Source organism: Arachis hypogaea, chromosome 6 (assembly GCF_003086295.3).
Source record: "Arachis hypogaea cultivar Tifrunner chromosome 6, arahy.Tifrunner.gnm2.J5K5, whole genome shotgun sequence".
In the NCBI taxonomy this organism is placed as follows: Eukaryota; Viridiplantae; Streptophyta; class Magnoliopsida; order Fabales; family Fabaceae; genus Arachis; species Arachis hypogaea.
Genome location: NC_092041.1, coordinates 12,329,541 through 12,401,629, shown reverse-complemented (window position 1 = coordinate 12,401,629; position 72,089 = coordinate 12,329,541). Strand labels below are relative to the sequence as shown.

Genomic DNA, 72,089 nt, shown 5'->3' with positions numbered 1-72,089 from the left:
ACACAAATTGCGCAATGAGATGCTGCGTGATGACCTTTCTCTACCCTCTCGCCGTGACTGCCTCATCCGTTATTTCAAATGCCTTTGCATGATTGAGCCTTTCTTCCCTATGAATACCTCACCCAACCCTCCTATCTTCGTTTGGTACAGTGCCATCAACCCGCAATAGGCCTCATCTCAGCATAACATCCATTTGGAGGAGGCCTCTATTCTCTTCAACTTGGCAGCCCTCTGCACCTACATTGCTCTCTTCTGCAATTTCACCACCATCCAAGGCCATCTCCTTGCCTTGGGCGCCTTAAGTGATGCTTTAAATTGGTTGTTTCTACTGAGTTTTCAGTCTAAGAAGGCATCTTGCACAATTGACTTGTCAGAACAATACACCACTATATATGATAAACAATGAGATTGTCAGCTTGAAATTGAAGTTTTGTCCTCACCAATCTGATGTATCATCGTTACCTGGATATCCTGTATGTATAATCATATACCTTTTCAGTTGATCTTTCCTTAGTACAATTGATTGATGTCAATCTTGTTTTGTTAAATTGTTTGATTGAAATGATGCAGGCTTCAGCTTATGATCCGTCGACATTTGGGACTTTAGCCGAGGATGTTTGGTATATTAGTATGAGAAAATGACAGTTTTTTATTGTGTTTTGGTTTTAAGGCACGATTAGATCGCTTTTTTTAGAGATATATTTGTCTCCATACTTAGTTGCTATATGGTTGATAACAATACTCTCAGGATACAATGAAACCTAAAAATTTCTTAATTAGTAATAGTAAGAAATTCTCAACTCTTTTGAACAAAGAAAATATCTTAATAGTTGAATAAATTGTACGTACTTGTATTTGAAATAGTGGACAAGAACCTATTTATACATATTACACGTAGCAATTATGATTAGTTAGGTACACAAATAGTTATGTCTTTTTATTGCCAATAAATATAATATTTTGAATATACACAATTTTTTTAAAGAGTTGGGTCTCTTTAGCCAATAGACAGAATGTTTTGAACATACACAATCCAGGTTGTGTCCCTTCAACCAAATGGTATTAAACGGTTAGTAACTGTTTTTTAATATTAATAATAATATTAATAATAATATCAATAATATTAATAATATTAATTAATCAAATTTGTAAATACCTTTCAATCCCTCGCTATTTACAAAATTTAAATGTCATATACTATAAGTATATGTATAAAGAATATGTCACTAAGATTAAATATTCTTTTAGTGTAAATTTTAAAGTTATAACGAAATAATAGATGTCTAATCGATTAAACCTATACTCCATATACTAGTACCAAAAATCATACACATTACTTATACTATCCAAGTTCAAGAGTTTATAATTTTAAGCACTTATATGGCCTTGTACTCATCCTGATTTCATGAATATTTACAAGAATAAAATCTCTAAAATTCTCGATTAGAGCGGCACCACTCTTATATTCATATAGGTGGAATCTTTTGATAAATAATATTATCATTTCATTAAGAGTTTTAACTCACCTTCCTAATTTAGTGTAAATAGCACTAAATCCTATACCTTAGTATTTCAGTTACTAAATAACTTGTTATTACCCATTAAACCTGGAAACTAGTGGTCTACTAGAATAAAGTTGGGTTTTTATTGTTTAGTAATAATAGCTTTTAATCCCATTTTAGCAGTAATCTCTTTGATTTTATCCCTTGACAAACCTTTAGTCAAAGGGTCTGCTAAATTTCTTTGAGATCTTACATAAGTGATGGTAATTACATCATCATTTATTAGTTGCCTCACAAACTCATGTCTCAAACTTATATGTCTAGACTTTCCATTATAAACTTTATTATATGCTCGAGACATGGTTGATTCGCTATCAGCCACAATTTTATATCATATAACAAATTTCTTAACCATTCCGCATCTTTACGTGCGGCTTTACATGTTTGTTTCTTTGAGACCCAACTTATTGCTCCACTACCTATGGTGAAAATCCATCTTGAAGTGAATTTGTTATCACTAAGATTTGTAATCCAACTTGTGTCGGAGTAACCTTTTAAAAAGATAAAGTATATTTTTTATCCTAAAATTTACTAAAATTTTTAAAAATACTTTTAAATTTTATTTTGTCTAATTTTGTTCTAAAATTTTTTTAAAAAATTAGGACCAATTCAAGAATAATACATGATAATTATGTCTAATTTAATTGTGTTAAAAGTTGTTTTTATAAAATTATTATTAAATTAGTTATAAAATTTTTTAAAAAATTAGCTGTTAAGGATAGATTTAGATTTAAAGATTTTTGATATAAAATTGAGACATTAAAATTAGCTGTTCTTAGAATTTTTAACAAATTTTAAAAATAAAAAATATACTTGTTCATACCCTGACCCAATAGTAAAGGTCTAGGTCCAAAGAAAAGGCCTAATCCCACGGATTGAGCCTCACCCAATACCAACCTTCGTCCTACGAAGTCGGTTCTCATCACGACTTGCTCTAAAGAAGTCGGGCACGAGGGTTAGCTGGCAGATAAACACTCATTCAAATGAGTAACTGTCCCTAGAATCTCTCTAACCACTTCCAAGAGCCATATCCTAACCTCCCTAAGATAATGGGACGGTTAACACCCTAAAAAGGTGGCACTACTCCAACGGTGGTTATTGGTTCACCATTATAAATACACTGACACCCCTCAGGTATCTCTAAGTTCCAATACATTCAAAAACCAGCTTAATCCTTTGCTGACTTAAGCATCAGAGTGTCTTTGCAGGTACCACCCCCCATTCTTTCACACACACAAGTCGGACGGAGGTTCCCGAGTTGTAGATCCACTTGAAGCCTCCTCCTTCATACGTTTGGGCCAACCAGCGCCATCCAGCCCATTAATCTCCGGTTACCCACCGTAACATTGGCGCCGTTGCCGGGGACCCGAGAGATCAACCAGTGATGGCGGACATATCCCCCGAAGAGGGTCATGTGGAGTCAGATTCTGAACAAGAGAATCTGGACACAGGTAATAATGATGCAGACTTGACCCTCCACCAGGGAACCAATGATCAACACAGGGAAGGTACCTCCGGAGTAAAAAATCCGAAGGTGAACTCTTCAGAAGGGCGCGAATCAGAGAAAGAGGGACCCTCCCATGCAACTGAACTCATGGGATTAGTCCACAGTCACCTGGAACAGTTAAAACAAGAACGGGAGCGACAAAAGGAGACTGAAAAGAACCTAAAAGAGGAGATGGAACGACGAAAAGAGTTAGAAAGAGAACTCTTAAAGTTAGAATCCTCCCTCAAAGGTCGGAACTCCCGTGACGAGCAAGAAGAACCGTCCCTAGGAGGGGAGGATCCTTTCAGTGAGGACATAATGAGGGCAAAAGTTCCGAGGAACTTCAAAAGCCTCGATATGGACCTCTACGATGGAACCACGGATCCGAAGCATCACTTAAGCAATTTCAAAAGTCGGATGTACCTAGCTGATGCTTCTGACGCTACGCGATGCAAAGCTTTTCCGACTACCCTATCGAAAGCAGCGATGAAGTGGTTCGACAGCCTCCCTCCAAGGTCGGTCACCAGTTTTGAAGACCTCTCGAGGAAGTTTTTGATGAGGTTCTCTATCCAGAAAGACAAGGTGAAACATGCGCCGAGCCTCCTGGGAATAAAGCAGGAGGTCGGAGAATCCCTACGAGCCTATATGGAAAGGTTCAACAAAGCATGTTTAGAGATTCAAAACCTGTCCATAGAGACAGTCATAATGGGTTAGTCAATGGACTTAGAGAAGGTCCCTTCTCATAGTCCATATCTAAAAGACACCCCGTCTCTCTAAGTGATGTACAGGAAAGAGCTGAAAAGTACATCAATATGGAGGAAAATGCTAAGCTGAGAGACCTGAGTTGGCGACCTGGGCACCCTCCCTCAACAAAAGAGAGGGAGAGGGAAACCAAGAAAAAGGAAGAACTCGGTCTCGAGAGGCCAAGAAAATACCACTCTTATACTCCTCTGAAAGTTTCTATAGTGGATGTATACAAAGAGATTTGTAATACTGAAAGGCTGCCGCCCCCTAGACCCATTAAAAATAAAAAAGGGGGGAGCCGCAACGACTACTGTGAGTACCATAAAATATATGGTCACTCCACAAACGACTGCTACGACCTTAAAAATGTGATAGATAAGCTGGCTAGAGAAGGTCGGCTTGACAGGTATCTCATAGAAAGGTCAGACAGTCATGGAAAAAGAAAGCGAGATGATATGGATAGAAGAGACCCACCACCGCAGACTCCGGAGAGACATGTCCATATGATCTCAGGGGGATTCGCGGGAGGGGGACTCACCAAATCCTCTCGCGAAAGACATCTCAAAAGAGTTTACCAGGTCGGAGAGGAGTCATCCGACCTCCCTACCATTTCATTCACAAAAGAAGATGGGTAAGGAATAATCCCTGGACACGATGATCCAGTGGTAATAACCATGATCCTGGCAAATGCCCACCTCCACAGAACCCTAGTAGACCAAGGAAGCTCAGCGGACATCCTTTTTAAGCCCGCTTTTGACAAACTAGGGTTGGATGAGAAAGAGTTAAGAGCCTACCCCGACACCTTGTACGGATTAGGCGACACGCCAATAAAGCCACTGGGATTTTTGCCCCTCCACACCACCTTTGGAAAAGGGGAAAAATCAAAGACTCTAAGTATAGACTTCATAGTCATCGATGTGGGGTCAGCATATAATGCTTTAATCGGCAGAGCTACCCTTAATCGACTCGGAGCGGTGGTATCCACTCCCCACATTTGTATGAAATTCCCGACTTCAGAGGGGATAGCAACGATAAGGGGAGATCAAAAATTGGCAAGGAAATGCTATAATGAAAGCCTAAATCTGAGAGGAAAAGGCAGAGAAGTTCACATAATAGAGCTCGGTGGTGCAAGGGCCAGAGAAGAGCTACGACCAGAGCCGGGAGGAAAAATCGAGGAGATACAGGTCGGCAAAGAGGAAGGAAAAAAATACTCACATAGGAGCCAACCTAGGGGAAACACTAAAACAAGGATTGACTAAGCTCCTAAGAGACAACTCCGACCTCTTTGCCTGGAAGGCCTCCGACATGCCTGGAATAGACCCCGAGCTCATGTCCCACAAGCTCTCGGTCTACCCAGGGTCCCAACCTATACAACAAAGAAGACACAAGCTCGGCCCAGAACGAGCCCTGGTAGTAGAAGAGCAAGTACAGGCGCTCCTAGAAGCTGGCTTCATCAGAGAAGTCAAGTACCCAACATGGCTAGCTAATGTAGTGCTAGTCAAAAAACAAAATGGCAAATGGAGAATGTGTGTCGATTATACCGACCTAAATAGGGCATGTCCCAAGGACCCTTATTCGCTGTCGAGCATTGATACCCTAGTAGACTCCAGCTCGGGGTATCAATACTTGTCGTTCATGAACGCCTACTCGGGATATAACCAAATCCCGATGTATGAGCCAGACCAGGAGAAGACATCATTCATCACGCCCCGAGCTAATTTCTGTTACGTGGTCATGCCATTTGGATTGAAAAACGCAGGGGCCACATACCAGAGGTCGATGAATAAGGTGTTTGCCTCTCACCTTGGGAGCCTAATGGAAGTATACGTCGACGACATGTTGGTAAAGACAAAGAAAGAAGTCGACCTCTTGTCAGACCTTTCACAAGCCTTTGACACCATAAGGCTGCACGGGATGAGACTAAATCCCGCAAAGTGCGCCTTCGCGGTGGAGGCAGGGAAATTTCTAGGGTTTATGCTAACACAAAGAGGGATCGAATCCAATCTCGATAAGTGTAAAGCTATCCTGGAGATGAAAAGTCCGACTTGTTTGAGAGAGGTCCAGCAGCTGAATGGCCGACTTGCAGCCCTCTCCAGATTCTTGGCAGGATCAGCACTAAAATCCCTTCCACTGTTCTCCTTATTGAGAAAGGGATGTCAGTTCGAATGGACCCTGAATGCGAGGAGGCATTCCAGGAGTTCAAAAAGTTCTTAAGCCAACCTCCTATTCTGACCCGACCCGTAGCTGGAAAAGACCTCGTCCTATACTTATTTGTAGCAGACAAGGCTGTCTCATCAGCCCTGATAAGAGAAGACGAGGTCGGCCAACATCCAGTATATTTCATCAGTAAAGTTCTACAAGGCCCTGAGCTAAGGTACCACAAACTAGAGAAGTTTGCCTACTCCTTAGTGGTAGCCTCACGAAGGCTACGGTCTTACTTTCAAGCTCACACAATAAAAGTCCGTACGAACCAACCCATGAAGCAAATCCTCTAAAAGACGGATGTTGCAGGGAGAATGGTTCAATGAGCAATAAAGCTCTCCGAGTTCGACTTAAGATATGAAACTCGGACGGCGATTAAAGCCCAATGCCTCGCTGACTTCGTTGCAGAATACGCAGGGGACCAGGAGGAAAAATCAACTACATGGGAACTCTATGTAGATGGATCCTCCAACAAAACAAGAAGCGGTGCAGGCATAATATTGGTAGATAAAAGAGGAACCCAGATAGAGGTTTCCCTAAAATTTAAATTCCCAGCTTCAAATAATCAGGCAGAGTATGAAGCCTTGATTGCTGGATTGAAGCTGGCAGAAGAAGTCGGTGCTACAAAGGTGATGATATACAGCGACTCACAAGTGGTGACCTCCCAAATAAGTGGAGAATATCAGGCAAAGGACCCAAATATGAAGAGGTACTTGGAAAAAACTCTGGAACACCTTGGGTGCTTTGCAGAAACCGAGGTCAAACACATAACTCGGGATCTAAACAGCAGAGCAGACGCCCTATCCAAGTTAGCAAGTACCAAGCCAGGAGGGAATAACAGAAGCCTGATCCAGGAAACTCTTCAGGAGCCCTCCGTAGTAAAAGCAGAAGACAAACAAGAGGTCCTTGAGGTAACCGGATTAAACCTCGGATGGATAAACCCCTTGGTCGAATACATGAAATTCGACATCCTTCCCAAAGAGGAAAAAGAAGCCAAGAAAATCCGGAGGGAAGCACAACATTATACTTTGGTGAGAAATATTCTCTACAGAAGGGGGATATCAACACCATTGTTAAAGTGCGTACCGACCTCAAGAACCACCGAGGTATTAGAAGAAGTTCATAGTGGGATCTGCAGAAACCATCTCGGAGCAAGGTCACTAGCCAGGAAAGTAATCCGAGATGGATTCTACTGGCCGACCTTGTAGAAAGATGCCACAGAATTTGTGAAAAAGTGGCAACCATGCCAGATGCATGCAAATTTCCATGTGGCTCCCCCGGAGGAGCTCATCAGTATCACTTCTCCATGGCCCTTTGCAAAATGGGGAATGGATTGTTAGGTCCTTTTCCCCAGGCGCCAGGACAAGTCAAATACCTGATAGTGGGAATAGATTACTTCACAAAGTGGATAGAAGCAGAACCATTGGCCACCATCACTGCTCAAATAAATCAGAAGTTCCCCTACAAAAATATCATCACAAGGTATGGGATACCTTATTCCATTACCACAGATAATGGGACCCAGTTCACCGACTCTACCTTTAGAAGCCTAGTAGCCAGTATGAAAATCAAACACCAGTTCACCTCGGTGGAGCACCCGCAAGCCAATGGGCAAGCCGAGGCAGCCAACAAAGTCATACTGGCAGGGCTAAAGAAAAGGTTACAAGATGCAAAAGGAGCCTGGGCTGAAGAGCTCCCACAAGTGCTATGGGCTTACAGGACAACCCCCCAATCCGCCACTGGAGAAACGCCCTTCCGACTGGTCTATGGCATAGAAGCCATGATACCAATAGAAATCAATGAACAAAGCCCAATGGTGACTCTCCACGATGAGATCGGGAATATACAAGGGCACAAAGAAGAGCTCGACCTGCTCTCCGAAGTACGAGAACAAGCCCAGATAAGAGAAGCAGCGCTGAAACAAAGAATGACTACAAGATACAACAAAAAAGTCATTCGAAGAGCATTCACCCCAAGTGACTTGCTCTTGATCAGAAACGACATTGGAGTCAACAAATCAGGGGAAGGAAAGCTCACTGCAAATTGGAAGGGACCATACAAAGTCAATGAGGTCTTAGGAAAAGGTTATTATAAAGTGACCGACCTGAACGGCACCGAGTTACCGAGGTCGTGGCATGCTTGTAATATGAAAAGGTACTACAGTTAAAAGCGAACTCTACTCCCTGATGTACTCTTTTCCCAACTTCACGATTTTTTTCCAAAATCAAAGGGTTTTTTCTGGAGATGGGTTTTTAACGAGGCATCATAGTAGGGGCTAAGGAAAATAGATTGTCAAAAACCCTTAGTAGCAATAAAGTACCTCCCCCAATTAATAAAGATCTTTTTCATCTTACAAATATCTCTTATAAATTCTTTTTTTGTTTTCTCTTTCTTTCTACGAAACGCACTGACTTAAGCTTGACAAAACGTGAAAATCCCATGAACCGACCTAGATGGTCGTCAAGATAAAACGACGAGGTACAAGTCGGTGTAAAGAGGTTATATAAGTTGATCGTAAGAAACTCAGAGACAATCCGACTCATAAGTCGAAATGAAAACTCGTGTAGAAAAGCTCAGAAACACTTTGACCCGTAAATCGGAATGAAGAACCGAGTAGAAGAAAAACGCATCGCAAAAATAACCTAAGACATAAAAGCTCAATAAACCACAAAGTTGAGCATAAAGGAATAGTGGAAAAAAGAGATCGAAAAACTATTGAAAAGACTGTCCTAGGTTCTTAAAGCGAAAAAAGCTCAGAAGAACAGACAAGTCGAATAAAAGGTTTTTGGGAAAAGGTCGAAAAGACTTCCTAAAATATCAAAAACAGAAAAGCATGCACGCATAAGGTAACTTAAACCCTTATCCAAAAAGGGTATTTATTTTCTAACTTAAACCCTTATTAAAAAAAGGGTATTTTTAGTGTTTTGTTTACGGCCTTAAAAGCAAGGTTGTCAAACTCGCGAGTCTAAGTAAACTCGCGGAGTTGACTTAGACTCGACTCGCGAGTTAACTCGTAGACTCGGACGAGTTTATTAGCTATGAATTCTTTAAAATTTTATATATATTTTATCAAATTTAGACATTTAAAATTAACAATTTTAACATTAAAATACAAAATATACTAAAATAGTAGAACAAATTATAATTGGTAATTTTGAATACACATTTAAATACAACAAATCAACAATTAAATATTCTAATAAACTAAATCTAAAATCCTTCGACATCTTCGTCTTCTATGACAAACACTCAAATTACTAAATCAATAATATCAAATACTAAAATTAATAAATCCTATTCAAGTAATCTATAAAATCAAGTGCAATAAAATTAAAGCAATACAAAGTGATTAGAAAAGCTTGTAAAATTTATATGCCAAAATCCCAATCTTTCTGAAAAAATTTAAAGCAATAAAATTACTAAATAATCAAATTACTAAATCTTAGTCTACAAGACTACAATCATGAACCAATGATAATACAGAGTGATTAAAAAGATTGTAATATCTAAATGAATGAATTATAATCTATAAAAATTTTAAATAATATTTAAAAAAATACTTGAATACAGCGATTCAGATGAGGAGAACAAAGTCCAGGCAACCAATTACGATTGAGAACAATGATAGCATGAAACAGAGAGAGCAAAGACGTCATGTAGAGCAGAGATGGACGGCTTGGTGGCATGAAGCAAAGTAGAGAGCTAGAAAGTTAAAAACTTGAGAGTTTAGATGACGGCATGACGAACTGAGGAACAGTGGCAGCGCGGTAGAGTTGCGGACGATACAAGCACAAAGCAAAGAAGAGCAAAAGAGCAATAGAGACCAAGGATGATGGCGTGAAGAAGAGCAGAGGTAGGAGAAATAGACGAACGATGGAGAACAACAATGAACAGCGACAGCACAATGAACGGCGACATCGCGACAAAAGGCGGCAGCGTGACACAATGAGAGAGTGAGAGTTGGGACTCAAGTGAAAAATGGTGCAATGAATGAGTGAGTCTGTGTTTTGAAACCCTAAAAGGAAAATGTTTTTTATTGGGCCATTTTGGGCCAAAAACATTGGGCACAAAGCAAACTCGCTAACTCGGCCATGGAATCGCGAGTTTGACCGAGTTTGACCGAGTCTAGCCGAGTCTACCCGAGTTTACTCAAGATCGAGTTGATATCCGAGTCAACTCGATTCCACTACCTAAACTCGTAAACTCGTACGAGTTTACGAGTTAACTCGCGAGTTTGACAACAATGCTTAAAAGGCCAAAAGTAAATTGTTCAAACACCACCAAAAACAAATAAAGAGTTTAAAAAAGGGGGGATCCACAGGCCGGGCCCCCAAATAGCCAACAAATTACTTTTTCTGAAGAGGAGTAGACGGATCACCACCACCAGAGTCAGAAGGAGCGCCACCAGGACCGGGAAGAGAGGCATCCATAGGAGATGAAGAGGAAGTCAGAGAAACCTGGGAAGAACCCGAAGCGTCCTTCGAGCGAGGAGGGGACTCAATAATCCTCTGCCCCCGAATCTTTAATTCTGACTCGGAAACGATCACGGGAGTAGGGGGATCCACTATGGCACCGTCGATAACAACTTTGTCAGGATCCAAAGGAGAAAGATCCAAGTCAGGAGCGATGATTCCGACCTGCTCCTTAAAGATTCTCCAAGCCTCCTCGGCACCATCAGCAATAGAGTCCTCCAACTCGGTATAGGCCTTCCAAGAATTCAGCAGATCATTCTTCACAGACACAAGATCATCAAATAAACTTTGGTAGCTGGCCTGCGCTGTTTTCTTCAAGTCCACCTCTATGTTGCATTGGGCTTGCAACTTCCTCTCCCTCTCCCGGAGGTTATCTCTCTCCTCCTTCAGCTTGGCGACCTCCTCCTTCAACTCCCTCTCGTGCTCCTGATATATAAGAAGCCTTCCTTCCAGCTCCTCGACCCTCGAGGTCATCCCTAAAGAGCTGAGAGGAGTCTTCTCAAAAATATCCAAGAGTTTGCTGCAAACCCCCGCCGCCTTGAGACTCTCCTCAACCAGAGTGGTAAGGTAGTGCCGAACAGAAACATCATCCATACTTATATGAGCATGGGGGTAGATGTTCTTTCGGATGAATGCAAGAGCATCCGCCTTAACCTCACCAGAAGAGCCGGACTCTAAGGTCTTGCGCTTCTTCTTCTCTGGCTCAGAAGGTCGAGCGGAGGGGGGCATCTGAGAGGAAGCCGAAGAAGAAATCACGATGGGCTGGGAAGGAGTCCCAACGTTCCGAGGAGGAGGAGGAGAGATAACCGCCTTGACGCCACCAGTCCTGGCGCGAGACCTTGCTTTGGCCTCCCGGACTCTCTGGTAAGACTCCTGAGCATTTGTCTTCGCCATCTCTGAAAAGAAACAATAGCTAATAGATTAGACAAGTCGGAAAGATCAGTCGGACAAGTCGAAAATCTAACAAACAAGTAAAAGCTACCTAGCTGTGCCTGGACAAAGGTCGGAAACCCCTGGAGAAACTTTTTAGTGTCCAAATATGGGGCCCTCCCCCACACTTCTCAGAGGAACCCCACAATGGCCGCTTCTACTTCATCCAGGTCGTCAAGACCATATTTCTCGCAAGGGGAGGCCTCCAGCCAGTATAGAGAAAAGCGAGGAGAAGAATTATCATCCAGAAAAAAGGGGTGGTGACCCTCTACAGCTTGCACTTTGAAAAAATAATTTTTAAAGTCATGGAAGGATTCGTCAAAAAGGGTGAAAACTCTCCGACCCTGTATGGCCCAGAAAGACACCCACTGTTGCTTATTGTTTAGCCCACTGAAGGGTTTGGTCATATGAAAGAGATAGAAAAAAAATCCTCAGAGAGGTCGGGAACTCCAAAGCCCGGCTAATAAATTGATAAATTTTCAAAAAATCTCAAGAGTTGGGGTGAAGTTGGGTAGGGGCAACTTGGCAGTGATGCAAAACAGACATCTCAAAGTCTGAAAAAGGAAGAAAAACACCCAAACGGGTGATCATACACTCATACATAAAGAAAAAATGAGGGGCCGCCTCATTGGCCCTCCCAAAGCAAACCCGGTCTTCTGGACCCGGGACTACCAACTCATACTTCGGCTCGTCCTCCTCAGAAGTACAAATTCTGTGGCAAGTACGAAGGTGGGTGATAAACTCAGTATCGACCAAGGGTTCCTCCCCTAGGACCGTGACGTCAACCCACTGAGAAAGAACATCTACGGAAGCCATTTCTTTTTCTTAAAAAGATAACAAAAACCTACAAGGGAAAAAGAAAAGAAAAATCAAAAACACGGTCTCTAAAAGGAGGGAATACGGAACCAAACCGAAATCTACAAACCAACCTACTTATCTACAAAATAAAAGCATGCAAATATAAGGCATGTTACAGAAGAAGAAAAAGCTAACCTTTATCTGAAAATGAAGGTTGGAAGAAGCGAAAGTCTTCGGAACACAAGAGTGCAGCACAAACCAATGAAGAGGAGATTTGAAAAATCGCAGAAACGAAACAATGAAAGAGAGGGAAAGTATTTATAAGCACGTTAGGGGCACAATGGTAAAAGCGGGGCAGTCATTAATGAGAATGCACCGTTACCAAGACCATCAATCCCTACGCACATCCCTAACGGACACGACGCTTGATTAGACGTAACTGTCAGAACCAAAAGGCTACGAAAAGTCACGTCGGTTTCAGACCATCACGTCGGTCTTCCTACAAGTCGGCTACGACCCCAAGTAGAATACTCGAACCCAAATCTTGAAAAGAAAATTGGGCTCGAGTAGGGGCACTGTTCATACCCTGGCCCAACAGTAAAGGCCCAAGTCCAAACAAAAGGCCTAATCCCACGGATTGAGCCTCACCCAATACCAACCTTCGTCCTATGAAGTCGGTTCTCACCACGACTTGCTCTAAAGAAGTCGGGCACGAGGGTTAGCTGGCAGATAAACACTCATTCAAATGAGTAACTGCCCCTAGAATCTCTCTAACCACTTCCAAGAGCCATATCCTAACCTCCCTAAGATAATGGGAGGTTAACACCCTAAAAAGGTGGCACTACTCCAACGATGGTTATTGGTTCACCATTATAAATATACTGACACCCCTCAGGTATCTCTAAGTTCCAATACATTCAAAAACCTGCTTAATCCTTTGCTGACTTAAGCATCGGAGTGTCTTTGCAGGTACCACCCCCCATTCTTTCACACACACAAGTCGGACGGAGGTTCCCGAGTTGCAGATCCACTTGAAGCCTCCTCCTTCATACGTTTGGGCCAACCAACGCCATCCAGCCCATTAATCTCCGATTACCCACCGTAACAATACTTTATATGAAACTTAAAAAATAAAATTTTAAATTATATATTATTATTTAAATAATTGCTTTAATATTTTAATTTATAAATTAAATATTTTAAAGACTGTTTATATTTTATAATAACAAAATATAATTATAAAAGTAACAATGCTATATAAAGACGGTTTCTAATCTCCATCAAGGCCTAATAATTTTAAACAAGCAAATAAAAATGGAGAAAATAAAAGAATACTAATCTATACAACTAAATTAACTGGTAAATTTTTTCGAAGAATACAAATTTTCATGATAAAAAAGAATTTTGTGGTCCTGTGAAATTTGCATGGGTCAAATGCTAGTTTTAAAAATATAACAAAATTAAAGATAATTTAAGAAATTTAATATAAAACTAAAAAAAATATTTTTTATTCACTAAAATTATACAAAAAAGATAAAGAGTATTTTGAATATAAATTTTTATTTTTATTTTAAATTAAATATTATTGAAAATAAATAAACTTAATAATATTTATAAATTTATAACTAATATCTGTAAATATTTATCATGATTTTGTTACACATAATTTTTTATTATCTTATTTAATCTAAATTTATAAATTTTATATGTTTCAAAAATAAACAAATATTAAAATTTTTATAATTAATGATTGCTAATAGTTTTATTTATATTTGAGAAATAAGGTTTGACTTTGGATATACTAATAACTAATAAGCTACAAAATTAATTATTATTATTATTATTTGTGTTTTTTCTTGAGTAGATATATTTTTTTAATTGGAATAGATTAAATTTATATAAGACAAAAATTTTTACTATTGGATTTATGTTTAATAATATAATTTTGTTTTACACATAATAAATAAAATATTTTCTATGTACGAGCAAATTAGTTTGTTATTATTTAATAGAAATATATCAATTTTTAAAATTTTTAGACAAATTTTTTTATAATCAAGCAATATGATATGTGGGACTAATTTATCTAACAAAATAAAATTTTAAAAATTAATTTAGTAATTAAAATTTATTAAAAAATAAAAGATAGTATCGACAAATTCTTAATTCATCTAATCTTTTTTTCTCACACTTTAGAAGATTTTTTTACCTACCACAATAATACAGGTTGTGTCTTGGGTTCCAAGTTTCAACATACCATGCATCGTGCTATCAAAATAAACAGCATCTTATTCGTGATTAACACTAGGGTACCACCCATTCTCAATTCACTTACCTGCCCCAAATATCTAATCTTCCAAAGTCCCCAGTCTATTTCGTCTCTCCAACAAGGCTACCATTTCCAAGGTCGGACACATTTATTGTTACTTTTTCTTCTTTCGATTGCCCCAATCTTATTGTCTTTCTTATGTTGCTGGTTTTGTTTCAATTGGTTGTATCCAATACTTTTCTGATCCATTTTTGCTTTCAATTTTGATTTTGCAGGGTTAGGGTTTTTGTCCTTTTTTTAACTTGGATTTAAAGAGAGTAGAGAAAAATGTCGCACCTTGGTGGTGGTGCCGAGGCACACCCACCGTTCAAGCAGTACGAGTACGTGCCAACTCGAGCACGGTTCAAGCAGGAGGAAAGAGAGAAGATTGAGGAGGAAATGAAGGGGACAGATTTGCAGCCTATGTTGGAGCAGTTGCATGCAACAAGGGCCTCTGCGAAGGAGAGGCAGAAGAAGAACTTGGAGAAGAGTATAAGGGAAGAGGCACGTCGGTTGAGGGATGATACCGGCTGTGATGGGGACAGGGACAGTGAGAGGAGCAGGAGGGGGCTTGCTGATAGAGATGCAGAGAGTGGATGGTTGAAAGGTCAGCGTCAGATGCTTGATCTAGATAACCTTGCTTTTGCACAAGGTGGTTTGTTTATGGCAAAAAAGAAGTGTGACCTTCCAGATGGGTCTTATGAAGAAATTCATGTGCCGGCTTTGAAGGCTAAACCACTTAAGGAGAATGAGAAGCTTGTTAAGATATCTTCTATGCCGGACTGGGCACAACCAGCCTTTAAAGGAATGACACAGTTGAATAGGGTTCAGAGCCAGGTTTACGAGACTGCTCTTTTCAAGCCTGACAATCTTCTTCTTTGTGCTCCAACTGGGGCTGGTAAAACTAATGTGGCGGTCCTCACAATTCTCCATCAGATTGCCCTGCATAGAAATCCAGATGATGGTTCAACTGATCATAGTGCATACAAAATTGTTTATGTTGCACCTATGAAAGCCCTTGTAGCTGAGGTTGTTGGGAATTTATCCAATCGGCTGCAGAGTTATGATGTTAAAGTTAGGGAGCTCAGTGGAGATCAATCGCTAACCCCACAACAGATAGAGGAGACTCAAATTATTGTAACAACACCTGAGAAGTGGGATATTATCACTCGGAAGTCAGGAGATCCTACTTACCCACAACTTGTGAAACTAGTTATCATTGATGAGATCCATCTTCTTCATGATAATAGAGGTCCTGTTCTTGAAAGCATTGTTGCTAGAACAGTAAGGCAGATTGAAACCACAGAAGAGCATATTCGGTTGGTGGGTTTGTCTGCTACTCTCCCTAATTACGAAGATGTGGCACTATTTTTACGAGTTCATCTGGAGAAGGGGTTGTTCTATTTTGATAATAGTTATAGGCCTGTTCCTCTTTCTCAACAGTATGTTGGAATCACAGTAAAGGAGCCACTTCAGAGGTTCCAGTTGATGAATGATATTTGCTATGAGAAAGTTATGGCTGTGGCAGGAAAACATCAAGTTCTTATATTTGTACATTCAAGGAAAGAAACTGCTAAAACAGCTAAAGCCATCAGAGATACTGCTCTTGCAAAAGATACTCTTGGTAGATTCCTTAAAGAAGACAGTGCAAGTCGGGAGATTCTTCATACTCATACTGACCTTGTGAAGAGCAATGATCTTAAGGATCTTCTGCCGTACGGTTTTGCAATTCATCATGCCGGTATGACCAGGACAGATCGTCAGCTTGTTGAGGATCTCTTTGCTGATGGGCATGTGCAAGTTTTGGTATCCACCGCAACCCTTGCCTGGGGTGTGAATCTTCCAGCTCACACGGTGATAATTAAGGGAACACAGATTTACAATCCGGATAAGGGAGCATGGACTGAACTGAGCCATCTTGATGTGATGCAGATGCTGGGTCGTGCTGGAAGGCCCCAGTACGACTCGTATGGTGAAGGAATAATTGTTACTAGCCATAGTGAGTTGCAGTATTACCTCTCACTTATGAATCAGCAACTTCCTATTGAGAGCCAGTTTGTGTCCAAGTTGGCTGATCAGCTGAATGCAGAAATTGTTCTTGGTACTGTCCAAAATGCTAGAGAAGCCTGTGATTGGCTTGCATATACTTACTTGTATGTCCGCATGTTGCGTAATCCTTCACTTTATGGTTTAGAACCTGATGTGCTGACAAGAGATATAAATTTGGAGGAAAGAAGAGCTGATTTGGTAAGTATCACTGCAATATAAGTTTTAATTGTATCATAATGCATTATTACATGAACCAAAAAGATGTTTTAACTTGACACTTTCTTTTTCTGTTTATTCATTAAAACCTTTTCCCCCTTCCCTTTTCATTTGTTTGTGTGGGCGTTCGCGTGCAACATATATATGGATCGGCTTTGTAGTCGTGTTTATGCTTGTCAGTGTCATGGTTTCTGTAGAATTATTTAATGGGTACTAGATCTTCATCGGCCAAGAAAAACTTGATGTTGCACTGCAATATATGCTTTCATGGTTTCGTTATGCATCATTTACCTGAACCAAACTGATTTCTTTGCCTTTCTTTGGTTTGTTTTATTTAGTTATTTTTATTTTTTAACCCAACACTGGTTTATTTGTCATGGGTCTTTAATTGTTAATCTGTTTTTTGTGTGTGAATGTATGGAATGTCTCTCTAGTCATGTTTATGCTTGTCAAGTCATGGTTTGTGTAGAATTGTTTAAAATGGTTACTAGTTCATTATAGGCCGAGAAACTTAAGGTTTGTTTAGTTTCAGAAAATGCTTTGTATTTTTATTTCGTGAGTCGGGAATTAATTACAAAGACGCCACATGGTTTCCATTCTATTTTTCACTTGAGGAAAAATTTGTTGTTTCACCACCAAAAATTGCCTGGTTTCCTTTACCTGGAATTGGTATTTTCTCTTTCGATAATATGGTGGACGAATTTGAGTGATGTTAATGCAGATGTTTTGGATGTGTATTCTTGTATTGCCCATTCCTGTCTTTTGCTGGTTTAATGGCTAATCTTAATCTCTCTGATTTAAATCTTGCAGATTCATACAGCTGCAGCCATCTTGGATAGAAATAATTTGGTGAAATATGACAGGAAGAGTGGATATTTTCAGGTCACTGACTTGGGTCGCATTGCGAGTTACTACTACATAACACATGGAACCATCTCCACATATAACGAGCATTTGAAGCCTACGATGGGAGACATAGAGCTATGCCGATTGTTCTCACTGAGTGAAGAATTCAAGTATGTGACGGTAAGGCAGGATGAGAAGGTGGAGCTAGCAAAGCTTTTAGACCGTGTTCCCATTCCCATCAAGGAGAGTTTGGAAGAGCCAAGTGTGAAAATCAATGTTTTGCTTCAAACATACATTTCACAGTTAAAGCTTGAAGGGCTTTCACTAACATCTGATATGGTTTTCATAACTCAGGTTAGACTGTGTTCTATTCTATTGAGATATTAATGGTCAATTTGGTTAAAGAAATAAGAAAACATGTTTTCATTTTCTGAAACAGATTTTATTTTCATATTTTCAAGGTCTAGGAAACATGTTTGGTTTGACTATATTTTCTGTCTTTAAAAGTTTGAAAACATTGAAAATCCGTTTGATTTGCCAATTTTCAAATTGTTAAAACTTTTAGAATAAGTAAATATCAATTTAAAAATAATTTAAACGTGAAATATAAATAAAAAAGGAACTTAATTTTATTATGCATCATATTACATGTCATTGTTTTCAAAAATTATGAACTAAAAAATATTTTACATGAACTTCAAAATAAATTGAAATTGTGATATTAGAATATGTTTAATTTTCCCTATAATGTACATGCCTGTATTTTATAACTTGGTACAGTTATGTTGATCTTTTTTTTCCCCTTAAAATGCAAACTCGGATACAAACTGATTTTTCTTTTCATATCCATTATCAATTCCTTAACACGAAATTAACCTCATTATGAATGCAACTACAATTAATTGAAAGGGAGGAAATGATAAAAATACCAAAAAGGCTCAAAATCGCTATTTCATGAAATTACTGTTAATGTATATGAATATTAAAAGGAAGAAGGAAACTGTTGCAACAATGCTTGACAGTGGTCGCTTGGGGCATGTTTGGCGCCGGCAACGGAGCAGGAGGCAGTGCCAGCAAGGCTTGGAAGCAGTTTTGCAAAGTGGGCAACATTCCCAGCTGTGAGGGTGAAGTGATAAAGGGGTTTTGGGTGGGGGTACTATTTAAAAGGAAGGTTGAAAAGAAAAAGAAAGAAGTTCAGCTTAATTATGGGACATGCCACCATGTTTTCATATCTCAGTTTTTGTCAAAATTTTCTTAGAGAACACTTCAAAAAATGCAGATTCCATGTTTTCCAAAATTTAATTTTGAAAATTTTCTAAAATTCTTATAAATAAAAACAGAAAAACACAGCAAAAACACACCAAATTTTCCAGTCTTGCTGACTTTTGTAATTTGTTAGTATTGTACTGATTTTTATTATTTGTTCTTTCAGAGTGCTGGACGCCTTTTGCGGGCTCTTTTTGAGATTGTACTGAAACGTGGATGGGCACAGTTGGCTGAAAAGGCTCTGAACTTGTGCAAGATGGTGATGAAGAGGATGTGGAGTGTCCAAACACCTCTTCATCAGTTCAATGGTATCCCTGGTGATGTATTAACGAAGTTGGAGAAGAAAGATTTGGCTTGGGAGCGGTATTATGACCTATCATCACAAGAGATAGATGAACTCATTGGTGCTCCGAAGATGGGAAGGATGCTTCATAAATATATCCATCAATTTCCAAAACTGAACCTTGCAGCTCATGTGCAGCCTATTACTCGGACAGATCTGAGGGTTGAACTCACAATAACTCCAGATTTCGCATGGGATGACAGAATTCATGGTTATGTTGAGCCCTTTTGGGTGATTGTTGAGGATAATGATGGTGAATATATCCTTCATCATGAGATTTTTATGCTGAAAAAACAGTTTATTGATGAGGATCATACGCTGAATTTCACAGTTCCAATCTACGAACCTCTTCCTCCTCAATACTTCATCCATGTTGTTTCAGATAGATGGCTTGGGTCACAAACTGTTCTACGTGTTTCCTTCAGGCACCTTATCTTACCTGAAAAGTACCCTCCCCCAACTGAACTCTTGGACCTGCAACCACTGCCTGTGACTGCATTGAGAAATCCAAAGTATGAAGCACTTTATCGGGATTTCAAGCATTTCAATCCTATTCAGACCCAAGTATTCACAGTTCTGTATAATTCTGATGACAATGTATTAGTTGCTGCACCAACAGGAAGTGGTAAGACCATCTGTGCAGAATTCGCTATTTTGAGGAATCATCAGAAAGGGCCTGATAGTGTCATGCGTGTTGTTTATATTGCACCTATTGAAGCTCTTGCCAAGGAACGGTATCATGATTGGGAGAAGAAATTTGGTAAAGATGGTCTTGAATTGAAGGTGGTTCAATTGACTGGAGAAACTGCAACTGACTTGAAGCTACTTGAGAAAGGTCAGATTATCATTAGCACCCCAGAGAAGTGGGATGCTTTATCCCGCCGCTGGAAACAGAGGAAACATGTGCAGCAGGTTAGTCTTTTCATCATTGATGAACTCCACTTAATTGGAGGTCAAGGTGGTCCTGTTTTGGAAGTCATTGTTTCGAGGATGAGATATATTGCTAGTCAGGTTGAAAACAAGATTCGTATTGTGGCTTTGTCTACCTCTCTTGCAAATGCCAAGGATCTAGGAGAATGGATTGGAGCTACTTCCCATGGTCTTTTACCTTTGGAAATACACATTCAAGGTGTAGACATTGCCAATTTTGAGGCAAGGATGCAAGCAATGACGAAACCAACTTCCGCTGCAATTGTTCAGCATGCCAAGAATGCTAAACCTGCTCTTGTATTTGTGCCTACAAGGAAGCATGTGCACACGACAGCTGTGGATCTGATTACATACTCGGGTGCAGACAGCACAGAGAAGCCATTCTTATTGCGGTCCCCAGAAGAGCTTAAACCTTTTCTTGACAAGATTAGTGATAAAATGTTGAAAGCCACTTTACAAGAAGGAGTGGGATACTTGCATGAGGGCTTAAACAATCTGGATTATGATATCGTGACCCAACTGTTTGAAGCTGGCTGGATTCAGGTGTGTGTTTTGAGTAGTTCTATGTGTTGGGGAGTGACATTGTCAGCTCACTTGGTAGTTGTGATGGGCACACAGTATTACGATGGGTGTGAAAATGCACAGTCAGATTACCCTGTTACTGATCTTCTGCAGATGATGGGTCATGCCAGCCGGCCTTTGGTAGATAGTTCTGGGAAATGTGTCATCTTGTGTCATGCACCCCGTAAAGAATACTACAAGAAATTTTTATATGAAGCTTTCCCTGTTGAGAGCCACCTTCATCACTTCTTGCATGATAACTTGAATGCTGAAATTGTTGCTGGGGTTATTGAGAATAAGCAAGATGCTGTAGATTATCTCACATGGACATTCATGTACAGGCGGCTCACACAAAATCCCAACTATTACAATCTACAAGGAGTTAGTCACAGACATCTTTCTGATCACCTTTCAGAGCTTGTGGAAAATACATTGAGTGATTTGGAAGCGAGCAAGTGTATTCTGATCGAGGATGACATGGATCTTTCTCCACTCAATCTTGGTATGATTGCTTCATATTATTACATCAGTTACACAACAATTGAGCGGTTTTCATCATCTTTGACTTCAAAGACAAAAATGAAGGATCTTTTGGAGGTTCTGTCTTCAGCTTCTGAGTATGCTCAGCTTCCAATACGACCTGGGGAGGAAGAGGTGGTTCGCAGATTAATCAATCACCAAAGGTTTTCCTTTGAAAACCCCCGAGTCACAGACCCACATGTTAAAGCTAATGCTTTGCTGCAGGCCCACTTCTCTAGGCAATTTGTCGGGGGAAATCTTGCACTGGACCAGAGGGAGGTTCTTCTTTCTGCAAATAGATTGCTTCAGGCAATGGTAGATGTAATATCAAGTAATGGTTGGCTAAGCTTGGCTCTTCTTGCCATGGAAGTTAGTCAAATGGTTACTCAAGGAATGTGGGAACGTGACTCCATGCTATTACAACTTCCTCACTTTACTAAGGATCTGGCCAAGAAATGCCAGGAAAACCCAGGGAAGAGTATAGAAACTGTGTTTGATTTATTAGAGATGGACGATGATGAAAGGCGGGAGTTGTTGGGCATGCCAGATTCCCAGTTGTTTGATATTGCCAGATTTTGTAATCGTTTCCCCAATATTGATTTGTCATATGAGGTGATAGACAGTGACGTGCGGGCGGGGGAAGATGTCACAATACAAGTCACTCTCGAACGGGATCAGGCAGAAGTAGGACCTGTTGATGCTCCCAGGTATCCAAAATCCAAGGAGGAGGGATGGTGGCTTGTTGTTGGTGACACCAAACACAACTTGTTGCTTGCCATTAAACGGGTTTCGCTTCAGCGGAAGCTAAAAGCCAAACTGGAGTTTGCTGCTCCCGCTGATGCTGGAAAGAAATCCTATACCCTTTACTTCATGTGTGATTCATTCATGGGCTGTGATCAGGAGTATGCTTTTGCCATTGATGTCAAAGAAGCAGGGGCTGCTGATTGATAGCAGCAGAGAATGAAGAGGTAGATTTCTTTTCCTTTTGCCGTACGTTAAACTTCTAATTGAATGTTTGATGTGATCATCTTATTTTATAGAACACTTCTCAACAATATCTTGCAAGATGTCAGGAGTTGATGTCTGTGTTGTGTTGTTTTGTTTTGTTGATGGGTTCTGATTAATTAGGTTTGTGGATGTCACTTGGATTATTTAAATTAAATTTTGGCGGTAGTCATGATGTGTCACATAGTGTTGAAATTCTACGATAATCTAATGCCATGCGTGTGTTTTACAAGTAGTAGTATTAACTGCTTCTCTCTCTGTTTCGCAATTAAACTGCCTATTTGAGAATGTACAAAATATTACTACCACCGTGTCAAAATACTGTCGATTTGGAGCGGTAATTTAGAAGATCAATGTTTCCAGACAATGAAAGGGAGTATTTGGTTATTGGGTCATGGCATATTTAATAGAAGTAGTGTCATCATCCCCCTTAGGAAAACGTCATCGTCATACTCTCGTATTGAACCCTTTTATTTGAATATTCTTTTGCGTGCTTGCTCTGAACCTTGTGAAATTTGTATATCCTTAACAGTTTTGTGAAGCTGCAAATTTGAATGACAATACTTCCCTGCTTTGGTAGTAATAGTAACAGTTTTTTTATCTTTATTAATCTTTACTTGTTGGTTTGGTGGGAATTTGTAGTAATAGTGAAAGCTCACTTTTTTTTGTTTTGTTTTGGATTAAGGAACACGCATAAAACAGTGGTCGGCAAAGGAGTAACTATCATTCTCAGGACTCAGGAGTAGGAAGTGAAGTAGATGTAGCGTTGCTTATTGGAACACAATTTTGCAGGCCATAACAAGTTGCAACACTAGGAAATGAAGTTTGGATAGGATGCTAAATTTGGACGCCTGAGCCCTTTATTGATTATTTAGTATTATTTTTGAACTTTGGAATGAAAGGTGTCAATTATGGGCTATTGCATCCAAAGAATGATAGACCTGAATTTCCATTTTTGACCATTTTTACCCCATCTTTATAATGCAGGTGAACTCTTATATTTTTGTACATGCATGTCATTTCGGAGAACTGCTAGTGTCAGTTAATCTTCCAAGTTTTAACTCTAGTTTGTACAGATGTGTTACCATTTGAATATCAATGATTGTCCTTACTCAACGAAATTTTAACTCGAGAGTTCACTTTTATTGTACTTGTTTTTTTGGCCAAATTTCTTATTTTGCTTTTATTTGTCTACATAATATATAGATTGACTCCAGGTATGTTCTATCAAATATCAATGATAATGTTTGCAGACCGTCTTATCCAACATTGGGGGTTAAAGAAAATTAGGGTATATTTAGTTTGATTTATTTATTTTTTTGTTATTATTTTCTGTTTTCAGTATTGGGAAAAAAAAGTGAATAAAAAACAATTTTATTGATTTGGGTTTTAATGACGTCTTTTATTTTTTATATTGGATAAGAGTGTGTTTTGCTGTATTATGGAGCTCAATAGTGTATTATGAAATTGTGGATAAAAATTACAAGAATTTTTTTAAATTAAAAAATTGGTCAAATTTGTGTACTTAAAATTTTAACATAAAATTTGATCTTCAGATTTTTTTTCTTAACATTAATAGAAAATATTTAATCTAATTATATTAATGGATAATACACTATATTTATCTATTTCTAAAAAAAATAGCCTTTTTAGGATGAATTATGACATGATTAGCTTTTTTTTTTATAGAATTTCAGAGAAAATTCGATTAATTCTCTCTCGTGTATTATTTATAATCTAAAATGTGCAATTTTGTGTCTAGAAATTCTTTTATGGTGATATTAATATTTTTTTAAAATTTATTTTTTCATGTATTTTGAAAAAGTAATTTTTGAAGATAAGGTTAAACATAATTTGTTTGTAGTTCGATGAGTGATGACTTAAAGTTTTATATTACATAGGTAGGGGTGGCGATGTATTATATAACTATTTATGGGTATTTAATCGGATCGGGTAGAGTTGCAATCCAACTCGCTCGCTATAGGTCGGGCTGAATACGGGTCGAATTCTTGTGCAAATGCGAATTGAGTTTCAATTCTATTCGACTAATTTGTACCCTATATATATATATATATATATATATATATATATATATATATATATATATTATATAAAAACATGTCACAAATAAAAAAAATGATCCAAGGATTTTTCACTTCATGTAAAAAGTTTTTAAGTACTAATCTAAGATTATAAATTGATAATTTGACACTTTTTGTTTATATAAAAACAAATTCTATTCAGTAATATATAAATATATCCCTGATCCACTCATTTAGAAATCCTATAGACTAAACTCCTAATGCTTAACCATCTGAAAAGCCTTTTCCAACCATAATAGCTCCAATCTTGATAATAGACAGTTGATATTATGTTTGTATTATAATTATGTTATTTGTGAGATAATAGTGTTATTTGAGTTAAATTTTCAATTTGTATGCTCATTCTCCTTCTTTCATTCTTCTTGAGTATGGAGTACGTACTCTTTCTCTACTAAAATTTTTTTTATTAATATAGATGATTTTTAATAAACCATTTATTTAAATTTACATGTTATTAAAAACACGGTTGTAAATTCAATATTAATATTAAAAATCTCTCTTTTGTAAATAAATAATTTATAAATATAATAAAATAAATTATGTACGTGAGAAGCTTCTTTTGCAAAATTATACCTGTCAAGATATCTTTGTAATCAATTAGATACGCAACCATCCAGATCGTCTTCACGACATCATTCGGGACACGGGGACCGGGAGATGGAGACATACACTTCTTTGCTCAAATACGGTGACAGGTGCCCACAACTCAAGGTCAAGATGAACCGGAGTGTGAAGATTCCTATTATCTACAAAATACGGAGACAACTGTAGTGCAAGCATATGTCTCCGAAGGTGGGGCCGGAAGATGGAAACACACTAATCTCCCTCCAAATATAGCAGCAAGTGCCCACAATTCAAGGCCAAGATTGACAGGAGTATGACAATTATCATTCATGTCGTCTATAAAATTAGGCTCCAACTGTAACCCACACATGTCCTTAAATCAGATATAAGGTTTCTAACAAGTGCAATAGTAGTAAAACCTATAACAACATAATGTGCTGTGTTAGCGTCCGGAGTTTGGACGGTAATCTCTATCATGCTACAGTAAAAGAGAAATAAAAGAAAAGAGAAAAAGAAGATAAGTTGAGACTTCATTAAATAGAAAAAAAAAATCCAGCCGATGGGACCGGGAGATGAAAACATAACGATCTCAGCCCAAATATAGCGGCAAGTGTCCACAATTCAAAACGAAGATTGACAGGAGTGTGACCATTATCATCCATGTCATCTACAAAACTAGGCTCTAATGGTAATCTACTTATTATTAGAATATCATAATTAATTAATTAGAGAACGAAATCAAGAAATATCAGAGAAAATTAAAAAAAATCAATGTAATTTATTAGGATATTAATCCATAACGAACGTATTCTTGGCGTACTCTTAGTCTATATATTGGTAAGAATCTTGTAATCACGTATGAGAAAAATATGAATAACAAAAATAATACTTTTCTATTGAATAGAGTTGCCAATCCAATTCGTTAAAAGTCAGGTTGAATGCGGATCGAATTCTTGTACAGATTGGCTAGGGTGCGAGTTGAATTAATTCAATCATACTCAACCAATTCGTACCTTTTATATATATATGAACGTCAGAAATAAAAAATAATCCAAAAATTTATCACTTAGTGTAAAAAGTTTTTAACTACTAATCCAAAGTTATAAATTAATATTTTAATATTTTTGTTTATATAAAAATCAATTTTATTTAGTAATATATAAATATGCCCATTATCTCTTCATTTAAATCAGAATCTATAGCAATAAATTCTTAAGAATCCTATACTAATGCTCAACTATTTGAAGAGCCTTTTCAAACCATAAGAGTTCCAATCTTGAGAATTGACGGTTGATATTATATTTATATTATAATTGTGTTATTTATGATATAATAGTGTTATTTGTGTTAAATTTTTAATTTGCATACTTACCAGATTATATAATGATATTGAATTTATTTACTAACCCTCGAATACAGTTAGATACTCTTGAGTAAAAAATAGATAAAGATCTATATATTCTCAACTCGCGAATAAATTTAGAATTGAACATGAATCTAAATATATAACAAAAGGATATGATGTAAATTGTATGAGTAAAAATTCAAAAGAGATTGATTATACCTTCGACTAAAATTGCATAGTAGTTATTTTACATAAAAATATAGATAATGCTCTTAATTTATAAAACCTGTTAACATTACTTTTAAATATCTATGTTCTTATAAAAAGAACATCTAAGAAATAGAATAATTCTAAGAAAGCAACACTATAACAATGAATTTTAATTAATATTATAGCAAGTTGTCAAATAAATTGAATATGAAATGTACTAAATAAATTTTTGATGTGTTTAGATTTTAGATATTTTTTCTAATAAGATTTTGAATATTTTTGTTTTTTAGAATTTTAATTTTTTTCTTTTATATTAAATATTGACTTTATTAATTGTGCAATATTAACTTTAAAGACTTTTTCATAGAGAAAAAATAAAATTAGATAAATTTTCTAAAACCAATACACTATATGTCTATATCTGATCACTATATATAAAAATGCAAAGGATTTGGCTAACAAACTTGAATTTCTAATATATTTATTTCATAAAAATTTAACGCCAAACCCTAAAATATATTATATATTATCTATGCTACAATTAATTGACTGTGTAAAATAATTTTGTAATAAATAATAATTAATATAAAAAGTTGAGCTGTTTTATTGTCAATGTTGGTATGTCCAGCACCTTGATCAACCATATCATCATACCCAAAAAAGTACTTGCAATGAACAGAGTCTTCACCAACTCTCCCATGTCCAAATTCCAAGCATATCACTGATTCTAAACTCTCAAAAACTTGCTAACTTGTGAAATACACACTCTTTCTCCAAAAACACTGCGCCACGTCTCTGATTCTTCCGTTTTAATAGGTTGGGAATTGCTCTTCTGGCTTCATCTTTGTTTCCCTCTTAACATTGCCTTTTTTGCCTCTTCTTTTTACCAGGTGGGGTTCTTCTTTATTTCTATTTTCTTTCCCAATTCTCTACTTACCAAGCTTCCATGAATCTGAAAAATTGTTCTTTTTATGGTGGGGTGTCCAAGGTTTTGATATTATCGGACTTGGAAGATGATTATATGAACCCTTTTGATGCCTCGTCTCGAGTCAATTACTTCGTGGTTCCCGAGTTTATTGGGCAGGGATTACCCTGTGCTCTTTGCCTCCTCACAGGTCATTGGATCATGTTCTTGCTCACACTTCCTCTTGCTTGCTATCATGCCAATCTGTGAGTACATACATGTCTTTACAACCCCAAACTGATTAGTGTGCTGCTTTAGTTATATTAACTGCCTTATATGTTGTTAATTATTTTGTTTCCTAATGTAGATTTTGCCTTACAATGTGCTAATGAGGCATAAGATCTGACATTTGAACCCAGTTTGGGGTAGAGGGTGGGTTAGGCTTGTAGTGACCAAAGGGCAAGTGTGTTTTGGACCACATTTAGGGTAGCTAGAAATTGATTTCTGAGTGTGGGTAGGCATGTAATGACAAACGGGCAAGTTTGGATTAGTGATTTTATTTTTATTATTAAAATTTTGTCAAACATATTAAAAAAAATTCTTTTTTTCATTAAAAAAAATATTTTCTCTACCAAATTTAAAGGGATTAATAGTCAAAGTAGTCCCTAAAAGATGGGACATTCTTCAAATCTTATTCTTAAACATTTTTTTCAATCAAATTGATCCTTCAAAAATTACGAATTAATCATATTTATCTTTTAGTAACTCCATGAACAATTTTCGTCAACAATTTGATGATATGAAATGTTAATTGATAACATACATAATACTTGACATTTCTAAGTGGACGTTAACTAGATATATTCATCAAAATTTATTAATTTAGTCCCTTTTTCCGAATTACATAAATTATAATATGACCTAACTACTAAATTAATAGATTTTCATAAACATATTTGATCATCGTGCAATTAGACATGTTAAGTATCATATATGCTATCAACGTTATCAATAGTTGATAAAAATTGTTAATGGAGTCACTGAAAGGACAAATATGATTAATCCATAATCTTTGAAGGACCAATTTAATTGAAAAAATCTTTTAAGGACAGATATCTCTCTGGTTTCTATTTTCGTGTTAATTGCATTCTTTTTTTTGTTTAGTGATTGCTCAAATCGAAGTCTCAACTCGATGCATTCTTTTTTTTGTTTAGTGATGGCTCAAACCGAATTCTCAACTCGTCTTCGTTTTTCTATCGACGCATTCTTTTGTCTGTTTAGTGATGGCTCAAACCGAATTCTCAACTCGTCTTCGTTTTTCTAGATTTTTTGGTGAAATCACTGTTAGGTATCTCCCTCTTCGTATTTAAACAAGTAAATTAATATTTTTAAATTCAATTACAATTTTAACTCCATTATCCATTTTCTCTTTATTTTTTTACTTTTATAAGTATAGCAACTCTATATTTTAATTATTAGGAGCAAAATAATGCGTCACTTCTTAATTTGAAAAGAAATCTCTTTTCCTTTTTCATCCGTTTTTTTCGTGTACGGTCACTCAGATAAAAATGGCACCGTTCAGACCCAAACAGCAAAATGGCAACACCGCAAAGTATGTGATTATGGGTTTGACCACCATTGCGCATGTCAAAAACATCGTATATGAATTGAGGAACATACGTGAGCTACGGTTGACCCTGTATTTTGTAGACGACATGAATCATCACGACCGACTTGTGATGATTTATGTCATCTACAAAATAAAGGGTCAATTGTAGCCCACGTTCCTCAACTCAGATATATTTCTGACATGCGCAATGGTGGTCAAACCGGTGACCACATCTGAGGGCAATCTCTGCCATTATTATTTGAATTATAGGAAACAAAAAAAGTTTATAAAGAAAGAAATAAATTTTCTTCAAATTAATAAATGACACATCATTGCTCATAATAATTAAAATATGGAGTTGCTTTACTTACAAAAGTAAAAAAAAAAATAAAAAGAAGAAATGGATAATGAAATTACAAAATATAATTGAATATAAAAAAATATTAATTAAGTTACTTGTTTAAGCACGAAGAGGGATACCTAACGGAAGAGACCTAGGATGATTTCCCGCTAAAAATGAGAGAGAATTAAGGTGTAACATTATAAACTAAAACATAATATATAGAGGAAAAGTGGATAATGCGTTACAATTTTGAATTTAATAATAATTTGAATGAAAAATAAAAAACTAAAATACAATTTTGCCACTCTCCCTAATAATTTATAAAATTATTAACGTATATTTATTTTTACTAATCATAAATTTTTTTACTAAAATACAATTTTGCCATTCTCCCTAATAATTTGGGAGATTTTAACGAGGTTGTTCAAGTGGAAGAGATAAAAGGAGCTATTACTTTGACCGTGACTGTAGCTGAGTTTAAATCTTCGATTTAAGATACGGAGCTTTTGGACCTTGCACTTGCTGATCGTATGTTTATATGGTTTAGGGGTCAGTCGTATAGCGGCATTGATAGAGTTCTGGTTAGTTTGAAGTAGTTGGAAAAGTTTCCTGAAACAAGGCTTAGAGGAGGTCCGAGAGGTTTATTAGACCACTATCCATTGATTGTGGATATCACAAGATTGGGAAGGGGGCCAAGACCTTTTCGGAGTCTGGATGCTTGGTTTACTCATGAGGGTTTCTTGAGAATGGTGAATGAGGAGTGGAAGAATTTGGGCGACATACAATTCATTGACAAGCTGAAGGCTTTGACGGTCCCGCTGGGTAAATGGCATAAGGAGAATTTCAGGGACATGGATATGAAAATTATGAAGTTTGAATGAGAGATAAAGAAAGTGGATGATATGGTTAGCAATGGGGTTGTTGATGGAACAATGGAAGCAAGAAGGAAGGCGCTGGTGAGCTCTTGTAAGAAATGGTATATCAGAAAAGAGTTACATTGGAAGCAGATGTCGCGATCCAGGCATGCCAAGGAGATGGATAAAAACACCCGCTATTTTCATAATCTAGCCTGAACTCGAAGGAGAAACAATCGGATTGAGTCCTTACTAATTCATGGGAGGATAGTGAGAAATCAGGTAAGGATTAAGGTTGCTATCAGAGACTTTTATAAGAATTTATATTATCAGGATACCTCGCTGGTGATAGGGTTCCGTGATGGGCTGGTTAACTGGATAACTGAGGAGGAGGCAGCAGAATTGGAATGGATGCCGTCTAATGAGGAAATTAAGGATGCAGTTTGGGATTGTGAGTCAACTAAGGCACCAGGTAGTGATGGGTATAATATGAATTTCATTAAGAAACATTGGAAGGATGTTGGTGAGGACTACACTCCAGCCGTGATGGGATTCTTTCAGTCAGCTGTTTTACCTAGGAATGCGAATGTTACTTGGGTGGCTTTAGCGCCAAAATTTGTCAGAGCTAAAGAAATCAAAGACCTTAGGCCGATTAGTATGGTGGGTTGTGTTTATAAGGTTATATCAAAGATCCTGGTTCAGAGGATGCAGAAGATAATGCCAGGGTTGGTAGGAGAAACACAGAGTGCTTTTGTGCAGGATAGGAAGATACATGATGGGGCTTTGATTGCATGTGAAATTGTGCAGTGGCTGAAGTTGAGGAAAAAGAGCTCGGCAATTATTAAACTAGACTTCCAAAAGGTTTATGATCAAGTCAAGTGGATATTGTTTTACAGAAGATGGGGTTTGGTCGTAGATGGAGGGAGTGGATGAAGGAGTGTGTGTGTTCTGCGTCTATGTCGGTCCTAACAAATGGCTCCCTTCTAAGCCCTTCAAAATGGAAAGGGGTCTACAACAAGGGAATCCTCTTTCTCCCTTCCTATTTGTGCTTGTTGTGAATGTTCTACATAGAATGATTAAAGAGGCGGTGCAGAATAGACGCATTACTCTGTTGTTGGTTGGAAGGGATAACATTGAGTTGTCACATTTGTAGTTTGCGAATAATACTATACTTTTTTGCCCATCTGAATAAGAGACGCTCAGAAACTATAAGTGGTTGCTGGGATGCTTTGTGATGATGTCAAGACTGAGTATTAATTTTGACATATCCAGCTTGATCCCGGTTAATTGTGAGTAGAGTTAGCCATGACAGATGTGTCGATTGTTGGGGTGTAAAGAGGCATATTTACCTGTCAGATGTCTTGCCATTTCTTTGGGAGCGATGCCGAGGTTAGTCAAGACATGAAAACAAGTGATTAACAAGGTAGAGGAAAAACTAAGTCTGTGGAAAGCAAAGTCTCTGAATAAAGCGATTAAGCTGATTCTCATTAAATATGTTCTTAATAGTCTGTTTATTTACTATCTCAGCTTGTACAAAATGCCGAAGGAAGTAGCAGAAAAAATAATATCCTTACAAAAATGTTTTTTGTGGAGTAAGGAGGACGGGATGCCTCTAGTGAAATGGAAAGTTGTACAGGCACCCAAAAAAGCAAGAGGCTTGGGAGTTGGTGACGCGGTAATTCGGAATACAGCACTCCTGTCCAAGTGGTAGTAGAGATTTTCGAAAGAGGATTGTCCACTTTGTAAGAAAATTGTATATTCCTGTAATAACATGAATCCTTCTGAGATGATTTGTAATCAACCTATACCTACAAGAGAGGGTCATTAGAAGGATATTTGTCAAATACAAATCAAGAAGCCACAAGTGACAAAAGATTATCAGAGGCTTGACTATGAAACTAGGGGATGGCAGGATAATCCGCTTCTGGGAAGATAGCTGGTTACCTTGTGGTGCTCGAAAAGTTACTTTTTCAAGACTTTTCTCGGTTTCAAATCTTCAAGGATCTGTCATAGAGGATTATGAATTCTGGAATGAGTTAAAGTGGATTTGGAATTTCTAGTGGCAACGAGAGTTATTTCAATGGGAGCTTGGAACTAATAAACCAGCTTCATGCGGTTCTGCAATAAGTAAACTAACAACGGAGAGAGAGGACATAGTGGTTTGGAAATTTGATAAACACAAAAAAGGTGTTTATTCTACTAACTCCTTTGTGCATGTATTACAGGCAGAGGTACTTTTGGCGGATGTCACAAGCTATAGCTTCACTAATACTATTTGGAGAGGATTCGTCCCACCAAAAATTGAGTTGTTTACTTAGACAGGTGTGGTGTGCTTGGTTGTTCGCTCTTGAAAGGATATGGACTATTACAGGTATGCTCAAACAACACTATGGAAGTCGAACAGATATATCCGAGAAAGATGGAACGGAAACGGTGGTTGGTTAGCTTTTCTGCGATCATCTGGATAATTTGGCTAGAAAGAAATGGTAGAATCTTCAAAAATTAAGGTTCAAGTGTGGTGGATATTATTGACAGATCCTTTACAAATTACGATGAGTTCGGTGAATTCTATGGTTGTCGATGGCAATACCAGACATGATTAGGAATTGTTATTTTTAGTGTTATAAATTTTTATTTCTTTTTTTTTACTCCACCTTTTTATGTTGAGTTTTTTTACTTCAAAAAAAAAGAACAAAGGCCACAACTTTCATTAATGGACGAATGAGCTAATTTCTGTGGCTAGGGTAGCAATAGTAAATGGGGAGAATTTGGGCAATTGGAAAAAGAATTAGCCAAGCGACATTTAGATACAAAAACTAATTATAAAATTAAGCAGACATAGATGAAAAAGAATAACGAAAAAATCAACATACACAATCAATTAAAATCACATACATAACAAACAAATTCAATCTAACATGCCATTGTCATGATACATAATACTTGATATTGTTAATTGGCCATTAATTAGATATATTCATCAAAATCTATTAATCTAGTCCCTTCTTTAAAATTACATAAATTATATTTTCAATATGAGCTAACTATTAAATTAATAGATTTTTATAAGCATATTTGATCACTGTGCAATTGGACATATTAAGTATTATGTATGCTATCAGTTAATATTCTACGTCATCAATCGTTGATAAAAATTGTTAATAAAACCACGGAAAAAACAGATATAATTAATCTGTAATCTTTGAAGGACCAATTTGATTGGAAAAATTTTTTAAAAACAAATTTGAACAATGTCTCATCTTTAGGTATCTCTCTTATTTCTATTTAATTGTATTCCTTTTTCTGTTTAATGATTGCTTAGACCGAAGTCTCAACTCATCTTTTATTGATGCATTCTTTTTTCTATTTAGTGAGACCCAAGCCTCAACTCGTCTTCTTTTTTCTAGATTTTTGAGTGAAATCACGGTTAGTTATCTCCCTCGTCTTATTTAAACAAGTAAATTAATATTTTTTATATTCAATTACATTTTTAACCCCATTATCCATTTTTTCTCTTTATTTTTTTACTTTTATAAGTATAACAGCTCTATATTTTAATTATTAATTAGGAGCAAAACAATGCGTCACTTCTTAATTTAAAAAGAAATCTCTTTTCCTTTTTTATCCATTTTTTTACGTATACGGTAACTCAGATAAAAATGACACTGTTCAGACCCCAAACAACAAGACGACAACACCGCAAAATACGTGATTATTGGTTTGACCACCATTGCACATGTCAAAAATATATCTGAATTAAGAAACATGCGTGACTTACAGTTGACTCGGTATTTTGTAGACGACATGAATCATCACAACCGACTTGTGATCATTTATGTCATCTATAAAACAAAAGGTAAATTGTAGCCGCGCATGTTCCTCAATTCAAATGTATTTCTGACATGCACAATGATGATCAAACCGGTGATCACATACTTTGCAGGATTACTATCTGACGTCGGTAATCTCTGCATTAATGACACATCATTGCTCTTAATAATTAAAATATAGAGTTGCTTTACGAAAAATAAAAAGAAAAAATAGATAATAGAATTACAAAATATAATTGAATATAAAAAATATTAATTAAGTTACTTGTTTAAACACAGACAAATACCTAACAAAGAGTTCACCCAAAAATCCAAAGAAAGAAAACGGGTTGAGACTTCGGTCGGAATAATTACTAAACAGAAAAAAAATGCATCAACAATGCAATTAACACGAGAATAGAATTGAGAGAGAGAAAGAAAGAGATACCTAAGAGAGAAGTTCTCCCAAACCTCCAAAGAAAAAGACAAGTTGAGACTAAGCAATCACTAAACCCGAAAAATAAATAAAAAAAAACTTCAACGGGAGAGACCTAGGATGATTTCCCGCTAAAAATGAGAGAATTCAGGTGTAGCATTATAAACTAAAACATAATATAAAGAGGAAAAATGGATAATGCGTTAATATTTTGAATTTAATAATAATTTGAATGAAAAATAGAAAACTAAAATACAATTTTGCCACCCTCCCTAATAATTTATAAAACTATTATATCAAAATTTATAAAATTATTAATTTATATTTTTTTTTACTAATCATAAAATTTTTTACTAAATTTTGAATTTTTTAAATTTAAAGAATAAAAAATATTAAAAAAATCATTTAAAAAATTTTAAATTTATTAATTTAATGTTTAATAAAAAATATAAAAATAATTGTTAACAAAAATTTTGATAATATTATAATTTAATAATAAAAAAACTATTAAAGAGTATCCTAGAAAAAAAAATAATTTAATCATTAAAATTTTTTTAGTAAAAATACAATTTAATCAATGAAAAATAATTTGTCAAACAGTATTTTGGTAAACAAAATTTAATCACAATTTTCGTTAAAGGGTATTCTTATTAAAAATAATTTAATTTTTCTTGAAAAATGGGTAAAGTTAACATTGGTTAACACAAAATTTAAAATGGGTTAAAACTTAAAAGAGAGATTTTTTAAAAATTATAAGGAAAATGTACATTTTACAAATAGAAGAGACGGGTAGAATTTTCTCATAGAAACAATCAGAAATTTGAACAACAACTTGAAAATCATGTTTAAATTTTGAAAAACCAAGAAAGAACAAAGGCCACAACTTTCATTAATGGACGAATGAGTTAATTTCTATGGCTAGGGTAGCAATAGTAAAAGGGGAGAATTTGGGCAATGCGGGAAAAAGAATTAGCCAAGCGACATTCAGATACAAAAACTAATTATAAAATGAAGCAGACATAGATGAAAAAGAATAACGAAAAAATCAGTACACACAATCAATTAAAATCACATACATAACAAACAATTTCAGTCTAACATGCCATTATCATCAGATTTTTTAGATATACAAGTCACATAAGAGACCTTACCAAGAGAGATATTATCACCACCGCATAAAGGATCTTCGAGAATTGCTTGTGGATTGAACAAATTAAAAAACTAAAATTAACCTATAAGCCTGCAACTATGCAATACAGCAATAGCATAATAGCAAAATTAATGGAAATATTAGTTTGAGAAGGATATGTACCACGGTGAGGCCTTTGCTCCCAACCAGAACCATAGCCGCTCCTAGGGGCCATATGTTGAGGATAATTTCGATACGGTGCAGGAGGATAAGGTTGATTATGAGAAGGATATGGACCACGATGCTGATAATCATATGCTGTTGGGTGGCCAAAATGAGAACCTCGTTGCCCCCACTGGGGAGGGCCACCAGATCCATGGGGTGGACGATAGCCCTGCTGCCCATAACCACCAGTTGATGCTCTGACAGGCTATTCAAGCAAAAACACAAGGCAGAAGTCAGTAAATAGGAAAATAACTTAAATGAGAACAATAGCTTAGGTCAATATGCTGTCTAGAGGTAGGTTTGCTTTTCAGGCAGAATTGTATCATAATTTTCAAATAAATGAGAACACAGCAAATTTCATGCCCATTAATCTTTCCTGACCAGTTGAGCACCCACATCAGTGGATGATTACAGCAACAAGCCAACAAGGATAAACATGTATTATACCAAAAACACAGAGGTGAAATATGTTTAACTATACATTTAAAATTAGTGGGAAGAAGTCAAATGGCTTAAATTTATCATCATCATATCATACAAGAGGCACAAGTCATAAGAACTAAATTTTAAGAACTGCTATAATGATGAGCTGGAAGTGTCTTGAATTGATGAAATAACAAGGCTGTTGAAATAATATAAAATGAATAAATGGTCAAATTCCTCCTTAAAATATTTATTATTTTTTAAATTAGTTCTCGAAAGAATTTTTTTAATCAAATTCGTCATTTAAAAATTTTAAGTTAATCATGTTAGTTTTCCTGTCACTTTCTTTGTTGATAATGTCAAAATTTGCTAATGTGACATGTTAAGTGACACCACAACACACACCTAGTATCGAGAACCAATTTAGAGAACGAGTGATCTTTCAGGACTAATTCGACTATTTACTCAATATAAAATCCGTAACATGTCATCTCAACTCAACCGAAGCCAATCAACTAAATGCATAAAATCACACCATATGATTGATATTACCAGTTATACTAGAAAAAAGATCTCATCTCAGCAAACAACATATGAAAAAAGGGGAAGCTTGACAGTGCCAAAAGAAAAAATCAAAATGCACTAAATATGAATGTTATCACCAGTAACTAGCTAAAGAGAACCAACATTAGAAGAGACTATACATTGTTGAGTAATAGCACCTAACATTCTATCATGTTATAATAAAATTGATCTAAAACAGCATACAGAAGAAACACCTATAGAAGAGAATGAAGTGCAAATTTTAATAGATACAAAGCATTAAGTAGATTAAGGGAATTACATTAGAGCATTCAACATTCAAAACAAATTAAATTGCCATATAGGATCACCACGGTTATTCTAAACTTTCATACTTACAACACTCAAAACTCAAATCCAATATTTAGCCCTTTCAACCAAGTGAATCATTAGGTCAAAGACTTGTTAGATACAATAACACAATATATTTGAACTCATCTCTGATCACATAAATTGTTTAATTTAGTATTTTCATTACAAAATTAAATAGATACATCGGAGTACAACTCCAACACAGTTATAAGCATTAGACGTCATAACTTAACCAAGAATTACTCTTTCCTTCAATCTCATGCAAATGAGCAAATCATACAGCAGCTCCATTTGAAAAAGTTAGGATTCACATTTTGAATAGCAATAAAATAATCAAAAATAACTATAAAAAGAAATTATATTCTCTATACAATTTTAATCTACATAGTAAAGTACTCCATATTATTATTATTATTATTATACCATGAATTTTGTTTTGTTTTTTTCTTCAAATTTTAAACACCGCTTCTAAACATGTTGAATCTTGGTAAGGGTTTAACGGATACTCTCATTTATTAGTTTTAGTAAAGCAATTAATGGATGGTGAAAACTTAGATGCAATCAACTTCACATGTAGTTGATAATTTAGAGCGGTTAGATGATTTGACTGATTTGATTAAATTTTTATCTAATGATTCTTAACTATCATTTACGTAAAGTAACTAAGTTTCCACCTTAATGGATCAAAAGACAATTGGCAACTTGGCATTAAGTTTTTGTCAGGGCACAAATAATACTATGAATCTCTTCAGTAAGTACCTTAACAACACTCTTTAAGAATATAAAAATAAAAAGATTTCATAGAAAAAAAATAACTTTATAGCTATCAAAGTCCAGTTTGAATAAACAACTTAAATAAGTTATTTGTTCAAAGAGCTTAAATAATAAGAACTTTTATTAATAGTAGTTTATAAATAAATTATTGTGTTTAGATTTTTAGTTATATAAATACTTAGTTTAAAATTGTAGCGTTTAGATAAATAACTCAAAAAATATAATTTTTTTAACTCAAAAAAATAGAAATTAAAAGAAAGATAATAATAAATACTTTTTAATATTGAATATTAATTTTACATAATCTAATCACTAAAATTACAATTATTTAGGCAATCGATTCTTTATTTGTTCTCTTATTAGTTCCATTTTTTAGATAATTGATTCTTTATTTGCTCTTTTATTAGTTTCATTTTTTTAGACAATTGGTTCTTACCACATAATATCATTAGAAATTGGTTCTTCTACTTTACTTTCACCCGTAACGGTGTTTTTGTATGGAGTGAATAGTAATAAAATTTTAATTCACAATAGTTTTAATAGCAATGTCAACAAATTTATTGTGTAGTTAGTGTTTGATGTTTTATTATGTATGATATGGTAGGTGAAAATAAAAAAACAAATATAAAATGTGTGTCAATGTATATTTCGTTGCTTTTTTTATTTTTTTTACTCCTATTAGCCTCCTTCTTCATTAGGGTCAAGAATTTGTTATAACTAACTATAAAAATAATAGTAAGCTATATAAAAATAAAATCACATGTGAAAAAAATAAAATTAAAATTGAAATTTCATACTACACATAATGTTAAATACAAATTTAATAATAAAAATAGAGTGATAAAATGATAAAAATAAATAAATGGAAGAAATATATGCAATAGGTGGTTCAGATGCAACATTGTTTTAAAATGGTAGTGGAGGGTCAATACTTTCAGCAGATAAAACATTGTGTGAAAATAATGATAAAAGGTCAGTGCTTCCAACTGATAGAATCTTACGTAAAAATAGTGATTGAGGGTCCGTATTTTCAACAAAAACAAAAAAACATTTTCACAAAACCAAGAACAAATGTAGATTTTTTTTGTTTTAAAGTCAATTTTTTTTAGGAAAGTGATAGAATGACTTATGGATGAGAAGAAATTATATATTTCTACTTTTTCAAAAAGCTATGAATTAAAATATCATTGGATACTTTAGAATCTTATATTTTCAATAGAGGAGTGCTACACATACAAGTAATTTGGTTTACAAGTCATACAAGTTGGGAGAAACTTAACAAAAAGCACGCTGACCCATATACGATTTTCATGGCGTGTTTCGCGTTCCTCCTTCTCCTCCTCCTCTTCCTTCTTCTTCTCATTCTTCTTCTCCTACTCTTCTTCTTCTTCCTCCATGAAAACGTATTTCTTGCCAAATTTGATCTCCTTTCGTGCGTTCTCTTCTTGCCTTTTCATTCGTTGTTTTATCTGCGTTTATCACTGATATTCTTGCTTCATTTTTTTCGATTTTCATGGTTTCTGGAATCAAGCTTTGAAATCATTTTGAAGATAATGGAACTTCAGAAATACATTACAGAAATACACCCAAAGGATTACAGAAATACACCCAAACGGTTACAGGAATTCACACAAACGATTATAGAAATACACCCAAAGGATTACAGAAATATACCAAAAAGATTATGAAAATACACCCAAAGAATTTAAGAAATACACCCAAAATTCGTTGAAGTACACCTTATGCATAATTCAGAACTTTCTCTTTTTCCTCATCTTCCGCTGCTTCTTCTTCTTCAAAAACGATTTCAAAGCTTGATGTCAAAAAATAATGGAAATCGAGAATAACGAAAAAAGAAAACAGAGAGAAAAGCACGTAAATGAAGAAGAAGAAATAGAAAGCAAGAAACGAAAGAAAAGAAGAAGAGGAAGAGGAAGAAGAATGTACAAGAAGAAGAAGAAGATACAGAAGATAAGGAGGAAGAAGATGAAAAACGTGCAGTCAAGAAGAACGAGGAGAAACACGACGATGAAGATGAAACACTTCTAAAACGAAGAAGATGAAGAAGAAGAAGAAAAGGAGGCATGGAGAAAGAAAAAAAAGAAGAAATAAATGACTTGTATGACTTGTATGAAAAAACACTTATATATGAAGAATTTCTCTTTTAAATAACATCATTCCACTTTATATTCTTTGTTGGCAAAAATCTTAAAACAAATGATAAATTTTATACTAGACCACATCCAAGTAAATATGGGAAAATGGTTTATGTGAATGTATATATCAATGATAAGGAATTTGCTGAATATTGAGTTGAAAAAAAAAAAAAGGACATCAGCATTTTTTGATATTGCTTTTTATGAGAATATGACAATGAAATTGTATGCAGTGGCACGTCAAAATCCTTCATCAGATAATCAGCAGCAACATCAAAGCACACATAGATACTATCAAGGTGGAGTTATCAGCACTTAAGCTACATGCATGGTAAGTAGAAAAAATGCATCAAAGCACAGAGAGATACTATCATTGAGCTCCAGCAATAATTTTGTAAAATTTTTAAACAGCGCGTAAAGACTAAAAACAAATCTGGAATAGAATACTAAAATCTGTAGTAGCTGTGTACTACAGTAGTTCATCAAATATCAAGATTCATTTAAAAGTAAATGGAAGAGGAGCTTCTTCTAACACGCGCGCAACAGTGGTGAAACCTGTAACCACATATTGTGCTGTGTTGGCGTCTGGGGTTTGAACAGTAATCTCTACCATTAAGACAAGTTGACACTGTCTCTGCAATCACAGCCTAAAAGAGAGACCTAAAATGATTTCGGACTTAAAATGAGAGAAAATTAAGGTGTAAGAGAGATACTTGAGAGAGAAGTTCACCCAAAACTCCTAACGAGAAAGACGAGTTGAGACTTTAAGAGAGAGAATTAAGGGCGTAGCATTATAAACTAAAACATAATAAAAAGAAGGAAAACGGATAATTGGTTACAATTTTGAATTTAATAATAATTTGAATGAAAAATAGAAAACTAAAATACAATTTTACCACTCTCCCTGATAATTTATAAAAGAGTAAAGTATCCAACGTTTTAACGTTTGTAAAAGTGATTCAATGTTATCCTGACGTCAATTACACGACCGCTTTAGTTTGAGTTTTAAAAATCTCTTCTTGAAGTTAGAATACAAATGTCTGGGATAAAATCGATGATCCAGTCCGAAAAATAGCTCATCAAAAGTTGAAATTAATTCCTACAACATTTACATAATTGAATCTAAACACAAATAGTGGGTATAATATTAAAATCAAACACATCCAAGTAAGACCTAATTGAAAATGAATACATCCAATTGAGAATAATTGAAAAATATAATCTGATTTGTTAGTATAATTAATAGTAGGATAACATTAAATCACTTTTATAAACTTTAGGGATACAAATAGGACGATTTAAACGTTAAGGACACAAATAGGACTTACCCCAAACGTTCTTTATAAAACTATCATATCAAAATTTATAAAATTATTAACGTATATTTAATTTTATTAATCATAAAATTTTTAACTAAAATTTGAATTTTTAATATTTAAAGAATAAAAAATAATTAAAAAATATTTTTAAAAAATTTAAATTTATTAATTTAATTGTAATAAAAAATATAAAAATAATTATTAACAAAAACTGTAGTAAAATTATAATTTAATAATTAAAAAATTATTGAAAGATATCTTAAAAAAATAATTTAATCATTAAAAAATTTTTAAAGGATATTTTGGTAAAAATATAATTTAATCAATAGAAAAGAATTTGTCAAAGAGTAATTTGGTAAACAAAATTTAATGACAATTTTTGTTGAAAGATATTCTGGTAAAAAATAATTTATTTTTTTCTTGAAAAATAGGTAAAGTTAACATTTTGTTAACACAAAATAAAAAATGGGTTAAAGAAGAGATTTTTTAAAAATTATGAGTGCATTTTACAAATAAAAGAGAAGAAAGTGTCATTTTAGGAAGGGAAGTAGAATTTAATAATAATTTGAATGAAAAATAGAAAACTAAAATACAACTTTCCCACTCTCTCCCCTTTATATCAAAATTTATAAAATGCATAAAATCACACCATAGGATTGATATTACCACTTATATTAGAAAAAAGATCTCACCTATGAAAAAAGGGGAAGCCTGACAGTGCCAAAAGAAAAAATCAAAATGCACTAAATATGAATGTATTATCACCAGTAACTAGCTAAAGATAACCAACATTAGAATCATAGTTGAGTAATGGCACCTAACATACTATCATGTTATAATAAAATTGATCTAAAACAGCATACAGAAGAGACACCTATAGAAGAGAATAAAGTGCAAATTTTAATGGATACTGAGCATTAAGTAGATTAAGAGAATCACATTAGAGCATTCTAACATTCAAAACAAATTAAATTGCCATATAGGATCAACACAGTTATTCTAAAGTTTCGTACTTACAACGCTCAAAACTCAATCCAATATTTAGTCCTTTCAACCAAGTGAATCATTAGGTCAAAGACATGTTAGGTACAATAACACAATATACTTAAACTCATCTCTGATCACATGAGTTGTTTAATTTGGTATTTTCCTTACAGAATTAAATAGACACAGAGTACAACTCCAACACAGTTATAAGCATTAGACGACATAACCAAGAATTACTCTTTCCTTCGATCTCATGCAAATCACACAGCAGCTCTATTTGAGCACCAAGGCCAGCACAACAGTCTTACTGAATCATGATTTTTAACTTTTAAGTCTTGAAGCAATCTTACCAACCATTAAACATCCTGCAATCTGAGGTTCTAATGCCTACCACCTCTCTTCAGTGGATGAGAGTGAATATGTTGTCTATGCTACATCAAGAAAGTAATGCTGACCCCAGGGAAAGGCAATAGCCAAATCTGCAGTTTTAAATCCAACCAATTCGAAATTGGCACCTTCAAGATAAATAAATTATTCAACTGACATCATCATATACACATACGATCTCCCTAGATCATTTTAATTGGTGTTGGCATGGATTATTGATCAATTTCCAGACTCACCAACACCCTTCAGGTGATCTATCTCACTTGTATGGCAAAAATTGATACAACAGTTCCATAAATGGATCATACAGGCACACTACATACGAATATCTAGATCCCTATTTTACAAAGATTCTTATCCACAAACAATCATTCTTCAATGTTCTAGGATTTTGCATGGCAGTTTCAACTTAAGTAACAAGTTGACCTTGTAATTATAGAAAATTTGTAAAATCAACCACCTACTAGCATGCTTTCAAGAAGGTGGAAATAATGACATCCTTCTACATAGTACTTCTAGTAGTTTAGCGTTTCCCAAAAACAACAAAACTCTACAATAAATGTAGTAAGCTATTACCCAATAACTCCAAAGTGAAAGGTGATGTATGCATCTTAGTTACCCATTCAAATCCCCGAAGAAACCAAAGTTGGTATGAATAAGAGTATGAACGCAGTAGTACAAGATTAAAAGGTTGCTCCAAATCAACAAAAATTAATATGCAAATTGTTCTCAGATTCAATAGGAGACCAAGCTAATTCATGAGTTGTATCTAAACAGAGACATGACATAAATATTGTGATAAGAACAAATATCATTAACTTAGAGACAATGCAAAATTATAAGGATCAATGAAAGAACTATTAAGCAGAACTGTTCACTAAATTACTAATACTGTCTCAGCACGGGATATAGATAGAGTATAAAAAAAAGACCTGACCCGTGACTTCTTTTATCACTAAATTACTAACTTGGACAGTCCTTTCTTTAGAATCATCTCCTTCTGGAAGTTGTTGAGGTATCAACTACATAAGGTAAAAAGAAAATGAGGCTCCAAAAATAGCATGATATGTACAAAATTCTAGTAAATCTCAATACTATGAATCGCCCAAAACTCAAGCCAGAAAACTATAATACAGGAAGCAGCGCTCTTGTTAAATGGAGCATACTCTTGAACTACACAACGCCCAACTTTTAATATATATTATTGTATCAAATGGAATAGAACAAAAAATGGTACATGGTAAACGATAACAACTACCTGGATGTATGCCCCAGATTTCATTTGCAGACCTTTAATTGTTTCCCCACCTCTCCCTATGATTAAACCCACCTGCATGCATAAAAATAAAGTGTGACTAAAAGTTGGAATATGCATCAACAAAAAAAAAAATATCTAAGAGTATATATAAATTATCAACTTATCACCTTTTCATTTGGAGCTTGTATCTGAATTTGTTCAGACCCCATAGTAGCTTGAGCAGGAGAAAGGCCACTAGCTACAAGGGCAGGAGACCCCCCAGCATCTGCCTGTAGAATCTCCAAAAAAGAAAATAAAGTGTGGAACATGGTAAAGAAAAAAAAGGAGCCCAACTCTTCCAATTGGTTACAGCATCTGACCTCCGCAATCACAGCACTTATCAGCTTTTCTGCTTTATATATACTTTCCGAACTTCCTATCGGTTCCACAGACCTTGTTGCAGCTTGAGGGTCTGCATAAGCATCCCTAGTTATCTGAATCTTGGCACCAGAATTATATTGCAGGTATTTTATTGTATCTCCAGCCTTTCCAATAAGTACGCCAACCTTAACACAAAGGTAATATATCTTATCAAGGAAACTGCTTTCCAAATAGTTATATTAATTATTAGAAGGTCAATTCCAAATAACAGAAGATGGGTTCCAGTGAGGACATAAGAAAAGAGATGGGCGTCTATATCAGTGTATCATCGTCAACTTTCTCCAAAAGCTTTGGATAAGGCATAATTAATGTCAAAGATATAATGCAAAAAAAAAATATTCAAAAATAATAAGTAAAGAAGGTTGTGAATTCTGATCACTCATCATTATGGTAAATGACCTAAAACTTAACAAAAGAAAAGCTTCAGACTCAATGCCAGAATGCATAAAGGATAGCCAAACTGGATTTTGAACATAAAACATGAAATACAAATCTAATATGTAAATGAGCCAAATGTATGCATCTATCTACATGAATTGGAATACCTTATTGTTAGGAACATCAATTCTCCGTGTCGTGGTCTCAGTGGCAGACGTAAGTTGATTTCGGCCAGGAGAAGCATCTTACTAAAAGCAAGTAAAACAAAATCCAAACAAAGAAAACGAAGCCCTTTAGAGTGAAATACAGGTAGGTAAAAGCAATTACAATGTTTTTCTCCGCAACATGTATTACTAGTCTCACAAAATAAAGCAGCTTTATCGTCCGCACCTTATCAGAGGGAATCTCCACATTCTCTGAAGCATTATCAACTGAATCCGGTTCCTTATCCCCGGTGGTAGATCTTGCTCGGCCAAGTCCTTAGCCGGTTCTTCAGTTTCTTTAGGAGGTTCCTCTGCCTTTTCATGTGCATCCTCAGCAGGCACCTCCTGGCCCTCAGATGGCGCATCCCGGGACTCAGCTGGCTCGGCAACTTCACCAGAACCTTGTTCATTTGCACTCGTCTCTGAATCATTCTAGGGCTCAGCAGGTTCACCATCCTCTGTAACAGTACTCTCTAAATCAACTCTTTCCACTGTTTCTTCCGCAGGCTTGTGAGACTACTCCTCCTGATGCCCATTTGCACTAGCTGTTAAAAACACAGAAACATGTTCTTCGCCACATCATTAACAAAATCAACAATTTTTTAAAGGATAATTTAGCTGAAATGATAATTACATCATCAATTATACAGATGCAAAGTCGAAGTTGGCATCACTGTATGAAAAAATGTGTGAGGCGCGAGATAAAGAGAGGAATAAAGTACCTAGGTCGTCGCCAAGGCGAGGGCGCTTGTTGTCGCCGTCGTCGGGAACCGAGGCATCGGCGTTGTTATCGTCAGGGTTGGATTTGGCATTAGATTCGGTAGGCTCAGAATCGAGATCTTCGAACTTGCGTTTGCAATCGGAGGGAAGAGGGCTGGCAGAAGGTGCAACAACTTCTTCCTCCGCCATTGAGCTGCGGTCTTTGGGAGAGAGAGTGGTTACGCTTGGAGGATTTTACAGTGACAAAAAGAAATGAGAGGTTCGATGGAGGGAGAAAACAGAAGAGAAGCGAAGAACGAGGATTGGGATATTTTGCGGAAAAAAGGAAGGACAGTGCCACTGAGTGGCTCAGACTTACGACTCCGCGCTTCGCAGTTTGCACGCCACTCACGGAGACCGAGGTGGGCTACACCAACAGTTTTGGACACACTCCAAAATTTATTCTATTGGCTCCGTTGTACACATATTTCATTGAGCAATGCTAGGGGGCAGCAACTTTTGTGATTGTTAGCCATTAATTAACCATCAATGATGATTTGATGGTGTGAGATTTTATCCAATGGCTCACATTTCTCTGCTAGTTATATGCTGGACAAAATTCAATAAAATTGCTGGCCCCTAGACTTTCCCTATTTCATTAACTCCATATACTTCATTACTTCTTCTTATTACAAATGTCTCAAACACTCAATCTTCAACTCATACCTTTATTTATAATCATTTACTTTTTTTAATAGATGGTTACAATTAAATACTACTAGTCATACTTTTATATAAATTGTTTAGATTACTAATCTATAATCTTCCATCTAAAATCTTCTAAAATATTGTAAGATCTTTTAGAACATTTTAAAATATTTTGAAACTATCTAAAATATTTTTAAATATTTCAAAAAATAAAATTAATTAAAAAATTTAAATTGTAGAAGAATATTTTATTTTTTAAATAAATAATTAAAAATAAAAATATTGACAAAAATAATAATAATTTTTTGTTGTTTCTTAACTTTTCTATCATTTATAAAAGTCGTATTTTTTTTTTACTGGAAATAACATAAAGAAAAAGGATCTAAGAGAAAGAGTAGGACCTCTCTCTAATAATAATGTCTAAATTATTAGGTCCTCAAAGAATTTCAGACTGAACACTTTGGTCCCCAACTAAAATTAATTACTCGAATGGTCCCTAACAATTAATTTCGTCAGTCACTTAAGTCCTTTACTCCGTTAACTCTAACGGAGGACAAAATAGTCCCTGACAACTCTAACAGGGGACAAAATGGTCCCTGATCTCCTCTGTTCGGAAATGACAATGTTCTCTTCCAATTTTCATCATATCTCGCATAACACTAGCAGTCTAACACTGTAATTTCACACTACACTATGCACACTCTATAAATTTAATGTTCACAAGAAAAAAATCCTCAACTTGTTCTCAACCAATTCATACTCGGAAAACTAATGCCTATGTCTCTCAACTAGTTATCATCTTCGACGGATCCCATGAATCTAGACAGCAAGTCTGATTTGTTAAGACCCGTCGTCGTCGTTGTCATCTCCCTCATCCTCTGCCCTATCATCTCCATGACCACATTGTCCACCACTCCAATCGCTTCCTTCAGCTTCTTCTCCAAACCAATGTTCAGTAATCGCTTCAGTTTTCATATGAGCGGCAACGGCGACATTGCTCGTTGTACTGATAGCTTGGATGTGAGGTCGAAGCTGTCTGCCAACTTGGACTCTAGAAAAGAAGGAATGAAGCACTCGGTATCTATTTTAAATGAGAATTTGCATATGATGTCGAAGGAGAATCTTCTCATGATGTCCTAATGTCCAACAATTTATATTACTTGCCGGAGAGTGGATAAAGGCGTGCCCTTGAAGTAGTTGTGGAACTTGGTTTTGAGGATGTCGTCAACATGTCGGGGTTGGAGGTGATGTTATCGAAGACGTGAAAGTGGATGCTTTTGGTGGGTGAAGTGCATAGGAGGTGGATGTACCAGTCACAAGAATTTAGGATGTGTGTGGTCCATGACATGTTGAGGTAGGTGCGACACGTGTGACAATTATACCATGGCTTAATCTTGGAGCTAAAGAGGAGGAAGAAAAAGATGGAAAAGAAGACTGTGAAGGTGAAGAAGGAGAGTATAAATGTTAGGGTTATGCGAAATATGATAAAAATTGGAGAAGAACAGTATCGTTTTCGAATAAAGAGGTTAGGGATTATTTTGTCCCTTGTTAGAATTGTCAATGATCATTTTGTCCCCTATTAGAGTTGTCAGGGACTATTTTGTCCTCCGTTAGAGTTAACGGAGTAAAAGACCTAAGTGACTGACGGAATTAATTGTTAGAGACCAATCGAGTAATTAATTTTAGTTGGGGACTAAAGTGTCCAGTTTGAAATTCTTTGAGTACCAAAATGGGTATATACTCTATTTCATTAACTCCATATACTTCATTACTTCCTCTTATTACAAATATCTCAAACACTCAATCTTCAACTCATACCTTTATTTATAATCATTTACTTTTTTTAGTGGATGGTTACAATTAAATCTAATAAACAGTCTAGATTAATCATCTGGAACATTTCATACAAATATCTATTCGATTGTACTTTTTAAATATTTTTAGATTATTCTATACTACTAGTCATACTTTTATATAAATTTTTTAGATTACTCTATAATCTTCCAGAATCTTCTAAAATCTTCTAAAATATTGTAAGATCTTCTAGAACATTTTAAAATGTTTCGAAACTATCTAGAATATTTTTAAATATTTCAAAAAATAAAATTAATTAAAAATTTAAATTGTAGAAGAATATTTTATTTTTTAAATAAATAATTAAAAATAAAAATATTGAAAAAATAATAATAAATTTTTGTTGTTTTTGAACTTTTCTATCACTTATAAAAGTCGCATTTTTTTAACTGGAAATAACATAAAGAAAAATGATCTAAGAGAAAGAGTAGGACCCCTCTCTAATAATAATGTCTAAATTATTAGGGGACAACAACCACTTCAAATACACCTACTTGTTAAAAGCAGTACTGGATGAGTACTACCGTAACTGTCCAATTATGCTGGAGCATCTCTTTAATTTTATCAAGCAGATCAAAGTCAATCATAATCATGCTGGTCGTGTCTCGCGAAACAAGAAGAAACACATTAAGATTATCAATTTCACATATGACCTATTTGCACTCGCAATCCCAAGCCATAACAAGCCCTCTCCAAATAGCATAAAGCTCACAACAGAGAACACTAGAAAGAGACATATTGGCAGAACAATCTTTTATCCAAATTTCCATGCTATTTCTAATAATACACCCAAAGCCAGCTAATTGCTCATTTTTAAAAACGCTTGCATTGCAGTTCACTTTATAGACATTTATTGGAGATGGTTCCCAGTTATATTGCAAAGAGGAAGGAGTAATATGTTTTTGGGTAGTAATGACATTGGAGAAATCTTGAGCAGCATGTTTAACCAAGTGAACAATTTTCTCCCTACTCTATAGATTATCTTGGTGGAAGATGTCATTGTTCATATCTCTCCAAATCCACCAAAAGACCGCTGCAAAAAAGAACTCATTTTTGTTAAGATTAGACTGAATCCAAGACACAAAATCCAAACCAGAATATACAGCGGTCATTCTCAAGTTTAAGCTAATCCAAATCTGACGAGCTTTTTGACAAGTCCTAAAGCAATGGTCAATATCCTCTAGAGTAAGATAACATCTCTGACAAAAATCAGAAGTAGCAAGACCTCTTTGAAACCGGTAGCTAGCTGTGGGAACTCTGTTGTTTAGGCAAAGTCAGAACAAACACTTTATCTTCTCCGGTATTCTCAAGCGCCAAAACCAAAGCCAATTTTCATTATCATTTGAGCCAAATTTCTTCTTCAATAGCCACTCATACCTGCTTTTAGTCGAGTAGGTGAGAGTATTTGAGTTTGTCCAAAACCAACCTGGTTTATCTCCTTCTTGCTTGATAGGATCAAAGAGCATCAAATCAAGTTTAATTTCTTCTGGAATCATTATACAAAGCATATCCCACCGCCAATGTCCATGGTGCCAGACATCTTCTAACTTCAAGAGAAAATCAGAAATGCGCACAAAAGAAATCAAAGGAGTTAGCATTTCAGATGGTCGCCAAGCATGATACCAAAAGGATTGAGACATCCTGCCTATACACCATTCAAAACCATCACGAAGCTTTTCGATTGTCTTATAAATTGCTCGCCAAGTGCTTGAAACATTATTAGAAAAATTAGGTGACTTCCAGATAAATATGTTGCCAACATAATCCTTACCAAAGCTTATCTTTAGTATGTAGTAATTGCCAAACAAGTTTTTCCAATAAAGTAAAATTCACACATTGAGTATCTCTAACTCCTAAGCCTTCATATTTATTTGGAGTGACAACTTTGCTCCACTTGACCAAGTTTAGGCAACGCTTTTCCCACCTTTCCTTTCCACAAAAATTGTCTAAATACAGAATCAATATTTTGACAAAATCGCATACATATTTGAAGACTTTATTTTAAATGTACAACTTAATTTTTGTAAAATATGTTAACAGTATATTTTTTTAACATAAAATATATTATTTTTACTCATTATACTATGTGTACTGAACCAATAAAAATGCAGAGTTGGCTAACAAACTTGAATTTCTAATGTATTTATTTTATAAAAATTTAAAAAGTTGCCAAACCCTAAAATATATTATATATTATCTATGCTATAAATAATTGACTGTGTAAAATAATTTTGTAATTAATTAATATAAAAAGTTGAGCTGTTTTTATTGTCAATGGTGGTTTGTCCAGCACCTTGATCAACCATCATCATACCCAAAAAAGTAATTGCAATGAACAGAGTCTTCACCAACTCTCCCATGTCCAAAGTCCAAGCATATCACTGATTCTAAACTCTCAAAAACTTGCCAACTTGTGGAAAACACACACATCTCTGATTCCTCCGTTTTAATGGGTTGGGAATTGCTCTTCTGGCTGCTTCTTTGTTTCCCTCTCAACATTGCCTTTTTTGCCTCTTCTTTTTACCAGGTGGGGTTCTTCTTTATTTCTATTTTCTTTCCCAATTCTCTACTTTCCAAGCTTCCATGAATCTGAAAAATTGTTCTTTTTATGGTGGGGTGTCCAAGGTTTTGATATTATCGGACTTGGAAGATGACTATATGAACCCTTTTGATGCCTCGTCTCGAGTCAATTACTTCGTGATTCCCGAGTTTATTGGGCAGGGATTACTCTGTGCTCTTTGCCTCCTCACAGGTCATTGGATCATGTTCTTGCTCACACTTCCTCTTGCTTGCTATCATGCCAATCTGTGAGTACATACATGTCTTTACGACCCCAAACTGATTAGTGTGCTGCTTTAGTTATATTAACTGCCTTATATGTTGTTGATTATTTTGTTTCCTAATGTAGATTTTGCCTTACAATGTGCTAATCAGGGAAGTCAAGTTTTCCCTCTTTATGTGTGTATGGATTGAATGGAGGCATAAGATCTGACATTTGAACCCAGTTTGGGGTAGAGGGTGGGTTAGGCTTGTAGTGACCAAAGGGCAAGTGTGTTTTGGAGCACATTTAGGGTAGGTAGAAATTGATTTCAGAGGAGAAAAAATATCTTTACTGTTATAATTATTGCCTTTAGTTTGGAATGGTTCTCCACTTGATTTGGGAGAAGTGAAAAATTTTTCACTTTCTATCAGAATTTCTTCTATAGGAACTACCTAATGTAAATCACTTTACATTAACATAAAATTCTAATTATATCAGTTCTGCCATTAATATCGCCTAGAAAAAACATTTACAAAAATGGTACCAAACACACACAGTGATCTTGCTTGAGCTAAGATTTTTGGGACTTACATCAGTGAGCAGATATTTTTGGTGTTGATTATCAATTTTCGGAGGTTGAGAATGGTGTGAGTATGTGGAGTAGTGGTTTCCCTCTGTATGGAAATCCACCTTAACCTACTATTTTGTCCCCTCTTTGTTGCTATTGGATTTGTATAACTTTATTGAAACTTATTGTCAGACAAGGTGTTTTATGAGAGTCATTTAAGCTGATGTATTGCTTTTCCAAACAACTTAGGTGGAAGCTATATTGAGATTTATCATCCAATTACTTGGCATCACTGTTCTGAAGTTTTTTAATTGCTATAAATTGCTTATTGGTTTTGTGAATAAGATGAACTTATAGCATATTTGTCAAAGCAAGTTTTATGTTTCAAATGTTTTTTTTACTTCTATTATCTGTCTATAATCAATGTGATTGTATTTCATGGCCATGTAGATATCACAAATTACCATGAACAGAAACGAAATTGATTTAATGAACTACCTGTGCATTGACCTGGTACTTCCATAAAGGCTTTGGCTTACGAACTTGTGTTTTCTCTAACTAGTTCATGGTTACTCTGTTTCTATGACTCAGGTTTATGAAACGGCAGCATCTTCTTGATGTTACTGAAGTTTTTAGGGTGCTTAAAGCTGAGAAGAAATTTCGGATTGTCAAACTTGCTTTCTACTTATCAGTCCTGATTATAACTATCTTCAGGTTTGTCATGCCCTTAAACTCCATATACCCATTATTGTTTTTTGACTCTTACAGTCATACCACTTAAACTTATGTCTGTTTTTTTTAAAAAAAAATTAGGTCTTCTTTTAGGATTTATGCTTCAGGAAGAACCTTAGTATAATAGTTCTAAAATTGAGGAATTTGACATAACTAGCAATCCACATAGGAACTCTAACAATTGGTCAAGTAAAAGATAGCCTGGCATCACACAGTTGAAATGGAACCTACTAATGCTTTTGTGTTGGGTAGTTCACTTTGTTATGTGTTATTTCATGAAGACTTTGACATCACTCACCTTTAACCACCCTATTCGCTATCTTTACACTTGCATATGCTTCATCAGGATTACAGAGGTCACAGTCAACACCTTTTGTTGATTAACTGTAGTTAGGTTTAACTTAAAAATTTTCTGTTCAAGTGCCATTATTCATATACCAAATTATGTATTAGAAATGTTCTGCAAACCCGCCAAGTTGTGTCTCCTTAGCCAATTAAATTCTCTAAGTAGACACATTACCCAGCAAATAGGGCAAGATATATTTGCCTGTGTCATTTGAACTCACAAATTATTTTCTTCCTGCCAACCTCCTCCCTGAACAAGGATTTCCATACCTTTGCTTCTTAGTGTATCCTACTCCTGTATTCTAGATTTTAGTTATTTATTTATTTATTTAAAAAAATAGGAGTTATGGCTAAGTTCTTGTATTAGCTTCATATATCCCTAGCTGATTTGAACTTGGATGTTTGTTGTCATACTAAATTCTTTCATGACCAAACCTTCTCTTTTAGGAAGGGGTTGGTGAAGGTTGCTCTAATTTGTCTTTCGATGAGGCACTCTAGACTACGAAATTTTGAAATGCAATAGAAAGCAAGCATTCACTTGCCACCTTGCTTTTTCAAATGCAATAGAAAGCATCCATTTTGTCTTGTGGTGCTGCTTAAAAATCTCCTTTCAATAGGAAAATTAGATGGACCTGGCTTTTGGCATGTGCAATATTGTATGATTATTCATGTATGCTGCATTTGCTGCCATGGCTAGTTATATATCAAAATCTCAATGAACCTAAAGGCCAACTTCTCTTTGAACTTTCCTTTTGCAGGCTTGTACTACTACTTGTCTACTATTTTGACCTTGAAGATGAATGACACACAAAACCTATGCAAACCCACACTTGTGCTGTATGACCACCAATGTGTAAGTTGCTCTGAGATTTTTTGTTTTTCCCCCTCTTCTGGGAAGGAAGTCTCTTTTTTATGGGAAACTGTAATTGGATATGTTGTAATTGGATTTAGAAATCATAATCAAAGATCATAGAAATAGAAATCTGTCACTAATTTGAGCCAACTGAGGTAGTTGTTTTGACAGCTTTAAAGGTGTTTTCCCGTGAAATAGCTTATTAGATGAATTAATATGGTTAGCAATAATAGAAGTTATTTGAGTGGTAGGTATTGTTTGGCTGTTCAAAGTAGGCTTGCATTGGTGATCTGAATAGTACTTTTTATGGATTATATCTTATAGATGTTATAACTTGTTATAAAACACCTTAACCTTGTGTAGATTTAAAGTAAATACTCAATATGGTCCTTCATAGTATTACTATAAAATAACCATCAATTTAAGGATCAAATGGATAAACTAAATTGATGAGAGTTTGTGAAATCTTCCTTTTTGGAGAAATTCTGAAAGTCAAGAGGATTTTGAAGTCTATGAAAAATCCCTTTTCTCACAGAACTCCCTACCAATGTTATGGGAGACACTAAGCCTTTTTCTTCTTTTTCCAAATCTATTATCTAAAACAACCACAACCTTGTTTGGTTGGTGATCAACTGATCATGTCCTTTTCTTTGTTTTTGGTCAGAGCTGATCATGTTTTGTTCTGGATACAACTTTTGGGTCAACATGGGCTAAATCTAATTCAAGTAATTTTGGGCCTGAGATAGATTTGTTACAGTGGAGTCCAAGATCTATATGGACTCTGTACTCAGTTTCGGATGAGACTAATGGGCCTTGTACTCCTCCTTCTATGGAAATTGGAGGCCAACATACTTTGATTTCTTGTTAGTCCTTTTTGTTGTAAAAACCAGGATGCAAGTCCATGATCAACTAACAGCAAGTCTTTTCGTTGATAATTTAAACAATTTAGAGAGAAAGTTATTTATGTTTATGATAGAGATTAGTGTCAGTCATAAAATACAAGGTTGTTGAATGCCATAATTTTAATATAGAAAAGGGTTGTGGGTAGAAAGGCCTAATAATATTTACCTTAAGTATTGCACAGTATTGCACTATAAGAGTGAATTTTCAAGATCTTAAATTGTGAGGAATATTCGTTGAAATGGGGAAAAGTAAAAAAAGCATTGATTGAAAGATATATCTGGGGCCCAAAAAGGTAAAAAGAGATTGTGGATAGGGTGTGATCCATGAAAATGACTAAAGTGCAATGAGCATCTCTTGCCAAACCCGACATACTGTAGGCAGCTTCAAAACAGTGTGTCTTTCTTTTTATTAGTTTTTCGTTTATCTTGTCAACTTACCCTCACAACTAAAAGACACAAAAATTTATGATTGGGTCCATTTTCAAAGCATTCATCAATCATCAGTGCCCATTTCCCCCCTTCCTCCAATGCCTTGTGAACAAGTTATTTATGATGGGAAGGTTTTTACCTCTTCATGTGTTCTACCCTACACAATTGCCCATTCAAGTTAAGCACAATGCTTAGTCCTTTTCATGTCTCAATGCTTTTTCTTTGTGGGTCCTCCCAATTCTCATATTGTGTATGGTCTTGTAAAAATGTTACTGCGTTACTAAAATTAACTACTAAATCAGTTATTATATATTTGTGTATAAATTCATGTGTTTTTTAATTCATTTTAAATGTGTATTTTGCATTTCAACATATATTTTATATAGGTGACTGATTATTCACTCTCTACTACAAGGTACTACTAGTACTCATATATTATTGTTCATGAGTCTAAGTTAAATTTACTTCAACTCATGATTGAAGATACCATTTGGGTTTGAAGTAAACCCAGAAAAGATTGAAGATTCTTAGAAGGAAATTCTGTTACTCCAGAATGCAGACAAATAAGAAGCAGCTAAGTTTGATAACTCCTTTACCGAAAATAGAAAATCACGTCACACCACTCACATCGGTGGTGTTTGGTGTTTCATGTTTGTCTTACTTAACCAAAGGAAGCTCCAACAAATGTAGCTCTTTGTATTGGCTAGTCCTTCTTCATTTCACTTCTTTTACATACCAAGGTCTTTTATTATGCATATCTTCACTTATGTTTCAACTTTCATGTCACCCTCATTAATGAAATTCATACGTTTTCCTAAAATGTGATAATGTGAACCACATACTTTACTCCATCAAAGCAATAACATAAAAAATGATTTTTTTTTCAATGCATATTCAATATGAAAATGTTTTATTGACACATTTCATTCAGTGGCAAATAATTATATATTTTTTATTATGGAGTGAAATTAATCCAATTATATATACTAGTTATTAGTAGGTAATATCATATTTATTAATAAATGATTTTATTTATTAAAAATGTGAAAATATTATTGTAAAATTAATCAACAGGATAAATATTTTATACGCTAATTAAGATGTTTCAGTTTTAAGTTTTAAAATATAGAAAATAAATTTTATATATATAACGAAGGTTATTTCAAAAAATATTATGCACTAAATATTTTTTAATTTATATTATATATAGTAGATATTTTTTAACAGTCAAAATAATTTAAAATAGTATTGAATTTTTTATGGTAAAATTATATTATATATTCACATTGAATAAATATAGAAAAATTTTAATTAGTCAACGTTAGTTAATTTTTTATTGTGATTTTTTTAAATTTCAATATTGGAGGATTTAGTTCTAAATTTTATAATTTAAAATTTAATAAAAGAATAATTTAAAAAGAATTGACTTTTGTGACAATTAAAAAAATAGTTAATTCTCTAATTAAATTTTTTATATATGCATTAGTTTCAAATGATTTTGGATGCGGGCCCTTGAAGATGGATAGGTACCAAAACAAACTTAAGCTTGATAGGTTGGGCTTGTGGGCCACAAGTCACGTGGGCTAAATACTTCCATAGGCCCACATAATAGGACATTCTCTAGACATTAAGATGTTGGTTAAGAACTAAAGACTAATAAAAAAAATTAATTTGGGTTGGTCGAGTAGTCAGCTACTCGTCTGCTTAAGCAAGTGATTAGTTGGTCGAGTGGTCAGCTACTCGTTTGCTTAAATAAGTGACCCTTAAATAATAAATAGAGCTTCGATCCGCGACGTATTAGTCCTTAGTCTGTCGGGTTAGGGGATACCGTGGACAACAAAAAAAAAACCAATAAAAAAAAGAAAAACATTCATTTCATTTTCGTGTTATTTTTTCCTGCTGATCCCTTTCCTAATTTCTCTTTCAGCTTTGTTTCTAAATAGGAGTATTTTGTTTCTATCCTCGTATTAAATAATAATTATTTTCGCAGCTCAATTTCAAAATTTGTATGTTTAGACTATTTTTATTTTCACTATGATTGAATTGAAGTCTTAGGCTCTGTTTGGATGTTGGAAAGAAGATAGAAGAAAAGAAAACAAGAGGAAAGAAAATAGAAAAAAAAAAGTAGAGTTATTTGTATGGTGTTTGAATAAATAGAAAATAGATGAAAAAATAGAAAAAAAATTTCTTTTGTTTGGATAGAAAAAAAAGTGAGAACAAAGAAAATTATAATAGTATAAAATTACATTAATACACTTATCTATATTATATATAAATTATAATTTATTAATAATAAGGGACAAATATGTAATTTTATTTATTTTACAACATTTCTCTTCATTTTCATCTCATTCTAGAGATGAACATATTTTAGTGGGTTCCATATAAGTTTTTTTCTTTTCACTCTATTTTTTCTTCTCATGCAAACAACAAAAAATTTACTTTTTCATCCATTTTCTCTCCTTTCATTTTTTTTCCCTTCAAATTCGCTTAATCCAAACAATGTGTTAATAAGCAAGTCGTTGAGAAACAAATATATGCTGATAAACTATTTTGTGTGCTACCTAGTTTATTTTCGATCAGACTTTAGTAGCATAACAAACTTACTCGTGGAAGAGCATTAACATCAGAATGAGCAAATTGGTCAGGCATTAAATTATGAACAATGCTATATGAAAGAATCTTACATTATATTTGACATATAACTTCAAAAAAAAAAAGAAGATAACAATAATAAATGTTCAAATATAAGCATGGATAGACATTTCGTTAAATGATTATGAGACACAAACTGGTAACAGCTAAACAAGATTGTCGGGTTGATGACGTCACGTATGATTTAACAAGCAGTGTTGTACGGAATATATATGAAGTGACAAATTATTTTTATTTTAGTGACTCCATTGAGCAAACTAAATATTTTTTGTTGTTGTTTGTTTCTTTAAAAGGAAAGGCTAAAAAGATGTTGCATTGAGGACTGGGTGCTAGTTGCTCCACCAGATTCTTTCACCTCTGTGAAATAAATTTGAACTTTCAATCAATATAATATACTTTGAATTATTGTAGCTGACTATCTCTGCAAATTATAAAATATAGATAGATATGGGGAAGATCAAGTTCTGAATTAGAAGGTTTGAAGGTGAACAATAATGTGTTGAGAGAGAGATAGAAATTAGGGTAGCTATGGATTGAATAGACTAGTGATAATAGTAGTCGCTTTACACAGTTGGATAATAACTCCATAAAAAGAGGGGGCTACCCTTTCCCATTTGTCATTTCACTGTTTGATTCCAACCACACCTTCAAGTACAATCTCTGCTTCTCTCTCTCAATTCAAAAACTAAAATTTTATTTGGATACACAATAAAAAATAAATAAACAAAAAATTGAGAAGAAAGAATTTTCTTTTTATTTTAGTAGAAAATATTATTTTTATCTATTAATGTTTCAAATACTGATAAATTCATTTACAACAATAAAGTTGATGTTGTATTTATAAAAGAATTTTTGGTGGATAAAAATTTTCAAACACAAATAAAAACTAAATATTTTAAAATTGTCCTTCTTAATTTATCTTTTATTACTATTACATCAGTTTCATTTTTTATGGTGAATTTTTCAGTATTCTGAATATTTGGAAGTAAAAATAATAGTTTACTTTTTTTGTTAACAATTTATTTATCTAGGTGTTTATAAACTAGTAAAAATTTTATATTATATTCGATAGTAAATATTCAAATTGCGAGGGGTAAAAAACCAACTAATAACAGAGATAAATTATCCTCATCTCTAGATTATGATATTATAGATAGTATTTATTAATTTGCTACTACTAAACTAAATTCTTTTTATAGGTGAAATTTATTTTATATTGAATTATTTATAAAATAAAAAATATGAAAATTGAGTTTTATAATATAAAAAATATTAAGTGTTATATGGTCCAAATTTTAGAAAAATTAATGTATACTTTTATTTTTCTTAGAAGAATTATAACTTTAAGAATGTAATTTACCCAATAATACAAGAGATATGAGTAATGCATAGAAATTATGGCACATTACTTGGGTCCACAACTAGTATTAGGCCCTTTGCTTAATTGATAATTAACATGGGCTTCTTCTTCCCGTAGAATTATCCAGAAAAAAGCCCAATTGGGATTTACGAGTCACTAACTCACTACCATTATTAATTTACTATATGGCATATATTGAGGACACAAATCAACTTAGGTTAGTCGAGTGATCAGCTCACTCATCTGTTTAAACAAGTGTCGCGAGTTCGAATTCCGCCTTATACATGCAGTAACTCCTTAAATAGAGTTCAGATCTTAGTCCTTAATCGGTCGAGTTGGGGATACCGTTTGGGTAAACCAAAATATATATATATATATATATATATATATATAATAACCAAATTAAAACCAGCTCCTTTTTCTAATTTGATTTGTTATCCACCAAAGTCTAAACATTATAAATTATTGTATTTCATATTTTAGGCACCAAGACACACAACTAGTTTCTTTGACTTGTTCCTTTATTCACCAATATGTAATATGTTGATGGCTTATGAAAACATTAACTTCCTAATCACATATAATTGGTTAGTAAAAAGTTATAACATAAAGAACTCAAGTCATGAAGTTTCAAACTTTAAAAATCAACATTACATAATTTTACGGTTCAACTCTTAAATTATATCAAAAGATGTAGTTGATCTAAGAACTCCTCAAGAGAAATATGTCCGTTTATACAAGACTTAGTCTTAATCATATTTACATAAAAGAAACAGTAATATTTTTTTATATAAAAAAATTAGCCCTTATTTGACATATATGTTTAAAGTATTAAAAATAAGGCCAATGCTACTTTGTAGATGGCCAAAAATTTCTACATATATAGATTTGAGATGTTAAAATAAGATTAGACTTTGACTATAATAAGACCGACATTGATGGACAAATTATTACTGATGAACCCACTATTTGAATTATTGCAAAAAAAATACTGATACCAACAGAAATTTTAAAGTTTGTCTCATTGTAAATTAAAAAAAAAAAAAGCTTGTGTCTCATTTAAATTAATTAATCTAATTAATATTTAATGAAATTTTTTGCATTAGGCCAATTACTGAAATTTTTGGATTGGACTTAGGTACTAACCTTTTACGTTAGTTCAATGTTTTGTTATCCTGATAACAAATTTTAGGTTTAAAAATGATTGTTAATTAATAAAATTAATAAAACTATATTAATTTGTTAGAAATTTTGTTTTATCAATTTGAATAATATAAATTTAATTTATCCTGTATGACAAAGAATACTATGACTTTAAAACTTTATTTGGTAAAATTTTTTAATAAAATTATTCTTTTTTCTTCGTGCATAAATTTGATGTAATAGTGGAGAAAAAAAAATAAAAAACAATAGTAATAGTTTCTTTAATATAGAAATATATATTAGTACTTAATTAAGGAAAATTGTAATAAGTCATGTAAAAGAGGGAATAGATATTATGTTATGACTATTTCTATCATTTTTTAAATATTTTTTTACTATAACATTAAATTTACGTAACAAAATATTTTAAAGGCATAATATATTTGTACCATTATTTTTTTTAAAAAATAATGTAAAATGCTTCTCATTTTATTTTTTGTCACTCAGGATAAATTAAATTTATATTATTTGAATTTATAAAAAAACATCTTTAATAAATCAATCTAATTTTATTATATATATAATTAGAAATTTTTGTTCAAAACTTTTTTTTAAGGTAATAATATTTTGTAAATATTCATAATTACAATATAAAATAAGAATAGCAAAAATATTATATAATAAAATTTATTTAACAAAATCAATACGAATAATAATTTTTAAACAAAGAAAAAGTTTTATATTGACACAGAAAATATGACATCAAATTCAAGTCTAAATTCAACTAATGGTATGGTTGAACACCAAAAAAAATTATTAATACTAATTAAATCCAATTTATCTAATTTAAAGGACAAAAGTAGTAAAAAAATTATTAATACTAATTAAATCTAATTTATCTACTTTTGTATTTTGTTTTTTGCTGCAACAATTCAAATGGTGGAGCCATCAATAATAATTTGTTTACTAATGCGAGTTCTACTATTATAGACAACCTCCAATCTCATTTCAACACCTCAAATCTATACATATAGATATTTTTGGCCATCTATACAGTAGCATTGGCCTAAAAATAATGCGAAGTTTATAGTTTTTTTCCTATGAAATCTTTCAAGAGTGCAAATTTGTGTTTGGGCAGAGATTGAAAGAGAGTTGAAGTAGTATTTAGTAACCTTGAAGTGCGAAGAAAGCATATGTACAAACATGGTTTCATGGTTAGGTCATGATCATAGCTCTATAGGACAAGTAGTTGCTACTTGCTACTTGTGAGTTGTGACACTGAATAGTAACTTAATAATAATAATAATAATAAGTGGGGAATGCTCTTCTTCGTTCTCTCATCAATAATAATTAATAACATTAAATAATAATGGTTTTAACTATTTTTAGGCCTTTGGACCACATAATTCTTAGTGCTGCTATGTGATATATGAATAGTAATGTTCTGCGTAGACCTTTTATCTGGAGCCACACAAATAAAAGGTTCATCACCATTAATTTCACTGATTCATTGCCAACTTATTAAACTTACCTTTTCTGCATTTCTTTCTGAATAATAAACATCTACCCCCTTCTGTTTTCACATAATAGTAATTAATAACCAGACCTATATGTGATATTCTCCTGCCCCTATCAATATCATGAGAAATTAATCATATTAAACAAGTTTACATTTTTATGTATAATTTATTTCATTTATTGTTAACTTTGATTAAAGACTTATTTATCTTTTGGTTGGTGCATCTTAAAAGAGTACACATTTAAGTACAATATACAATGTACATAAAGCAAAGAAAAATTGCACAAGATTGTGATAATAATATTTTAATTAAAGTAAAAACTTATGTGCAATCGACTTCACATAAAATTGATATTTGAGAGTCGTTAATTAAATAATTTGACTGATTTAACTAAATTTTTATTTAACGGCTCTCAACTGTAAACTTTATGTGAAATCGACTGTACGTGAGTTTTCAATTTTAATTACATGCCAAAGGCAAATACATTATTAACATTAATATTAGTGTACAGCTAAAGACCGTAACCTATGTTATGTCTATCAAAGAGGTGTCTTTTGACAAGAATAGGGGTCCAAGGATTTATAGATGAGAGTTAGTATTGTCATCATTTACAAATTCGGTAATATTAGAGATATAAAAAAATTATTTATTTTATTTAATATTTATTAATTATTGAATAAATTTTGTTTATTTTAAATTAATTAATTTTTGTTATTAAATATTTTTATTATAAATTTTATAATATTAACTTTGAATAATGATAATGTTATAAAAATAAAAAAATTAATCAATATTTATTAATTATATTAATAAATATTAAATAAAAAAATTCTGATTATTTTGATTAATTTTTTATATTATCAACTATTTCTGAAATTTGAAATACTACCCTAGATCCTAATCTCACCTCTTAAATTTGGCCTTACTTATGTCTGCCAATGACTTTAACTCGAGTTACGGCGGTATAATAAATTGTTTCAAATTTATTATGCTTTTTTTTTAATTTCTGGGACCATTTGCTTCAATTATTAACCTACCATATCTTATTACTCATTCTGCATTTCTACTTAATAGCAGCTAATAGCCTAATACCTTTGTAACTAATAAAAAAGAAAGTAAATGACTGATCAGTTATAAAAATTGAAAATCCTGTAATTACATCTTTTAATAATAATAATAATAATAATAATAATAATAATAATAATATGGTGAATTCTACCATAATAATAATCATCACAATTGAACAGTCAATTAGATTAAATTAATTAACATTTAATGGTAAATTATATTGCTATTATATTATAGGGTTCACCGTTCATGTGATGTTAATTGTATGCGGCATTATTGTCGACCTGAATTATTGAATGTGGTTAGGGTTAAGTTAAGTGAGTTAAAAGTACAGTTTGAAAAATATATTATTAAAACAAAAATTTAATTACTTTGTCAGTCTTTATATTTTATTAAATTTAAATTTAGTCTTATAATTTAAAAATTTATTATTAGATTTTTAATTAATTAAATTTTTACTAACTTTTATCTTTTAGATAAAAAATACAATAATATTATAATAATATTTATTTTTTGAATATTATATAATTTATCTTACATCAAATATAAAAACGAATATTCTAAGAATATTTTAGTTTTTTAAAAAATTAATAATTATTTAACTAAAAAATTTGATCTAATACACGAGTTTAATTATAAAGAAAACAAAATAATTAGGCGTAAAATAAAATATGTCATTCTTATTATATATATATATATATAGTAATGAGTGACTAATAATTCAAGGATTTTTCTGATTTGGTATCATCTTTTTAATTTGTGTGTCCACAGTCGATAGTACTTGAGACTCAGAAAAACAGGTCTGAGGTTGTTTCCCTAGGTAGCTATAGCTAGCTGCTCGTCATTTTATTATATTTATTGCAGCAATTATTAAATATTAATCACGTATATATATGTACATATAGCCGCACATTTTCTGCACCTTCAGTTTCTGCCTCGAATTAATTAAGCCATCATTAGCACATAATCCAAATGCAATGAATGGAAACTATAAACATTCAACGTGTTAAACACCTTTAGTTATCATATGCGTTATGTTTAACTAATTTGACTTAAATTATTGCTTAGAGATTGTTGTATATATCACCCTCTTTAACTTCTTTCCTCAATGAAATTTCACAAATTAAAGGAATGTCATCATACAAAACTAAGAAAAATAATAATAAAAAATTGAAATGAGAGATGGTGACATGGTGTAAGGTCAATGAAATATACCATATTGAGGTAAAAGTTTAAAGGATCCAAACATTAAGCTTTTGGTGAAACTTTTATTCATTTTTGTGAATGATGCTGCTCCACTGTACTGCATGAGACAGATGCTGCTGCTATATATGCATGACACGTGTCTCATTTCACCAATTAACATGTTCAAATAATTTCGCGTAAAAACGCAATCATTTCTAAATGTAAAGGGTTAGATTAAGGGAAGATGCTTAAATGATAACAAGGGATGAAATAATGATGATGATAAAATAGGAATAAGATAGTAACATAATAATGTGTGATATATTGTAATATTATATGATATGATATAAATGCAAGACAAGGACGGGTCATCTTCAACGATTAAAAACTGTGTCGGGCGTTGGCTTCAATTCGGTCCCCACTCTATGGGCCTATATGGGGCTTTCGCCAACTCACATTCTATGCTATTCATTTTTTTCATTAACCATCCTATTTTTCGGTTTTTTTATTTAAATGAAATTAATTAATTAATTATTTAAATAAATTGAAATATATAATTTTACTGTTTTAAATATTTAGTTACATTTTCACCGGTTGAAAAAGTAAAACCAGTAAATAAAGGTTTTATAGTAAAAATAGGGCAGAAATGATTTTTGTTATGGAAAAGAAGTTGGTGTTTTGGAAGAATATTGAAGGATGGGGGAATTTATCCGGCGGTGAAGCTACCGGTGAACACGCAGGGGCGTGGTGACCCTGCTACGGTGCAACGTGTCCGCACCACGCAGGGGCGAGGTGACGCGGCCAGCGTGCAGGTTCTGGCACCACGCAGGGACATGGTGGACCTGGCGTCGCGGAGTCCCGATGCACTACGGGCGTGTTGGAGCTGCTGGCATGCAGGGGACAAGTCTCACCCCGATAAACAGCAAGCATGGTGCGTTTTTGCTCTATATAAACAACAAGCCTTCAACTACAATGAGAAAGAAAGTGTTAGTGAGAGGCAGGGGAAGGGGGTTTGCTCTTCGGAAGGCTTGCTGCTGCTTCACCGTGAAGGAGAGAAATGGTGAAAAATAGGAAGGAAAAAAATATTATTTTGTGTTTATTTTAAAGAATGGTTCGTAATTATAAAGCTCCGGAGGAACATATTATAAATTATTTGGATCATCCAATCTATATAAGTTGCTAAATTATATTTTTATTGTGTATTTTAATTTCTGTTATTTTTTGTTATTTAATATGTTTAAATATAATTTTTTGTTAATTTTAAATTAATTTTCTGTTATAAAAATATTAAAATAAAATATATATTATACTATACTATTCTATACTAAAAATTAAAAAAAATATATATATTTCTCTACGATAAAAATATAAAAATAATACTATAGTAAAATAAGTAATATACATTCTGTAAATAAATATGTATGTTGATCATATTCAAAAGTTTAATACGTAATTGTTAAAGTAATAAATAAATAATTATTAATATATATATATATATATATATATATATATATATATATATATTGTTATTAATAATATTAGAGAAATATATGTTGATGCACGAAAAAAAATTATTTTAACTATGGTAATGCACTTCTAACAAATAAAATATTGAAATAAATAAATATCTAAATAATATTATTAATTGGATCACATACATTTTATAAATTCATTTATTAATAAATAAATATTTATAAGTAATATAACAAATATAATTTTGTTGATGCAGTCCAACAGAAATTTGTTGGTGCGTAAACTAGATCCGTCACAGAGTTGGAATCCGAGGGTCGAAAACTACTTACGTGCCAACGGATTCTACCACATATCTAGGATTGGGATGATAAGAGGATCTCACCCGTTGTTAGCTGCTCTGGTTGAAAGGTGGAGGCCGGAGACTCACACTTTTGTATTGTCGGTGGGTGAGGTTACAGTGACATTGGAAGATGTCGCACAAATATTTGGCTTACCAATTGATGGGGAGCCTGTGAGTGGATGGACTGACAATAGTAGTGATTTCGTTCAGAGTCAGAGAATGACAATATTCGGACGTGAACCGGTGCTCAGTCGTAATTCAAAATCCTATATAAAGCTTGGTTGGGTTCGATGTATTAGAGATGAGGAGCCGTTGGACACTGAAGAGACCATAAGGAGATACGTGAGATGTCAGATTTTCTGTTTGTTAGGGTCGACTCTATTCACAGATAAGTCGACCGCCTACGCCCATGCGAAGTATCTACCATTACTTCGCAATTTCGAACGGATTCATACTTATAGTTGGGGTTCAGCATGTCTCGCGCATCTTTACAGAGCATTATGCCGTGCATCACGATATGATACGAAGGAGATGGATAGCCCTCTTAATCTGTTGTTTGTTTGGGCATGGGAGCGAATGCCGTGTCTTTCGCCCATACCGAGACATATCCTTCCACCTGCTGAGATACCAGTTGCCATGAGGTAAATATTTATGGTTCTTGTCGGAGATTATATTCATTATGCATGTTTCAGTTACGGTTACTTACGTAAATTTTTTCACTGTATCATGTTTCAGGTGGAGTAATTCGAAACGGAGCACAGCGTGGTTAGAGAAGACCGTTGTGACATTTAGGCATGATATAGACTACATGCAAGAGCTAGATATTTATGGTTCTAATGAATCCTAGATCCAGACATTAATGTTAGGGTTATGACTTTCGAATTATCCGTGGCAGTTTGAATGGCGGCCGTACGAAGGAATGATCATACCCAGCGAGTTACATGGACATCTTGATGTGTGTGATATCGTTGCTCCGTTGTTGTCGTTCGAGTGTATCGAATGGCACCCTGCGAACCGAGTGATGCGTCAGTATGGGTTAGCACAGCCCCCCCCCCCCACGAATACCAAGGGACATTTCACTGGACCAGCATTGCATGGCTCTTCGCGGAGTGCAGCTTTATGACTGGACAGTTATGCAAGGGGAGTGGATAGTGAAGCGGGACAACAGGTGAAACACTCGACTGCGGGATCTGCACCCCCTTCCAACCTGGGACTTCATACCGACCCCGGAGTATCGGGATTGGTACGTGCGCTCATTCGGACATATGCTAAAATTGTCGGCGTATGTTCCTCAGCCACGTGCACCTCAGCCACCTCAGCATGCAATGTTTGAGCCGGTTTCGTATTATGTACCACAGCCACCACAGCCACAGGACCAGAGTGCGTCTAGCCACCACTCTCATCACTCTCAGCACAGCCATCATTCTCAGCACTCTCATGCACATACACCTGCCAATCGATTCGCTGGTTAGCACAACAAGAAATAACATGGTGACATGGTATTTGTTCCACCTGAAAGTGCCCACAGTCACACGTACGTCGTGCAAGATCAACAATTAACACCTTTCCACTAGTCATTTTGTGCACCTCAAATATTTCATTCCATCTGTCAAAGCGGTGCACAACTATATTCCCAACCTGTTGCATACTTGCCTTTATCCGCTGTTGTGCGAATACGCAATAAGTATATCCAGCACGTTTGCGTTCGTGAGACTCATCACTCTTCCACGTAAAAAGTTTATTTAACCGATAATATGTTGCTCGAACTAGTGCCAACACAGGTAGATTACGGACACCCTTCAACACTGAGTTGATGAACTCGATAAGGTTCATCGTCATATGGCCACATCGATGTCCCTCGTCGAATGCCAATACCAATGTCTAAGTCCAATGGCATCGCACCACCTAGCATATGCCTCGCCTGGCTCTCCCAACCTCTTATAGTTGATGTTATACTCCTCCACCGTTCTTGAATACCCACTATTGACCACAAGCTTTTGCAAGTGAGGGACTTTGAATACTCGTAGGAAGTTACTGCCGATGTGCCTTATACAAAACATCCACCATGCTCTTGGAGGTTGCCAGTCACCTCCGGAATGATTTACTGCTGCCCGAATTGACTCATGCCGGTCTGAGATCATACCCACACCATCTTTTCTGACAACATGCATTCGCATATTCCTTAGAAAGAAGTGCCATGCATCAGCTGTCTCCCCTTCCACCAAGGAAAAAGCGATAGGCACAATGTTCTGGTTCCTATCCTGTGCAACAGCGACCAGAAGTGTACATTTGTACCTTCCATATAGGTGTGTTCCGTCAACCTGAACTAGGGGCTTGCAATGCCTGAAAGCCCTAACGCATGGATTGAAACTCCAAAATACGCGATGAAATATTTTTACCCCTTGCGCCTCTTCATTATTCCCATTGTAGAGTGGGCGTGTTTCTATCTGGACAACTGACCCAGGCATTTTCTGAACCATAACCGAGAGCCACCACGGCAAGGCTTGGTAACTCTCCTCCCAATCATCGAAAACTTTCTCTATGGACTTCTGCTTTGCCAACCAAGCCTTTCGGTAATTGATGGTATAGTTGAACCTTGACTAGACTTTGGCTATTATAGTTTTCACCTTTATGGACGGGTCAGTCTCGACTAATGGCCTTATAGCCTCAGCAACTGTGTCCGAGTCCAACTTGGAATGATCCTGTGAAATCACTCCCGTTGTACATGTGTGCCTACCGTTGTATCTGCGTATCTCCCAACAAATTTTTTTCCGTATCGAGCCGACTCGGATAAGCCAGTCGCACCAACGTCCATACATCTTGCATTTTGCATAGAACGTTTGTGGCTCAGACTCATACACGTCGTAATCAACTCCTCTAGCGATATTGTAACTTCTAATTGCTGCCACGACCGACTTTCTAGAACTGTATTCCATTCTAATCCAGAACTCTCCGTCATCGGGATCAGCAACGCCTACAGAAAGTGCCCATCATCGTTTATTAATCAATCCAAAGTATATATTAAAGATAGCATATTATTCGGTCATCACGTACCTATGTTTGAATATTCCAGAAACTCCAGTGCATGCATGGCGTCGAGATCTAACTCACGCATAAAAGGTGGCACGTTCATCGGTTGAATGATCGAGGGATGAACCACTACATTATCAGCTGCTGTCTCAGCTCCAACATCACCATCCTCGTCTTCGTCGCAGGCTTCATAAGTGGCTTCGAAGTCATCTTCGCTATCACTATTCATTCCCTCGTACACTGCAGCTCTATCATCCTCCACCTCTAAGTCATTTTGAATCCCTTCCACCTCTACGGTTTCAAACTCAACATACAGCTCAATCTGTGGCTGTCACATCTGAGTTTTTCGGTGAATTTAAAACATATTATGCATAGTCACTTCGTCAGTGATTGGCATGGTATCAAACTATATTAGACCACCAAAAACTACAACCGGATTCCAGTACAGAATTTTGCTCACTCTCATTAACGTACCGTTCTCCATGCTTTGACAGAGACCATTCTGAAGTTCCATAAACGTCAAGGTGCATGGAACCACAAACCAAAACGGATTCTGGCACACAAATCTCACTCCCTCTTGAGTATTACGTATTATCTCACCGTCGCGATACACTACCAAGTTTGCGGTACCCTCCATTACACTAGAAACACACTCAAAGAACACTCACGCACTTCCTCAGAATGAAAATGAACCCGAGCACTGCCTTATATAGAGAGTAGCATTCACCACGCCCCCACGTTTTGATTGCCTTAGGCGAATCACGTCCAGCCACGTGTCAGGACGCCCCCATGTGCCATGTCATCACGCCCCCACGTGATGCCCAGGTGTACCAATCAAGCTCCGCCACATCATCATCACGCCCCCACGTGCTACATCAGCACGCCCCCACGTGTTGCTTGCATGGCCCATTCATCTTCCTCCACTTCATCATCACGCCCCCACGTGATGCCTAAATGACAAATTCTTGCTTCGTCACGTCATCATGACGCCCCCACGTGCTAGGTTAGCACGCCCCCGCGTGATGCCACCGTGTCACATTCAACCTATGCCACGTCATCTCACCTGACACTCGTCGCAGTCAACACGCCCCTGCGTGTTGAACATGGATCCACCATTGGGTAAAACACAATATTCCCCCATTTCTAGCCAAAATACCACTTTACTTCCCATATTAAAATTCTTGAGCCAAAATAGGGCAGAATAATCTTTTTTATTTTTGCTTTCTGACAATGAAAATTAAAAAAATAATTTGTTTTGTTATTGAATTGCCAGCGAAAATCAAGTAGAGAAATTTCATTGTTTGCGTTTTTTGACAGCAAAAATCGAGGAATTGCGCCTATACATAACACATTTTTTGCCGGTGTTTTCCAGATCATTTCATTTGTGAAATTTTGAGTGTTCAGTGTGGGACATTGGAAAAGAGAAGAGAAGAGAAGTGGAAGAAAATACTACACAATACAAATATTAATAGACTGGATAAAGATGGTTAGAAATAAGAGATTAAACTAAAGAAAATGTTTTTGTGTATTTGTTAGTCTTCATCAAAGTACTATGTATAAGGTGTATATATAGTTGTTAGAGGAATCAAAGTAATAAAAGCATATAATCCTATAATTAATATACAGATACATTATAAAAATACAAATGATACTAATTGATCTAATTTGATTCTAATTATGCTCTTAACATCTCCTCTCAAACTCAAGTGGGAGTTAAGGATACTATCTTGAGTTTGGATAACAAAGTCCGTAAACGAGTCGGACGATGAGCTTTCATGAAGATATCAGCAGTCTGATCCAGTGTGCCAACAATAATGAGACGAACAACATCAATAAGGATAAGTTGCCGAACAAAGTAGCAACCAATCTCAATGTGTTTGGTGCGTTCATGAAACACATCATTATGAGCAATCTGAATTGCACTGCGGTTGTCACAAAAAACATCAGTTGGGGATGGTTGAGGAGCACCCAAGTCTTCAAGAAGCCAACGAATCGAGATAATTTCAGCAGTGGTATCAGCAAGAGCACGGTATTCAACTTCTGTGCTTGATTGAGCAGTGAAAGTTTGCTTCTTAGCTCGCCAAGAAATAAGAGAGTCGCCAAGAAATAAATAATAACCAGTGGTAGAATGTCGATCAGTAGGATCACCAGCGCAATTAGAATCTGAGTACGCCTAAGGGGATAAGGAGGAATGAGCAGAAAAATAAAGGCCTTGGAATAGGGTGCCTTTGATGTAGCGAAGAATGCGAAGAATTGCTGTATAGTGAGTAGTAGGAGGAGCTGACAAGAACTGGCTAAGAACACGAATCGGATAGGCGATGTCTGGTTGGGTGATAGTTAAGTAGACGAGTCCTGTAACTAACTGTCAATAAAGAGTAGGATTATCCAAAACAGTGTCATCCATAGGAGTAAAACGAACATTCGGCTCAAGAGAAGTAGACTCAGTGCGACTATCTGTAAGTCCGGCTCGAGCAAGAAAATCTGAAGCATATTTAGCTTGAGAGAGATAGATGCCATCATCGGTGGATACGACTTCTAGACCAAGAAAATAGCTGAGAGAACCAAGATCCTTCATCTCAAAGTACGGTGAAGGGATGCCTTGAGATCAGAGATACCATCAACATCGTCTCCAGTAATGATCATGTCATAAACATACAGAAGTAGAATAACAACTCCACGTGCACTTTTACGAATGAAGAGAGCATTCTCATGAGGGTTGCAAGTGAAACCAAGATTTCATATGGTAGTGCTAAACTTGTCAAACCATTCACGAGGAGCTTGCTTAAGTCCATAAAGTGTCTTGCGAAGGAGACAGACTTTACTAGAAGGGCAAGGATATCCCGAAGGTGGTTTCATATAGACTTTCTTTTTTAAATCCCCATTAAAAAATGCATTCTTCACATCCATCTGATTGAGAGACCATTTTCTAACCGCAGCAATGGCAAGGAGAGCTCGAACAGACGTAAGACGAGTGACAGGAATAAAAGTCTCTTCATAATCAATACCATACTCCTGTGTACAACCTTTAGCAACCAATCATGCCTTATAACGATCAATAGAACCATCAGAACGAGTCTTGATCTTATATACCCATCTACTACCCACAATGTCCTGATCAGAAAGAGGATCAACCAAATCCCAAGTCTGTGATTTTTCAAGTGCCTGAATTTTTTCCTGCATTGCTTGCTGTCGATTTGGATTGGTAGAGGCTTCTCAGAATGACTGAGGTTCATGATGATGAAGAATAGCAGAAAAGCAGTGATAATCAAGAAGATGAGGAGGTGGATTTCTAACCCGAGAAGAACGAGTGGAGGAAGGAGGAATGAAAGCAGGAGCAAGAGCAGGAGCATCGTCCGGTCTGGAATCATCGAAAGATGGAGAAGACGGGAGAGGAGGGGCCTCGAGGGATGGACTTGGGGGTAGATCCTATAGTATCATCACTAAGAAAGAGATCAACATCGGGGTTAGTAAAAACGGTGACAGAGTAGAAGGAATATA

The 72,089-nt window shown here is 34.8% G+C and overlaps 3 protein-coding genes and 2 long non-coding RNA genes across 9 annotated transcripts; 3 read left to right on the top strand and 2 right to left on the bottom strand.

Annotated features, from left to right (window-relative positions):
- Nucleotides 1-14,738: 14,738 nt before the first annotated feature.
- LOC112696073 (DExH-box ATP-dependent RNA helicase DExH12-like) lies at nucleotides 14,739-23,358 on the top strand. Its single transcript, XM_025748667.3, has 4 exons — nucleotides 14,739-16,749; nucleotides 17,578-17,967; nucleotides 19,046-22,200; nucleotides 22,923-23,358. The coding sequence occupies exons 1-3, from the start codon at nucleotides 14,791-14,793 to the stop codon at nucleotides 22,178-22,180; spliced, it is 5,484 nt and encodes a 1,827-aa protein (XP_025604452.1). The 5' UTR covers nucleotides 14,739-14,790; the 3' UTR covers nucleotides 22,181-22,200; nucleotides 22,923-23,358.
- A 3,550-nt stretch (nucleotides 23,359-26,908) lies between these two features.
- LOC140173420 (uncharacterized) lies at nucleotides 26,909-36,026 on the bottom strand. Of its 2 annotated transcripts, XR_011862174.1 has the most exons (3): nucleotides 35,726-36,026; nucleotides 35,565-35,609; nucleotides 26,909-27,644 (listed from the first exon to the last, which is right to left on the bottom strand). It is a non-coding gene; the product is annotated as an uncharacterized lncRNA (long non-coding RNA). The 2 variants fall into 2 exon arrangements; XR_011862173.1 differs by lacking the exon at nucleotides 26,909-27,644 and having other exon boundaries at nucleotides 35,474-35,609.
- LOC140173419 (uncharacterized) lies at nucleotides 27,073-40,543 on the top strand. Of its 4 annotated transcripts, none has more exons than XR_011862169.1 (3): nucleotides 27,073-27,348; nucleotides 27,447-27,628; nucleotides 40,248-40,543. It is a non-coding gene; the product is annotated as an uncharacterized lncRNA (long non-coding RNA). The 4 variants fall into 4 exon arrangements; XR_011862171.1 differs by lacking the exon at nucleotides 40,248-40,543 and adding an exon at nucleotides 39,390-40,045 and having other exon boundaries at nucleotides 27,076-27,348; XR_011862172.1 differs by lacking the exon at nucleotides 40,248-40,543 and adding an exon at nucleotides 33,540-34,519 and having other exon boundaries at nucleotides 27,212-27,348.
- Nucleotides 40,544-42,362: 1,819 nt separating this feature from the next.
- On the bottom strand, nucleotides 42,363-45,007 carry LOC112696071 (uncharacterized). The gene is made up of 5 exons (XM_072196729.1): nucleotides 44,931-45,007; nucleotides 44,133-44,510; nucleotides 43,963-44,037; nucleotides 43,640-43,729; nucleotides 42,363-42,799 (listed from the first exon to the last, which is right to left on the bottom strand). The coding sequence occupies exons 2-5, from the start codon at nucleotides 44,271-44,273 to the stop codon at nucleotides 42,752-42,754; spliced, it is 354 nt and encodes a 117-aa protein (XP_072052830.1). The 5' UTR covers nucleotides 44,274-44,510; nucleotides 44,931-45,007; the 3' UTR covers nucleotides 42,363-42,751.
- Nucleotides 45,008-50,497: 5,490 nt separating this feature from the next.
- On the top strand, nucleotides 50,498-54,468 carry LOC112696070 (protein cornichon homolog 1). Its single transcript, XM_025748665.2, has 5 exons — nucleotides 50,498-50,754; nucleotides 50,853-51,034; nucleotides 52,148-52,270; nucleotides 53,392-53,486; nucleotides 54,151-54,468. The coding sequence occupies exons 1-4, from the start codon at nucleotides 50,677-50,679 to the stop codon at nucleotides 53,435-53,437; spliced, it is 429 nt and encodes a 142-aa protein (XP_025604450.1). The 5' UTR covers nucleotides 50,498-50,676; the 3' UTR covers nucleotides 53,438-53,486; nucleotides 54,151-54,468.
- Nucleotides 54,469-72,089: the final 17,621 nt, after the last annotated feature.

Coding starts and splice junctions, on each gene's coding strand:
- LOC112696073 (XM_025748667.3), top strand. CDS start 14,791: ATGTCGCACCTTGGTGGTGGTGCCGAGGCACACCCACCGTTCAAGCAG. Junction 16,750..17,577: donor AGGAAAGAAGAGCTGATTTG/GTAAGTATCACT, acceptor TAAATCTTGCAG/ATTCATACAGCTGCAGCCAT. Junction 17,968..19,045: donor ATATGGTTTTCATAACTCAG/GTTAGACTGTGT, acceptor TTGTTCTTTCAG/AGTGCTGGACGCCTTTTGCG.
- LOC112696071 (XM_072196729.1), bottom strand. CDS start 44,273: ATGTTCCACACTTTATTTTCTTTTTTGGAGATTCTACAGGCAGATGCT. Junction 44,038..44,132: donor TACAAGCTCCAAATGAAAAG/GTGATAAGTTGA, acceptor TTATGCATGCAG/GTGGGTTTAATCATAGGGAG. Junction 42,800..43,639: donor TAAAAGAAGTCACGGGTCAG/GTCTTTTTTTTA, acceptor TTAAAACTGCAG/ATTTGGCTATTGCCTTTCCC.
- LOC112696070 (XM_025748665.2), top strand. CDS start 50,677: ATGGGTTGGGAATTGCTCTTCTGGCTGCTTCTTTGTTTCCCTCTCAAC. Junction 51,035..52,147: donor GCTTGCTATCATGCCAATCT/GTGAGTACATAC, acceptor TCTATGACTCAG/GTTTATGAAACGGCAGCATC. Junction 52,271..53,391: donor CTGATTATAACTATCTTCAG/GTTTGTCATGCC, acceptor TTCCTTTTGCAG/GCTTGTACTACTACTTGTCT.